Source organism: Triticum dicoccoides, chromosome 3B (assembly GCF_002162155.2).
Source record: "Triticum dicoccoides isolate Atlit2015 ecotype Zavitan chromosome 3B, WEW_v2.0, whole genome shotgun sequence".
NCBI classification, from domain to species: domain Eukaryota; kingdom Viridiplantae; phylum Streptophyta; class Magnoliopsida; order Poales; family Poaceae; genus Triticum; species Triticum dicoccoides.
This window is the reverse complement of record NC_041385.1, coordinates 7438561-7510649: the sequence shown is the minus strand read 5'-3', so window position 1 is coordinate 7510649 and position 72089 is coordinate 7438561. Positions and strand designations below refer to the sequence as shown.

General features: G+C 43.8%; 3 protein-coding genes and 2 pseudogenes across 3 annotated transcripts; 2 read left to right on the top strand and 3 right to left on the bottom strand.

The window, feature by feature from the left end:
* The first annotated feature begins 4910 nt into the window (after positions 1 to 4910).
* On the top strand, positions 4911 to 13340 carry LOC119274305 (probable sucrose-phosphate synthase 4). Its single transcript, XM_037554986.1, has 13 exons — positions 4911 to 5364; positions 5529 to 5618; positions 7243 to 7484; positions 8152 to 8215; positions 8410 to 9108; positions 9198 to 9311; positions 9423 to 9554; positions 9696 to 9872; positions 10193 to 10246; positions 10333 to 10395; positions 10474 to 11409; positions 11511 to 11638; positions 12506 to 13340. The coding sequence occupies exons 1-13, from the start codon at positions 5110 to 5112 to the stop codon at positions 12780 to 12782; spliced, it is 3231 nt and encodes a 1076-aa protein (XP_037410883.1). The 5' UTR covers positions 4911 to 5109; the 3' UTR covers positions 12783 to 13340.
* Positions 13341 to 20095: 6755 nt separating this feature from the next.
* On the bottom strand, positions 20096 to 22664 carry LOC119280466 (annotated as a pseudogene).
* A 5109-nt stretch (positions 22665 to 27773) lies between these two features.
* LOC119279056 lies at positions 27774 to 29564 on the top strand. Its single transcript, XM_037560470.1, has 2 exons — positions 27774 to 28881; positions 29375 to 29564. Exons 1-2 carry the CDS (start codon positions 27774 to 27776, stop codon positions 29431 to 29433), a joined length of 1167 nt encoding a protein of 388 aa, XP_037416367.1. The 3' UTR covers positions 29434 to 29564.
* Positions 29565 to 39777: 10213 nt separating this feature from the next.
* LOC119274304 lies at positions 39778 to 41546 on the bottom strand (annotated as a pseudogene).
* Positions 41547 to 47382: 5836 nt separating this feature from the next.
* LOC119274303 (disease resistance protein Pik-2-like) lies at positions 47383 to 52825 on the bottom strand. The gene is made up of 5 exons (XM_037554985.1): positions 52738 to 52825; positions 52520 to 52624; positions 52064 to 52173; positions 50521 to 51584; positions 47383 to 49514 (listed from the first exon to the last, which is right to left on the bottom strand). The coding sequence occupies exons 4-5, from the start codon at positions 51411 to 51413 to the stop codon at positions 47537 to 47539; spliced, it is 2871 nt and encodes a 956-aa protein (XP_037410882.1). The 5' UTR covers positions 51414 to 51584; positions 52064 to 52173; positions 52520 to 52624; positions 52738 to 52825; the 3' UTR covers positions 47383 to 47536.
* Positions 52826 to 72089: the final 19264 nt, after the last annotated feature.

Here is a 72089-nt window from a genome sequence, read left to right as displayed (position 1 = left end):
AGTTTACTTGGAAGTGGATAGGGGCCTGATTCTGTATTCAAGTTAAGTGGAAGGCAATGCCCTGCAGTCCTCATCGTTGTGGCTTCAGTTCAAGTGCTCCCTCTACTCAGCTACTACCTCCGTCCTGGTTTATAGGTCCCCTTGTAGTTTGTGCCAAATTTTGACTAAAGATTTAACTAATAAAATGTTAATGCACGTCAAGAAAAATTATCTCATTGGATTCGTATTTGAACATAATTTTCAAAAATATAATGTTTGGTGATATGCGTGAATATTTTGTTAGTTTAATCTATGGTCAAAATTTGGCACAAAATATGATGGGGACCAATAAACCCGGACGGAGGTAGTAGCAAGTAATTTGCAGACATGTGAGAGTGCATGTGCAAGTTAGAACAGTAGTATTACACTCTGGATTGTATTAAGAGTTGTGTTCTACTCTGTCTGCTCCTCAATATAACTTCAATATATTCTGTGCTGCCGTTCAAGTGCTTAAATGTGTTCTAGCCACTCATTTGGACAACCGTCGATACTTAGGGCCTGTTCGGAGCCGCTTCCGGAGCTAACGGAGTTCTAGTTAAAAAGTGTTGGAGCGAGTGAAAAGGTACTCCGAAGATCCTTAATTTCCACGGAGCGGGTGGACTGCCGAACAGCGCCTTAGAGCATCTCAAACGGACTCCAGCAAATGTCCGGTCCATCCTTTGTTCGGGCGGCCGACATCCAACCGTATCCCTCAAAACCTCAAACCTAGAGCCAGTAACGTGGGCCTCTTTGGCGTATGTCATTGCGTTGCTCCGAAGCCTCGTCGTCCTCGACCTCCGGCTTCTCGAAGAGCTGCCAACGCTTGAGGTGGAGCATGCGGGCCCTCTGCAGGGATGCGAGCACCACTCACTTAACATCGATAATGTTGGGGTTCGCACCAACCAGGGCTGCACAGCTCGCTCGCTGCTTTTTGTATATACAATAGCAAATAAACATAATAGTGCCACCTTACGTCAACCTCTGTTTGCATGTTCTATGGTGACGAGCAATAGGCTTTGAATTAAACTAGAGGCACGGGCGTGGCGCGCCTCCTGAGACGGAGATGGGTTTACTTGCCCTGCGTGAGTTCTATTAGAGTAATAACAAGTATAATAAGATGAGATAAGCTGCTCGTAAGGACTAAAATATTATATTTTTACTTAGTTGGAGGAGAAAAGAAGAGAAGATAGTAGTAGAAGAGATGCGGACTCTTGAATAATAGCCAGCTGCAGCACGAGCCCCAAAGACAATTTATGAGGTTGTAAGTTGAACCAACAATTCATACAGTAGGACACATTTAAAATAAATTATTGTACATTCCGGCTATAGATTGGTTGTAGATGATATGATAGCTTCTTATAACTAATAGTTGGCTTTATTATATTAACCATGCTTGTTAGTGTTTTCATTAGACTACCCACAATGAGAGCAACATAGGTAGTAACATAGACTGGTAACATGCCCGTCAGGAACCATCTGCTACTGCTACACTCACCATGCCCGACAACTATTTGATGAATTGTCAGAGCTAAAAGAGTTTTCCCTTCTTCTTTCAAGCAATAGATTCTGATTTGGAGTACATATACGAGCACTACGTTGAGTCGTTCGATGACTCGTCCGACGAGGAGGAGTGCACGCATAAGATGACGATAATGTAGACGGTCCTTGAAGACGCGGAGCGTGCAAAGGAGCATGTTCTCAATTTCAAGGGTCCTCGAGTGCACAACTGCAACAATGCATGTCATCCACAATCTCTCACATACTCTCGTAAGCATATCATACAGATTTCCCTACACTATGCTAAATGCGCATGTCATCCACAATCAAGCAGCAAACCTACACTTCTATTCACATATATCATCAGATTCTACAAGCATATCATTGGATTCTACACTAAGCATATTATCGGACGGCAAGGAGCGGCGAGGTCTGGAGGTGGCAGCGGCGGCGGTTCGAGAGACCGGTGAAAAGGATAAAAGAGGGTGAGATAAGCTGCTCGTAAGGACTAAAATATTATATTTTTACTTAGTTGGAGGAGAAAAGAAGAGAAGATAGTAGTAGAAGAGATGCGGACTCTTGAATAATAGCGCTGCAGCACGAGCCCCAAAGACAATTTATGAGGTTGTAAGTTGAACCAACAATTCATACAGTAGGACACATTTAAAATAAATTATTGTACATTCCGGCTATAGATTGGTTGTAGATGATATGATAGCTTCTTATAACTAATAGTTGGCTTTATTATATTAACCATGCTTGTTAGTGTTTTTATTAGACTACCCACAATGAGAGTAACATAGGTAGTAACATAGACTGGTAACATGCCCGCCAGGAACCATATGCTACTGCTACACTCACCATGCCCGACAACTATTTGATGAATTGTCAGAGCTAAAAGAGTTTTCCCTTCTTCTTTCAAGCAATAGATTCTGATTTGGAGTACATATACGAGCCGAGCACTACGTTGAGTCGTTCGATGACTCGTCCGACGAGGAGGAGTGCACGCATAAGATGACGATAATGCAGACGGTCCTTGAAGATGCGGAGCGTGCAAAGGAGCATGTTCTCAATTTCAAGGGTCCTCGAGTGCACAACTGCAACAATGCATGTCATCCACAATCTCTCACATACTCTCGTAAGCATATCATACAGATTTCCCTACACTATGCTAAATGCGCATGTCATCCACAATCAAGCAGCAAACCTACACTTCTATTCACATATATCATCAGATTCTACAAGCATATCATTGGATTCTACACTAAGCATATTATTGGACGGCAAGGAGCGGCAAGGTCTGGAGGTGGCAGCGGCGGCGGTTCGAGAGACCGGTGAAAAGGATAAAAGAGGGTGAGATGTATAGGTTTTTTAACTAAGTCGGGGGAGGGTAAAGTTAGGGCCACGCCATAGCTAAGTTCGGCCCAAAACAAAATAAAAACATAGACACACAAATTGCGTGCCCACAATTTCCAACGCCAGCAATAAAGACATAAAGCTGGCGTACAAAATATGCCAACGACATAATTATTTATAAAAAGATCAATGCCGAAGTTGATTGTAAATGGCGCACCACCAACTAAAATTGTGGTTAGCCGTTTCTCTACTAGTATTAGGGCAGCTATTGAAGATGATCTAGCATCTCCATCAAGCAAAGATAAAAAAAATACCAAGACTTAAAAAATATTGTTTGCACTTTTAGCTATTGCGTGCGATCGCTTTTGGAGTGGATTTCCAGCATGCCGGCCGATGGGCTTATCACCTTCCGGACAGCGGAGCTCTCCATCCACGCCTACAACATAACAGTGTGGAGGCTCGAGCTGCCACCTGGGAAGCTCAACTTCCCGGAGGTTCAGTCGTTGGAGGAAGAGGAGTTCGTCTCTCCAAAGGTTCCCGCTAGATGAAGTCGAAGACCACATTGTTGCCAAGGAGCCGGACGACGTTGGGGAGAGTTATGTGGAGAGGATGGCGAGGTTCGCGGAAGAGCATCCAGAATATGTATAGCACAAGCAACAGTGGTACTGGAGCTCAAGAAGGGGAAGGAGAAGGGGTAGAATAATGAAGAGGCAGGGCCTTCGTCATGCGCATGGAAGGTAGATTCCGTTGACGATGATGTTGAGCCCAAGGACAAGTGTCCGACATTGACTGGTCGGACCCTTGAGCGTTCGAGTGACGAGGGTTCGGACATGGAGTGGTATAACATCGACAACGACTAGTGTGCTTGTAGTGCTAGTAGTCTAGAAGTTTGAATGTTTGGATGTTTGTCATTCTATGTTTGAACTTTGCATGAGTTGTAAGCGAAATATGCAATGCAATGCGAGATGATCTATGTCTAAGAAAAATGAGTTTTGGTATTTTGGTTGTCCTATTTCAGGTGAGTTGTAGAAAATGCTCAGTTTGGCGTGCCCTAAAAACCACTTTGCGATGCCCTAAGTTTTACTTCAAGTACTACCCGTTGTCCTATATGTTAGGGCGGCTATTGGAGATGCTTTAGCATCTCCATCAAGAAAAGCTAAAAAGAATTCCAAGACTTAAAGATGTTATTTGGACTTTTAGCCCAAAAAGTCTCGAAAAGCACACATAAATTAGAATGAGGCCCAAAAAAACTTTTGGTAGCTTCCTAAATTTTGCCGAAAACACCAAAAAGAAACGAAGCACCAAATCCTGCCAGTGCTCGGTAAAGTTTGACTCCGCCCCGGCTCACCCCTTGTTTTGTGGTAATCGACTCTGGCCGCTGAGCCACCCGAGCGTGCTGTCACCCAAACCCGCTGCTCGGAGCCGTCCGTCGTGACTGGTTCGCGACGCCGCCACCTTATTTCAGTCGTCCATCGCGGGACCTGCGCTCCCCTCCACCCCCACCGCCTGCCTTCAAGTTTCCCGTCGCCATTCCTTGAGCTCGGTGCCGCCGCTTGATCGTCCGCAAGCCCCGCCACCATGACGAACGGTTACGGTGTCGGCCCAGCCAGAATCCCGCCGTCCGTCCGTCATTGGACCCGCCTTCCAGCCACCCAACAGCGGCATCCCCCAAGACCCGCCTTCGATCCCCCCGCCGCGATCCAGCCGATTCCGGCCTCCAGTTCTCCTCCGCTGCAACGCACGCGCATGCTTGCTACCGGTAAATAAATAGAAGGAAAAAATAAGAGCGGCGGCGCAGGCCCAGTGGGCGCATGGCGCCCTCTGTTCGGTCGACGGGGGGCTGAAAGAAAAAAAAACGTCGGTTGAGGGGGAATATTCCCCCCGGGTTTAATATTCCAGGAGATTTCAACTGTTGAAGATGCTTTGATTTTGACACAGCTGTCCACCCCGGGACGCGACGTGGCGCGCGCTGACGGCAACGGGGGAAGAAACCTACGGAAACCCCCACCCACCGGTGGTATCTTCACTGCGAATCTCCCCTCGCTTTACCAGCTTTGCTTCGGGAAGGCTCAAACCTCCCACGCTCATCATTGCCAGCACTCGCTAGGCACCGCCACCGATTCCCAATCCTCGCCGCCCCACTCATCCGATCCCCCACCCCCACCGCATCTCATCCCATCTCGTCGCCGGAGAGCATCTCATCCCATCTTTGCTTCGCGGGCGCGGGCGGGCGGCGCGATGGTGGGGAACGACTGGATCAACAGCTACCTGGAGGCCATCCTCGACGCGGGCGGCGCCGCGGGGGACATCTCGGCCGCCTCCGCCGCCTCCGCGGCGCCCGGGGGCGGCGCCGGCTCCGCGGCGGCGGAGAAGAGGCGGGACAAGGCGTCGCTGATGCTGCGGGAGCGCGGCCGCTTCAACCCGGCGCGCTACTTCGTGGAGGAGGTCATCTCCGGCTTCGACGAGACCGACCTCTACAAGACCTGGGTCCGCGTATGCCTTCCTCGCCGCCCCTCCTCCTCCCCGTGTCTTAATTACCTGCTTGCTCCAGATTAGATTAGATTAGATTAGCTTAGCTTAGCTTAGGTGGCGAGATTTCGATAGAGGCTGCAGTTTATTTCCGGCGATTTATTCTGGATTTTTGTTATATGCATCAGACGTCGGCGATGAGGAGCCCGCAGGAGCGCAACACGCGGCTGGAGAACATGTCCTGGCGGATCTGGAACCTCGCCAGGAAGAAGAAGCAGGTACGAATGCCTCGCCTCGCTGAAATTAAATTCTGAATGCATCGATTTGCTTGGTGCACTTTACTCTCTCCGAATTAGCACTGCTGGTGCCGCAACTGTTGGGGGGCAGCTCGCTGCTGGTGCCAGCCAAACACATTAAACTAGTCTAGTTGTTGGTTAGTTGTTATGTATGTGGCTGGGCATCCTGTTTGTTTCTGTTCCACCAGGGAATACTGAATCATACTTGTGCTGGGTATGAATTGGCTCTCCCGGTGGTGCTGACAGTGAATGATGGAATGAAGGGTCTCCATTATATAGCATATGTCTGCATTGTTTCCTTCCTTCTTGTTAGCTAGAATGCTCCAATTATTTTAATGTGTTTGGATGAACTCTCCCCTGTCATAAAGCACATATGCTGCTTCAAGGATTTGGTACACCTGCACGTCTTGGACTGCAATGGGTATCCACTTATCCTGGCTGAACTGACTGTCCACCCTTCGTGATAATTCATACAGAAAAGAAATTAAATGTTATGTCTGACAGTTTACAATTCATGATTCATAGGACATCTTCAGTTAGCTATCAGGCCCAACGGCCTGTCCTGGAGCTACTTCCTTTTGTGGCCCTGATATTTAGACCTGTAATTCTGTTTGTTCTGGATGAAAAGCTATTCCACGTCAACATTTGGGATGTGTTATAGTTCTGTTAAGGCGTTAACACTGATAGTTCTTATCTGATAGTTACAGCCCTACAGCTAATTCTGATATCTGTTAAGGCGTTAACACTGATATTCTAACTACATGTACTTCTTATCTGATAGTTACAGCCATACAGCTAATTCTGATATCTGTTAAGGCGTTAACACTGATATTCTAACTACATGTACTTCTTATCTGATAGTTACAGCCATACAGCTAATGATAATACATGTATTCTAAATGCACTCTAGTTATACCAGTGGCAGCATACCAAGTGCATTGCTAATCCCAGTACATTCTCCTTTCTGGCAAGCAATTTTCTTTTGCATACTCTGTCAAACTTGGGCGTTCTGAATATGCTTACACTCCGGCCGCAATAATCAAGTGGTCAACTAATGATGGGTCTTCTGATGCAAGTCATGAAGGTTAAATCAGTCAATTGTCATACACATGTATATGTTGTTTGACCTTTGTGGTTTTGATGCTCCTGCAGTCTTTAGATTAATGTTGTTCTTTCACTTGGCTCTTGTGTTCAATGAAATAATTAACTGCTTTGGCTAGTAATTGTGTTCTCCTCAGGCTTTTAATATAATCACCAAAGGTCACTTACCACAGGTGCACAAACAATGTTCCTTCTGGTCAGATGGGAGTTTTTTTTACTGGTCACATTTCTTGAACCAATCATCTCAATTGTTCTGAGCCCTCAAGTGACTATACTATCTCTCATGCCATTTATGATATCATATTTACTTATTTATACACTAATCATGGAGGGAGCTTTTACCCTGTGAGCTTCTTGAATTTTAGAAAAAGGAGTAAATACAAAAACTAATTTGAATACTCCTCATTCCCCTAGTATACATAAACATGAGCACAAGTTTCTGCCAACATTTCAGTTTTATATCATGTTGTTTAATTATTTTGCCATCTTAAATTATTTAATACAGATTGAAGGTGAGGAAGCCTCCCGTTCATCGAAGAAACGTCTTGAGCGTGAGAAGGCCCGTCGGGATGCTGCTGCTGATTTGTCTGAGGACCTTTCTGACGGAGAAAAAGGAGAACATATTAATGAATCATCTATTCACGCTGAGAGTACAAGGGGACACATGCCAAGGATAGGTTCAACTGATGCTATTGATGTTTGGGCAAATCAGCACAAAGATAAAAAACTGTACATAGTGCTAATAAGGTACGGCTCTAATTTTGTTCTAGGGATCATATTGATCACATCCTATGTGTCTGCTTTTAGAAAGTTCAGTTATAGCGGGTTCAAATAGACACCATTTGGTGAACTAGGAATGATCACAGTGACAGTTCAATGCATTATGACTGTTTAAGCATACCTGATTGCTGCAAACACTGTGGAGCTCCAATCCATAAAAGAGCGATTCATGAAAGAGTAGGTGGTATCTAGTGGATATGAATACACCCACTGTGCAGAGGCCATGGATTTTCCATGAAATTTTAATGGTTTAGATGCACGTGGGCCTTGCAATTTTGTTGTGTCTATTTACGGACCTGGTTCTGCCAATGTGCACAAAGTATATCCACTATATGCTGGATTGAGATAGTAGCCAAGTCTCATTCATAGTCCTTGCCTTGGTACCTAAGCATACATAGGGTTCTGGATTGGGCTAGTAGCCAAGTCTCATCCAAATGCACAGAGAGCTCAAAGAGAAGTGAAGTCACCTCCGTTTGTATGGCACGTGCACGAGCCCTCGTCATGGGGCCCCTTGGACTTGATTTTAGCCTTTCATAATGTTAGTAGCCCAAGGAAGAGGCACTATTTTTTAAAAAACTACATGAACATTGTTTACATGGATGATTTTATTTTGGCATCTTCTGTTTTTGTGCAGCATTCATGGTCTTATACGTGGTGAGAATATGGAACTTGGACGTGATTCAGATACAGGCGGTCAGGTACTTATTGTGTGTCCCTAATATTTGTGTTGGCGTCCTTGATGCTGGCTTCATATCTGTACCTAATTCTTACATCCCTAGTGGGTTAGCTTGTTGTTTATCTTGTTGCTAGTTGCTATGTAGTACTTACAGTTACAGGTAGGTCTATATGCCATTGATGGTTGAGTTCAACTAACTGGTTCCATAACCTGCAGGTCAAATATGTTGTAGAGCTTGCTAGGGCGTTAGGTGAAACACCTGGAGTATATAGAGTGGATTTGCTGACAAGGCAGATTTCTGCACCTGATGTTGATTGGAGTTATGGGGAACCTACAGAGATGCTGAGTCCAAGAAATTCAGAGAATCTTGGGGATGACATGGGTGAAAGCAGTGGTGCTTATATTGTCAGGATACCATTTGGGCCAAGAGAAAAGTATATCCCTAAAGAGCAGCTCTGGCCCCACATCCAGGAATTTGTTGACGGTGCACTTGTCCATATCATGCAGATGTCCAAGGTTCTCGGAGAACAAGTTGGCAATGGCCAACCAGTATGGCCTGTTGTTATCCATGGACACTATGCTGATGCAGGCGATTCTGCTGCTTTATTATCTGGGGCACTCAATGTGCCAATGGTTTTCACAGGTCATTCTCTTGGCAGAGACAAGTTAGAGCAACTTTTAAAGCAAGGGCGTCAAACCAGGGATGAAATAGATGCAACATACAAGATAATGCGTCGGATTGAGGCTGAGGAACTTTGTCTTGATGCATCTGAAATTGTAATCACAAGCACTAGGCAAGAGATAGATAAACAATGGGGATTATATAATGGATTTGATGTAATTATGGAGAGGAAACTTAGAGCAAGAATAAAGCGTGGTGTTAGCTGCTACGGGCGTGAAATGCCCCGTATGATTGTAAGTCGATCTACATTGATTCCTTTCTGGTCTAATGGGTTTCATTATTTCACTATATTTATATGCTTACTGTTATATGATATGATCAGCCAATTCCTCCTGGTATGGAGTTCAGCCATATAGTGCCTCATGATGTTGATCTTGATAGTGAAGAAGCAAATGAAGTTGGCTCAGATTCACCAGATCCACCTGTTTGGGCCGATGTATGTTCTCCATTTTATCCCCCCATAAGAGATATATGCAGGAATAATTGTTGATGTTCCACTGGGATCGCGTGTTATATTTACTTACTTTTCTGGTTAAAACAATTTCAGATAATGCGCTTCTTCTCGAACCCTCGCAAGCCCATGATTCTTGCTCTTGCTCGTCCAGATCCCAAGAAGAACATCACTACGCTGGTTAAGGCATTTGGTGAACACCATGAGCTAAGAAATTTAGCAAACCTTGTATGTGCCAGTCCTGTGTAGTTTCTCTTGTTGCCTCAATTAACTTTTTTTGCTATCCGGCTGTTTAGTTATCATTAACAATCTTCTTCCACCAACTATCACTGCCTGTTCCCAGTCTTGATAACTATTCTTTATTGGCAGACATTGATCATGGGTAACCGTGATGTTATTGATGAAATGTCAAGCACAAATGGAGCTGTTTTGACATCAGTACTCAAGTTAATTGACAAGTATGATCTGTATGGGCAAGTGGCATACCCCAAGCACCATAAGCAATCTGAAGTTCCAGATATTTATCGTTTAGCGGCAAGAACAAAGGTAACCAAGTGTATCTTTATATTTTGAAATGTTTCGGTGGCCTTCTATAATAAGCGTGCTAGTGGATTCTCTGACTTTGTATAATAATTAAGTTATGATTGGATGCAATGGGCTTACTGGTAGTCACATTTTTAACTGTCTTTTCGTATTAGTTAGCTGATGCATATCTTGTGTTCTAATTTTAGTGGCTTTGGCTTTTTGACTTGTCTTTTTTGCTCAGTCTGACTTGCAGCAAGAATCTGACCGTGCTGCTTCTTTGTGCTTTACTCACATTTTTATACATAGATATATATGCTGATTTTAGTTTCTGTTGTTTCCAGGGGGTGTTTATTAACTGTGCTTATATTGAACCATTTGGGCTCACCTTGATCGAGGTTATTTCTGCAACATTTCATTTTGTTGCTACTTTATCTGTCGATTGATAATATTTATGCAAGCTTTACACCTTGTTGCCTGCCAGGCTGCTGCTTATGGTCTACCTATGGTTGCTACCCAAAATGGTGGACCTGTCGATATACACCGGGTACTGTTCTGCCATCTTAGTTTATGTTTTGCAGCGACACACTTTTTGTTCTGGCTATTGATGTCCATTTTTTTTCAGGTTCTTGACAATGGCATTCTTGTTGATCCCCACAATCAAAATGATATAGCTGAGGCACTTTATAGACTTGTTTCTGATAAGCAATTGTGGGCAAAATGCCGTCAGAATGGTCTGGATAATATCCATCGATTTTCATGGCCTGAACATTGCAAGAACTATTTGTCACGGGTTGGTACGCTCAAGTCTAGACATCCACGATGGCAAAAGAGCGATGATGCTACTGAAGTTTCTGAAACAGATTCACCTGGTGACTCTTTGAGGGATATTCATGATATATCACTTAACTTGAAGATTTCCTTGGACAGTGAAAAATCAGGCAACATGTCAAAATATGGAAGGAGTTCAATCAGTGATAGGAGAAACCTTGAGGATGCTGTACAAAAGTTTTCAGAAGCTGTTAGTGCTGGCACAAAGGATGAGTCTGGTGAGAAAGCTGAGGCCACCACAGGCTCCAATAAATGGCCATCTCTGCGAAGGAGAAAGCACATTGTTGTTATTGCTGTGGATTCTGTGCAAGATACCGACTTGGTTCAGATTATCAAAAACATTTTTCAGGCTTCAAACAAAGAAAAATCATCTGGTGCTCTTGGTTTTGTATTGTCAACATCTCGAGCAGCATCAGAGATACATCCTTTGTTAACATCTGGGGGCATAGAAATTACTGATTTTGATGCCTTCATATGCAGCAGTGGCAGTGATCTTTGCTATCCATCTTCAAATTCAGAAGACATGCTTAGCCCTGCCGAGCTTCCATTTATGATCGATCTTGATTATCACTCTCAGATTCAATATCGTTGGGGAGGAGAAGGTTTAAGGAAGACACTAATTCGTTGGGCAGCAGAAAAGAACAGCAAGAGTGGACAAGAAGCAGTTGTCGAAGATGACGAATGTTCATCCACTTACTGCATTTCATTTAAAGTGAAGAATACTGAGGCTGTACGTTTGTTCTTTGTCCTTTATGCCCTCTTCACTGATTTTCTCAACCTTCTCTACTATACGCATTGTTCTTATTATGCTTCAACTTTCAACTGTTTTAGGTCCCTCCTGTGAAGGATCTTAGGAAGACAATGAGAATTCAAGCATTGCGCTGTCATGTATTGTACAGCCATGATGGCAGCAAGTTGAACTTCATACCTGTTCTAGCATCACGATCCCAAGCACTAAGGTCTTCTTATTCCTATAACTGTTGTATATATTTTTTGAACACAGCCTTCAGTCTTCAGTTGACTAAAAATGCTATACTTTCTAGGATGATTGTAGTTCTGATCATCAATTTGTATGAAGTGTTTTTGCGAGGTAAAGGAGTATATAGATTGATCGCATATATTACGATGAAATAGCGATCATAGTAGAACATTGTTATGTCAGTGTCCTGAATGACTTATATTATACTCTGAAACTGGAATACACATTTGATGTTGAAATGACATTATTCATTGTTTAATAGATGTGAAGGTATACTCCCTCTGTAAACTAATATAAGATCGTTTAGATCACTACTTCAGTGATCTAAACAATCTTATATACTCCCTCCGTTCGGAATTACTTGTCTCAAAAATGGATGTATCTAGAACTAAAATATGTCTAAATACATCCATTTCAACGACAAGTAATTCCGAACGGAGGGAGTAGTTAACAGAGATAGTAGAAGTTAGCAATGCGCCATGCACAATATTTTTTATTCGTTTAAAAGGCATGGATTGCTGGAGAAACTTGAATAATCTGGTTCCCAATACAAACATAAAAGATGTATGTAGGCGTCTTCAGCAAGCACCGATTGGTTGACAACATATATTAAGCATCAGAAGGCTGAAGGCTAGCAAGGGCGAGACCTGTGTTTGGGCTTTGGACCACAGCTAGATTTAGGCTTCCCTGTAGGGTCGTTGTTGTATCTGGACTGCTTTCCTATCCTACGTAATGAGAAGATGTGATATGCTCTTTCATGTATACTTAAAACTGCATGGTCAGACAAAATCTGCCAAAATTTGGCAACTACAAAGTCCTGATGGTACGTTTGTTCATCTATGTGCAGGTACTTGTATATAAGGTGGGGGGTAGAGCTGTCGAACATGACGGTGGTTGTCGGTGAAAGCGGCGATACAGATTATGAAGGTCTACTTGGAGGCGTGCAGAAGACCATCATACTCAAAGGCTCGTTTAATTCCGCGCCAAACCAGCTTCACGCCGCCAGAAGCTACTCGCTAGAGGATGTCGTATCGTTCGACAAGCCAGGAATTGCTTCCGTCGACGGTTATGCCCCAGATATCCTGAAATCAGCTCTACAACAATTTGGTGCCCTGCAGGGCTAGAATCACCAGCTTTGGCAGAGTCAGCAGAGGAATAAAGTAGGTGTGTGGAGGCACACTTTTGCTATGGGGTCGCACACGAGACACGGCGGCCTCTTCCCGTGCCCGGTATCTGGCAAGGGCGCGACCGTGGCGGCAATCGAGCACAAGGGTGTGGCTTGCATGCTCGGTTTACCCCGTCAGATTTTGCGACCTACATTCCATTTTCAAACGCATGGTGAAATTGTTCATAGGTTCCAAATAAATACAGTTAGTATCGAACTATGGTCATAAAGCGCGTGCTGTAGGGAATGAAGTACCCTGTTGTTTGGAAACCATATATATACCCAACAATGTGCATGCATCTCTACAAATACATAGGAGCGGGGGAAGTGCAACTCCGCCGTCTTAATTTTACCGGGTTATGTACAATTTCCCCACGGGTTGTTTATGTTTTCTTTCTTCATGCATCTTAACTGGTTAGCTCCTTCACTTGTCCACTCCACTCAGTTGTAAAAACATTGATCTAGTTTGTGTGGAAAATTCAAATTGAAAACCTTAACAACCCAAGGGGTTACCATCCATGGATTTTACCCCTAACTTGGGGTGCTTTTATATGTTGATCCTGCACTTTCAAGGAAATTGGCGGAAAGAACATACTCCCTCCTTTTCTGAGTATAATAAGGATTTTTAGAGACTTTAATATGGCCTATATTCGGCTGTATCTATGTGTATTTTAGCGTGTAGATTCACTCATTTTTCTTTGTATGTAGTCTCTATTTAAATCTCTAAATGGGCTTATATTTAGTTCACTCATTTTTCTTTGTATGTAGTCTCTATTTAAATCTCTAAATGGGCTTATATTTAGGAACGGAGGGGGTAGTACTTATCGTAGTTGTGTACTAGTACTTGTGTGCTGAAAGCACTGCACAAGAAATATATGTTTATGCCCATGTTTCTTTCCGTGCTAAGCAGTGCTAGATTCTCACATTGATTTAGTTGGAGTTTTCATATTGCCACAAGTGTTTGCTAATGCCCAACATCACGTATCTCTCCCGCCTAATTTCCTTTGCCTCCTCCCACCCGACTTATTTTGCAAATCACTTTATTTAGGTGATGAGCATGGGCTCGAAATTAAGTGTATGATATCTGCTGCAGTGAAGCAGTACACATAGCACGTGAAAACCCATGGAGTTATTGTTTTTTTTTGAAACGAGGCAAAAGATTTGCCATTTTCATTGATTAAGTAGAAAAGAGTTGCCCGGTTAATTAACGGAAACCCGGGCGAAAACCGTCACAATACGCCCATCGAAAGGGCACACTGGCCGACTTGGCACCCACAAGACCACACACATCTTCGAGGACAAGACACCATCGAGGTTGCTCTCCTCGAGCAGGCGACTCCGACTTCGCCGCTGACGACCCGTCAAGACCCCTCCGAACAAACGACACCAGAGGACCTCATCAGCCAGAGCCAAACGAACGGTCGGTCGAGACGTCGAAGGCCGGCATCTCCGATTTTGTTGATGCGCTTCACGGGAGAAAGTTGCAAGCCTCACACCGACCTAGTCCATCGCAACCTCCGGAGAGCACCGTCCGCTGAATCCGCCCTCATGGAGACATCATTGCCGCAGGGGCCCCGCCACGCGCAGCTCCGATTTCTCTGTCACAGCGAGAAGCAAACATAGGCACACCCATTGGCGCATCGGACCGCCAACATCAGAAGGACCAGCTGCGACCCAGCTCCACGCGTCACCATCATCGTTACCGCACAAGTCGCAATGCCAACACCTCGCATCACCGGTTGGGCACCATCCAAACCTTGTTGTCGTGCACGTCCAGTCCATGGAAAGTACGAAGGGGAACAAGTCTTCAAGACGACGCCCCCAAGGGCGGAAGCGACGCCGTCGCCCGACCATGCGACATGGCCATAGGCTTTCACCCGAAGACGAACCCCAAAGGTGGACAAGGACAAAGAGCTCCACGACGACCCTTCGGGAAGGAGAAACGACGCCCACGGGCTCCACGTCGTCGGAATTGGCAGAAGCCACGCAGGCTATCACCCGGAGCACTGGCCTCCACACCAACACGCAACCAGCCACCAGCAGGGAGCCTGCAGCTGACCCGCAAATCCGCTGAACTGCACACCCCTGGCGCCGTGGCGGAGCCACCACCATGACGGAGCCATCCACCTCGCCGTTGGCAGACGCCGATGAGCCGAACTCGGCCAGGACGACCAGATCCGGCGATCCCCAGCTGCAACATCATCGCAGAGGCCGCTCAAGACCGGCAGAGGAGTCACCAAAGTCCGGAAGGGGGGTCGCCACCCCGCCCCGACGCGCCGACAGGAGCACCGGACCGTAGCGCAGGAGCCCAACGACGCTGTCACGACGACTGCCACCCACCAGAGACGCAACCTTGAAGATCCCAGCCACCGTAGCCGCCGCGCCGCGCCGCGGAAGAGGGGCCAGCCTCCTTCCACCATGCGAACCAGCCGGGACCGCAGCCCAACCGCCGCATCGCCGCGCCAGATCCACCCATGGCCGCGTCCGCCGGCGGAGCTGTGATGCCAGGGGAAAACCGGCCGCCGCGAGAGCAGACCCACCGCCGCCGGCACCGCACGGGCTTTGCCCGGCGGCGCACGCCGGCGGCGGCGGGGGAGGAGAGGGTTGGCAAAGGGTTTCTAGGTTTGGGCGCCCCGGTACCGCTCGGGAGCGGCATGGGAGCAAGAGATTCGAGTTATTGTTGGTACACTTCTGCTAACATATCAACGGTGGAGGTCTCTGCATACCCCTTCATAATAAATGTATGATGGTCTTTAAAAAAAATATGTTGTCCACTATCTTTTCATACCCTTTCACAACAAAGAGTATGATGGTCTTTAAAAATATATGTTGTCCACACCCAGCGCGCCTATATCTCGCTTGAGGCATTTACAGTAATGAGCCGGCCCATTAGAACACTTAAAACGCCTGTATCTTGCTTCAGGCATTTACAGTAATGACCCAGCCTATTAGAACACTTAAAATAAATAGAGGTGAAAAAGGGATTGAACCCAAGTCTCCTGGATGGATGCAGGATTGCGCCACAAGCCACTAGCTAACTAGCATTAACTTAGTGATAAAATAGTAGGGCGCAATCAACTCATCGTAAAAGGAGCTGGTTTTTCCTGCTGGTTACCTAGTTTTTTCTGTTTTTTGTTTTTTTCCCTTTATTTTTCACTGGTTTTCTTGGTTTTCACTGCGTTATTATTATTTTTTTCCTTTGATTTTTTTGTTTCTTTGTTGGATTTCAATGACTTTTTTCGTCATCATTGGTTTTGTTTGGTTCGTTCTCATATTTCATCCGGTTTTTTTGTTTCTCTCGGGTTTCAGTGTTTTTCCAAACATATTTTTGTATATATCTAATATATTTTTCCTATTAAAAATGTACTGTTTTTCAAATAAAAGATTAACATTTTTTAATACATGATCAACAGTTTTTTATATACACATTACATATTTTTCAAATGCTTGATCAGCATTTCCCAAATATACAAGATTAACTGTTTTCAATGCAACATCAATATTTTTTCTATACACATTTAACATATTTCAATGCTTGATTAACGTTTTTCAGATACAAGATTAAGATTTTTTCCTATTCATATTTAACAATTTTCAAAAGATTGACTAAAATTTTTGAAGTACTTTTCAAACATTTGTTTTCAAAAGATTGGATTAAAAAATTTCAAATAAAAATTTAACATTTTCTAAATACATGGTCACATTTTATATACACATTTAACATTATTTAATGCTTTACATTTTTTAAATACTTATTTAACTTTCTTTCAAATGCTTGGATTAACTTTTTGAATACATGTTCAACTTATTTATCATAGATTATATATTTTTGTATACATCGGAAATATTTTCTCTTTATATATTTAACATTTTTCAAGTGCTTGATTAACATTTGTTTTCAAATGTTTTAGGTAAACTGTTTTATAATATACCTGTTTGGAATATTTGGAAGCATAAAGGAAAGTAAAAATAAATTTAAAACTGGAAACAAAAACGTGAAAACAGACGAGGTTGTGTTCTCCTGCGCATTTGGGCCGGCCCATCTAGCGTTTGGCTTAACGGGAGGCTTCCCTATGTCTCACTATAAGCGGTGCCCCCGATAGGCGGTCTGTGTACAATACTGTCCGTACACAACCTGACATGAATTACATACTCAAACCCTACCTGACACCCTCAGCATTTATTTTTTGTATCTTCAAAAAAATGTGCACCACGGGATATTCGAACTCCAACCCTCAAGGTTTGTTGGTGTTTTTCAAATGGGTTTTATTCTATTTTTTTCTATTTTTTTCCTTTTTCTTTTTGCGTTTTTTGAAATGCTTGATTTTTTTTCTATTGATAAATTTCAAGAAATGATTAGGACACGAGAAAATGTTTGATTCATAACTAGCGAACTAACCCATGGTTGGATGGTTAGATAGGTAGTGGTATCTTCAGCCCACCAGGATTCAAATCTTGATGCTCATATTTATCTTGGATATATTTCAGAATTTCTGGCGATACACGTTGAGCGGGAGGAGACTTTCCTATTGAGTATGAGGCGTTTACGGTGACTTAGCAAGATCTCAAGATTTTATGCCGTCCCAGTCTCTAGGAGGTGCTCATAAGAGTAGGGTGTGCGTGCGTGCGTTCATAAGGGTGAGTGTATGCACATATATATGAGTGTTTGCATCTGTAATGTGTTTGCAAGCAGGTGTGGATGCCCATGGTAGACATCCATGACAAGTTTAAATGATTTCCGACACCGTATGCAAGTTACGACATATCCGACCATTTATCTACATTTTTTGGCTGAGAAAATTGTAGAAAATATTAAATTTGTCGAAAACCTAAACAACTTGACATGATGCCTGGAATTGGTCATACAAGGACATTGAAAAACTTAGGATCATTTCAAGATGTCGAGAAACAACATGCTCTCTGACCGAACCTTCTAGCCTATCCGAATACCCTCTGTTTAACATGATCTTTTTTTGGACATCTTTGAAATGACTCCTACTTATGCAACCAGGTGGGCATCCTCATGGTAGGCATCCATGTCAAATGTGAGTGATTTTCGACACCGTATGCAAGTTACGACACGGCCGACCATTATTATCGGCCTTTTTGACCGAGAAAACTCTACAAAATGCAAAAATTCTCGAGAAGCAAAACAACATGGGATGGTGCCTGAAATTGGTCATACAAGGCCGTGGCAATAAGATGGGGTCATTTTAAGGATGTTGAGAAACAACTTGGTCTCAGGTGGAGCTTTCTGGCCTACCTGAACATCCTCCGTTCAACATTATCTATTTTTGGACAATCTTGAAATGACTCCAATTTTTGCAAGCAGGTGAGCGTGGCCATGGTGGCCATCCATGTCAGGTTTAAACGATTCCCGACGCCATATGCAAGTTGCGACATGTCTGACCATTTATCGACCTTTTTTGTGTGAGAGAACTCTAGAAACAGCAAAATTTATCGAAAGTCAAAACAAATTGGCATGATGCCTTGAATTGGTCATACAAGCCAATGACAAAAATTAGGGTCATTTGACGCATGTCGAGAAACAATGTGCTCTCAAACAGAGCATACGGCCTACACGGACACCCTACGTTAAACATGATATTTTTTTGGACATTCTTGAAATGACCCCAACTTATGCGAGCATACCAGGTTTGAAGGAAAAAGTATTTAAAATCATAGTTTAAACATCTTCATAAAAACATTATTTTAAGTATTTAACATAACTAATAAGTACAAAGTATTCAAAGCAGTAACAAATAAATATTCGAAAGCAAAAAGAATTTACTTAAAACTATTAGTTTGGTCTTGCAAATAACACTTCAATCTTTTAACAGGTTTCAAAAAGAATAATAAAGTTTGAAAAGGAGGAAAATGAATTAAAAGGAGCAGAAAAAAAACATCTTAGGCCTTTGCCCAACTCAGCAACGACATCGCTCCCCTCGGGGTTCTATTGGGCCGGGCCAAAGCACTCGCGTATTAAAAGAAAGTTCATTGATTGAAAAAAGTCCCTGTTTTCAAAATTCGTTCAGAAAATAAAAAGTTCCTTTTTCAAAAAAAATTCGAAAACTAACATATTTTTTTCGGAGATGCAAATAATGTTCATGCTTTTAAAATTTATTTGGAACTTAAAAAAATACTTTTTAAAACATTTCTGTACAATTTTTTGAATATAAATATTTTAAATATTATGAGAAAAATTTGAAAAGGCAATATTTTTTGGAATTTCCAACAAATACCTGTGCATGGCGCTGTCTATTTTGGGAGCTCCTAGTCAGCGTTTTAAGCTCCGGTTAGGAAGTTGGGGCTCGCGCGCCAGTCGGGCGCAACCTAAATTGGGCCAGCTCGCTCGCCAACTCACCAGTTTCGCACACTCGCTTTGCCCGCTAGTTTTGAAAAAAATTGATGAATTTGAAAATTTTCATAAGTTTAAAAACAGTTCATGAATTTGAAAATTTTCAGTAATTATATTTTTAAAAGTTCACGACTTATAAAATTTTAAGAGTTAATTTTTTACAAAGATCATGAATTTGGAAATGGTGCCTGGATTTGGAAAATATTACAAATTTTAAAAGTGTTCACGAGTTAAAATTTAAAAATTTGACGACTTTGTGAAAAGTTCCCAAATTGTTTTAAATGTAGACGTGACAAAAAATCATGAATTATTAAAAACTTCACAAATTGAAAAGAAAATTCGTGAAAAATAAAAAAAAAGGTATAGGCAGCGGGAGACTCTAGTGGAAACATCAAAACTTAATACTCATCCTCGTTAACAGAGACTCTAGTGGAGCGGTGGCGAGATACCATAAAGACAATTTTATTTCGGTAGGAACTTGGGTTCTACCCCATGTTCGCAGTGCAGAATCAGCAGAGTTGACTGCTATTCGCAATGGCCTATACTTAGTACGGAGAACTAGATGCAATACGCTATACATTGAATCAGATAGCATACTTGCGGTCAAGGCTGTTACACAAGCACATGATTATATGGGTCCTGATGTGGCAGTAATAGTAGAATGTATTCAACTCGCTATGGATTTCACCAGTATTGACTACAATTATTGTTTCAGAGAAGCTAATGTGGTTGCTGATAGCTTAGTTAAACTTTCTTTTGTTTCTATTTCATTGAACTCTGGGACTCTACTATCCTCGACTTTATTCTTCCCCACAATATAAACGATATGTCAATTGTTTGAGGAATAAAGTTTATGATGTTTTAAAAGAAACCGATACTCCGGTGAACACCACAGTGATCACCATGTATTGCTATCAATTGATCTTCATTGCGTCTATGATGTTCTTGCCGTCGAGCTTGCTGGAGAGCATAAGCTTGGTGTACTCCTCGACGCTGACAGTCCTGTACCGGGCCTCCTCGTCTCCGACGACCTCTTTCAGCGGTCCGTACATGCCACTGAACTTCGCACTGTGGAACGCCGCGATGGACATCCGCTGCTTGTGTGCGTTCACCACCGCCCTGTGCTCGACGCTCTTGTACCTCCCATTGGTCAGCACCTCAACCACATCGCCGACGTTGACGACGAGGGCGCCGGGGAGCGGCATGACCGGTATCCACCCGCCGTTCCTCCTGATAAGCAGCCTGGGGACGGGGCTAACCTGCAGCAGGAGGGTTAGCGCGACGGCGTCCGAGTGCGGCCACAGGCCCAACCCTGTCCACGTGCGCCTCCGGGCAAGGCGGGTAGTAGTTCATCCTCACCGCCTACGACGCGGCCAGCCTCGCCATGTCCGAGTGGTCTCTCACACCCGGGTTCTTCGCCTGCCACCCTTTGCACCTCCACAGAGTAGCTCTCCAAGCAATTCCTTCCAGGGCAAACAAATCAACCGGAGCTCATGCTCCTCAGTCATCACATAGCGGTGGCTTTTGACACAGGATCGACAATGATTTTATTTTGGGTGTGGCTAGATCTCAATCGACTAAGACTTAACGTAGTCTCAGTCAAGTGATAGAACATATAAAAAAAGAAAATTTAAAAGAAAATTTTACATGGATCTCCATGTATAAGATCTAACAAATATAACATCAATTAAGACTTTGTTAAGTCCCAGTCGACTGAGATTTGACAATTCCGTTTAATTTTTCTCTGCTGTGAGTTGATTATTACTCTATGGATTTAGAGCAACTCTAACAGACCCCGCAAAAGGGGCAAACCCACAAAATTCCGGCGAGTATACGGGTTTGGCCCAATTTTCTGGCCATAACAGAGCCCGTATATATACTCGCCCGGCCCGTAAAATTTTTTACCGCGGCCCGCAAACCGCCCCTGACCAGTATATCTACGGGTTCGCGGTGCGTTGGCGGGTCGAAACCCTATCCCCCTGCCGCCGCGTCCCACCGCAATTCACCACTCCACTCCGCACATTTCTCGCCGCCGGTGAGCCGCATTCCGCCTCCAGCCGCCATAAGGGGTCACATGTGGAGCTCCGGTCGCGGCTCCAGGAGTAGATCCGGCAGCGGCGGCAACCCCAAGTGCAAGCGGCGTGTCCGCTCGGATGGCGCGCGGAAGCGCGGGGCCAGGAAGTAGACGAATCGGGGCCTCTCACCGCTAGCGAGCTTCCGCGTCCACGAGATGAAGGAATACGACCGTCGGCATGGGCGTACGCCCTCCTCCGCCGCGGGCTCGTCCTCTGGCGTGAGATCTTCCTACGCCGCGAGCTCTTCTTCTTCCGGCGCGAGCCTTCTCCGCGTGAAGAGGGAGTGGTCGGAGGAGCCGGAGGAGATCGAGGTCGCCGTCAAGCACAAGCCCGAGGAGGTTGTGCACCGCAGTGTTGTCGGGCCCGAGGACTTCGTCGCCAATGACGACGAGGTCGCGGCCGCCGTAGCCGAACGCAGCTTGCACGAGGAGGCGGAGCGCCGGCGCCACCAGGAGGAGCTCCACGACCTCGTGTTCCAGCAGGCGGTCACGGCGAACCTTCTTGCCAAGGAGAAGGACGACGAGTGGCGGCGGATCCGCGAGGAGCAAAAGTAGAAGTACATCGACCTCGGTAGCTCCGACGAGGAGGATTGAGCTCCTCCACCGCGCCGTGAGATCCCCACCCCCTCTAGTACTAGTAGTGAATTTGGTATGTAGTATGAACTAGTGTTTGTAATGAATTAGTGTTTGATCATGTAGTATATGTAGTATGTGATGAACTATTACGGTTGCAATTTCTCTGGCGAAACTTTTTTCAAATTATGCAGTTTCATATATGGTTTATGCTCGGCTGCGCACGTTTTTGACCCGCAAACAAGATCAGCGTCGAATTGCAAACGCATTTTGCGGGTCGGGATTTTGCGGGGTCTGCTAGAATTGCTGTTACTTACTTGAACGTGGAAGGGTTGGCGGAGGTCGCGATAGCTGAGCGGCTGCGTGAGGAGGAAAAACGTGTCCGCCCAGTCCAGCGTCTGCTCCTCCGAGATGACGAAGGCATGGCCATACCCCTCGATCTCTCCGGGCTCCTGCGCGAGCGCCGCCTTCTCCGCCAGCGGGAGCGCGAAGAATCCCATGACGTTCCTCCTCATCTCCTCCACGGTCTCCTCGGGTATCCCGTGGTTCACCACCTGGAAGAAGCCCCACTTCTCGCAGGCCGACCGCAGCCAGGCGGCCTCCTCCTCCCGTCCGCCGGCAAGGTTGAGGAGCCGGCCGAGATCGACGACGGGGACCTGCTCCTGCTCTTCGCCGGCAGGGGCGTCGGGACGAACCTCGACTGTGTTGGGCTGAGGTCGTACGTAGCGGTCGAGGAGGATGGGCGTGTGCGTGAGCTCGTCACGCCGGGCGGCGAGGTCCTGCACGTTGGGCACGGGCAGCGAGCCGCCAAGGTGCCGTGGCTTGGTGTCGTCCATGGGATCTCCCTGATAGATTAGTGTGCTTGCTCTCAACTCACAGCTCACCTGGTGGGTGATTTATCTTGTGGGTGAAAAGCTGGCCGGCCGGCATGTTTGTCCATCGTTCACAAGGTTGGCTAGCGAGCAAAAAGCCAAAGCCAAAAGCTCATAACAAGGTACTTTTTCTCTCGTCCAGTTGTACAAGTCGTTTAAGAAGATGCACCTCAATAGGCACATGAAGATTGCGAGGAGGGTATTAAACCAAAAATTAATAACAATAATTAATTATTCCTATTGGGTTAACCAGACAAATTATGAGCTTGGAAAGAGCAGCATGCAAATCAGAAATTAATGATCGCGGGGTGCATGTTGACTTGTATCCACTAGTACATCCATCCGGGTTTATTATGCCCCCAAGTATTTTAAGGAAAAATTTGACCATTCATATGACTAATAAAATATAAAATATATGCTATAAAAAGTACACTCTTGGATTTTTATTTTAAAAAGCCTTTTGAAGATTAATTTTTATGATATATAGTTTACATTTTATTAGTTAAATCTGTTGGTCAAACATTAGTCCAAAATAAGGGGGGGCCTAATAAACCCGGACGAAATTAGTTTCTAGTACTTGCAACTTTTTAGCCATCTCAGGTCATTAGCATTTGTAGTTGTTGGATATTCTTTTTTGATGTTTTTGACCATCTGATTTCCTCTCAATTCTCTTAGGTCATGTTGATGATTAGTGGTCATTTATCTTGCAGTTGAAAGCTGGCTCGTGGCATTATTTATTTATATTTATTTTTTCTTGCGAGGGGCTAGCTCATGGCGTTCGGCAGGTAGGCTAGCAAGCAAAAATCCAAACTGCCAAAAGCTCATAAACAGGTAGTATTATTTTGGCTTATAGGCTAAACTAAAAAAGGTAAAGTTATGGGTAATCAAACACTCCTTAATTAGGAGGATGAAAGAGATGAGATTAACCTCAGCCCTCAGCCATGGTACTGAAGGAGGGATTTTCTTCTCGGTTTTGCTCCTTGATTTTTCATGATTTCTTTGGAATTTATTTCCATTTGGTTTTATTCTATGGTTCATTTTCCATCTTCTCGAAATGTTTGCAATCTTCTCTGGTTTATCTTCTAGAGCACTCCTCTATTGTGTGGATTTGGGGGTTGGAGTCACTGCTAAATCGGGGGTTCACTCTTGCGCCCTCCTCACTCGTTTGGATTTGGGGATGGAGGGCTGCACCAGCGTGTCATCTCCGGTGGGCTGGAGTCGTCGCCTATCAAGACTATGCAGTCTCCATATAAATTATGATAAAAAGCAGACATTTTATCATCGCATTACCATAACTTAGTTGATGTTTGTGTTATTCATACGTGTGAACCCACAATGCCAAATTGGCAGTAGTGTGTGGGTCCACGTAATGTTGCTACATATGTTGGCAGACGGACATTTACCATTCAAAAATACAAGTGTTTCAAATCTCACAAACTATATTCAAATGATATTATTATTTGTTGAATCATTTAAGTACATTAGCAAATCAAACTAAACAGTCATCCAAATGCATCATGCAACACTTCAGCTCCAAAATTCATCCACCAGCAATGGTTGTGCCTAGAAGTATAAGAAGTCAATTAATGTCAGTGTGGAGGAAAAGGCAAAAAGGTAAGACAAAGGCAGCAGTAAGCCGGTTACAACATAGTTGAAGGCAATTATAACTTGAACAAGATAACTCACTCTTGTCACTTAATGTTCATAAGTGTTTTATAATCCAGACTTGATATTAGCAATAGATAACCAAAACCACATTTGTTCTAAAATACAAGGAGTATCATGAAAGGAGTATAGCTACCAGTATATCTCAAAACGAAGTTGATAAGAAAACGAGAGATGGCCTAATGTTTTCTAATGTACATTCATGCATTGCCATGCCAAGCAGACAAAACTAAAACATGGCAAAACTAATAAATTCGAGTAAAAACACTAATCTTGGCTATTCCGTTTCAAATATTCTTTTTGTTGATTGTTTGTTTGTAAGATAGCTAACCGCTCACGCCGAATGATATATTTGATCCGATTTATTTCCGTGCCCTCCAAATGTGCTAGTTACCATTTAAAACTACATTGATTGAACAAAGGTTGCTGAGATGGAGTTAAGATCAATAGCATTAAAATACGGGATAAAAGAATATAACCATATTTCAGGATCCAAACAAGCCAACTGAGTTAGTCACTAGAAATTTGATTTGATATCTAATAATAGTGAAGGCAGGTATGTTCGGGTTTGTTGCACCCCTCATATGTTTGTCAACCTTAGACCATATATTTGACTAGTATAAAATATATAGATATACCACAAAAATTATGTTTCAGATTCTATTCAAAAGAAATTCCTAATCATGTTAGTTTTGCTTCATATAATTTTTATTTTATATGTCAAATTTATGGCCAAAATTTGACCAGAATACGAGTAGAAGGAGAAAGTATATCGAAGGATAATATATAAAAATTATTTATACAGGTTCTTATATCTGGCAAAGGTGTAACTAAGTTTAACTTGTTATTGAACATTTAAGAACCAGAATGAAAGTATCTGAGAAATCATGTGCAAATGAAAACACAAAGTAGATTATACTCCTAGAATATAAGGACTAAGGATGAACAATCACCTGGCGCACAGAAGCTCTTGAAAGGATGATAGTTTATGTGGTAAGATCCTTCATAAAGCTTCTTGTATTGCATTGACTTAAGTTTAACCATGTAGACACTACCATGCATATATAAAAATATCACGTTAGAATCCTCATCGTACCCCAGGAGTCGCCCTCTATTTCTCTTAACATGAGGAGAGATCCGAAGAATGTTATGCATGTCCACGATCTTCCAGAACAACCACATGGGAACACCTTGACAATTGACCTTCATCTGCCACATTTGAATGCTATATTTAGATAATTGAGCAAGGCCAACACCGCCATCCTCTGCCTTGATGATTTGATCTCTGCGTCGTTCATCCAAACCGGGAGGCCCCTCAATCATAGATAGGCTCTGTTGCTTCAAATTAAACTGAAGTATGATGTCCCTCATGGACACCCAATAAAGGACATTACCAATAAGGGTCCCATGAATATAAGCACAATCACCCACATATGGTTCTGTTGCTGAGATGAGTTTACCCCATGTGCCAGTGTCTGAGGAGTAAACACATGCGGTAGGTGAAAGATTATCACGTACGTACTTGGACATCAAGGCTACCTTGAAGGGGCTGGAGTGGCAACTGCCATGCACATGGTCATGGGCGTCGTCGGCGCAGAATACCGCCCCGTTGACTGGATAATTTTTTCTGAACTCAGGCGGAACGGGCATGCAGCGCTGGTCGCCTGTGATGGGGTCACACACAACGATCTCTTGCTGCCGGTGCAGGGGGTTGTAGACGAGGACACGGCCATGACGACAATCAAGCACAACGTTGTTGCGGTGGTTGCAACATTCCAAGTCGATGCGCTTGGGAGGTATGCGGTCGGCAGGATCCGAGATTGACGACCTGAAGACGATCCTGTCGTTGCGGCTCAGGAAGGCACCGAGGACGGGCGGCCCATCTTTCCGATGGAGGGCGCGGAAACGGCAGAGGAACTGAGGGTCCGTGGTGAGGCGTCGCCAACGCTGGCAGACGGCGGAGGCGCGGCGGAGCGAGGACGGCAGAGGTGGGAGGAGCAGGAGGATCTCACCGAGAAGATCATCATTGTCCAGCGGGGAGGCCGGCCAGCTTCGGTCGAGGAGGCAGGGGCTCAAGTCGGCGCCCTCGTTCTCGCTCATGGCGGCGGGACGTGGATTGGGTATCGGAGAAGCAACGGCTTGGATGACTAGCTACATATATAGAGTATGCATGCAATGTATCGGATATTTTATTATCTCTGTGCCGTACGAGGATTGGCCTCCGACAGGCCAAGGAAACAAAGCAAACTGGGCTTCGTAGACTCGTGTCAGCTTCAGTTGATGTTAGGTGTTTGTTTTACAACTGGGGTATGGATGCAGGTAATGTTCTGTTGAGGTTAGGTGTTTGTTTTACAACTGCGATCCAGAAAAGTTTAATGTTTTCTCGCCCTGCTAATAGGAGTTTATGGATATGTTCTACAAGCTGTTGTTGTTGCTGCTATGCTAAGTCTGAGTCTCAAGCGGATGCAAGTTTAGTTTCAGTCTGAGTCTAAGATCCAGATGCAAGTTCAGTTTCAGTTTGAGTCTAAGATCGAATCATTTTTCGAGGTTGTTGTTTGATATATACTTTTGTGGGGGTTGAATATATATTTAATGCAGAAGAACATTAGTTTGCCAAGCACAAAAATGCGTAAGAGAGATGCTGGAACATTAGGGTCATGGAGGCGCGGTGGATCCCGGCCCTTGCCAGCAGGAGGCCTATGTTTTTCTTAATGTTTTTCTGAATTTTGTTAGGGATTGTGTCCTTCTCAGAGAGGCGAGACGGCGGCGACTCTCTGAAGATGGTTCCGGCGATTCTTCTATAGTTTCATTGGAAGGCGGATCTCGCGGGATTCGACCAGTGTTTGTCTTCAATGGATCCACGTGGATCCGGTCTTCGCTCGTATATGTTCGTGTGTGTATATAGGTCTTCACTGATACTATAGAGTCTTAACACGATGACCTTCCGACTATCTACTACAATAAGGTTTGGCCGACTCCTATGAGGGAGGGAGATGGCAGCGGTGCACCTTTTTCTCGCTTCAGTGCTTGTAGTCACTAGATGGTCTGCATACTTGGATGCAATTTTTACTTCCGGTGTTCTTTGTACTACCTTGAAAATTGAAGATTAGATCAGAAGTTTTCCTAAAAAAGAAAGAAAAGGAAACGTACTAGGTCAAAAAATATGAGATGGAAACTAACGTGAAAACTAATCCGATTAGCTTCCAAGGCGCAAGTTCAGTTCAGGGTTCCAACTACAAAAGAATTCGTGGTGCCCACGTAAAATCAGATTTGTCTGTTAGTACTTATTTGGGGATGGAAGGGTTTACGAGGCTGTTTAAAAGGACTACTAAAGAATTCGCGGTTCCTTTGCTTTTGCCTTGCAAGAAACGTGCGCCCAACGTCTTTTACTCTCGATCCCCAATCGAGATGAGCGACGAAATTACCACCAGCAGCAGCTCGCCGCCTGCGCCTGCGCCTGCCTCCCCGCTGGACAACGACGATCTCCTCGAGGAGATCCTTCTCCGTCTCCCACCGCAGCGGTCCTCTCTCCGGCGCGTCTCCGCAGTTTGCAAGCGCTGGCGAGGCCTCGTCGCTGACCCCAGGTTTCTCCGCCGTCGCTTGGAGCCGCCCCGCCTTGGCGCCCTCGTCTGCAGCGACAAGGAGATTGTATTCACCCCCATCCTTGACCTCACGGAGGGCACCCCTTTGGAGCGTTTTGACCTCGGACACTGCAGCAATCGCCGTCATTACCGTGTGCTCGATTGCCGTCACGGCCGTGTCCTCGTCAAAGACAACCGGCAGACAGAGCTTGTTGTGTGCGAACCCATTACAGGTGAGCAACACCGCGTGCCGATTCCGGCAGAATTCAAGTGGGTCCGTGGCCACCTCAACGGGGTGGTGCTTTGTGCCGCCACGGCGCATGACCGCATGCACGGTATCTGCCAGTCCAGCCCATACAAGGTTGCACTGATGTCCATGTATGAAACTGACTTCAGAGTCATCGCATGTGTTTACTCCTCAGAGACTGGTATATGGGGTAGTTACGTCTCCACATCGGCTCCACGTTCGAGTTTTTATGCTCATAATCATGGAACCCTAACTGGTAGTGCCATTTACTGGTTGCCCATGAAAGATCACATACTTGAATTTGATTTGGATAGAGGGACACTTGCCATGATCAAGGGGCCTGGTCTTAATGAACCCCACAAACATCGGATCATCAAAGCAGAGGATGGTCATGTTGGTCTTTTCGTGTTAACTGAATATAGCATTCAAATGTGGCAGATGAAGGTCAATTATCAAGGTGTTACCACATGGTTGTTGCGGAATGCTGCAATTCATGGGATCTCTCCTCGGGTTAAGATAAAAAAGACACGATTGCTTGGGTATGATGAGGATACTGAAGCAATAGTTCTAAATATGCGCGGGGGAGTCTATATGGTTGAACTCAAGTCAATGCAATGCAAGAAACTTCATGAAGTCACTAATTATGCAAGCTGTCGCTATTATCCTTTTAAGAGTTTCCGTCCTCCAGGTGATTGTTCATCCTTAGGCCTTATATTATATGTGTATGATCTGGTTACATCTTACACTTGATTGCCCAAATATTATCATTATGCTACTATACTATTCAACAACAACTTAAATTTAATTATAATTTCTTCCTATGCTAGATATACAAACGGACATATAGTGGTACTCTTTAGTAACTATCATCCAGTATAGATGTTTTCACTCTTCCGAGATACCATATCAAATGACAAATCGGTAACTCAATTCGCATGTTTGTTACCTCAAAGCTAGTTATATTTTCTATCTAGTACTTTTATCTTATTTTGATCTAGTTATTAATCTTAGGTCCATATTAACACCTCCGTTGCACCAACACTATGTAACATATAGATGGTAATGAGATATTTTGCTCAAGTGATATTTCTAAGCTCAACTATGTTACCAACTACTATTGTCTTCTCTTATCCATTTCTCTTTTCGTCGGCATTCTCATTAATTAAATTTTGTGCTTCTAGGCATAGGCATTGCTGCTGGATGTGATGGAGCTGAAGCGTGGCACGGTGCATTGGGATGAATGTTTCATTTTTTGATTTAATATAATGTGCTGAAATCGTTCAGCAAGTAAGAATATCACTTGAATATAGTTTGTGAGAATTAAACTGTTTTAGTTTTTCACAAGCATGTTCATCACCATAGATCGATTGTGATCATGATCTACCCATGCTCTTTTTTTTATGCCTTGAGATTAATGGGGAAAATACAGGGCCGAAGGAAGTAACGCGGAATATACCAGATAAGGGAAATATAAGTGTTGTAATTTTTCAAAAATAAATAATTGGCATGTAATCTTGTCTACCCAAACAAAATTTTAACATTTCAGTTTTGGTTTCAGTCTACAAATAATTTGATGCTTTCATGAACGACAAAATTAGCATGGTAGAAATTTGTTTGATGGTGAGAAGAGTTCTTGCTGCTGTTGTCCAGTTATTTGTTATGGTTCATATAAGCCAGGGGACTCATCATTCTTCGTTGGAAGAGAATGAGGTTGCATCTTAGCAACTCATTCGCCGCTAGACTTCCAAGCCAGTTCAAAGTGTTTTAGTTAACGCAAATTGAAAATGTAACAAACAGTACAGCCTAGGGGTGACGTTAATAAGGAATAGGAACTAGTTCATATCTACTAGTGTAGAAGTTCAGTAGCAGCTGAAGTTAAAGATTACGGACAAAATACTCTTCATTTCTTACATCATGCATTTTATTTTGTCTTCCCTATATTCATCCAAACAAGAGAAGAGTTCACATTTCAACCTCGAACTAACCACACAGTTTGGTTTACAACCCTCAACACCGAAACCGGTCGAAATACACCCTCAATGTACCATGAGGCTTAAAAATCAACCCCGGTCTCGGTTTTGACAAAGTCAATACGTGTACTTGTTGGTTTGCCTGTAGAACCCTGTTTTCCATATGATTCTTTGACGTGGTGTAGAGAGCAGACACATGTTGGGTCTCAAGGGCTTCACGTTGAAGCATGCAGTGTGCCAGATTAAAATGAAAAATCGTGAACAGGGGCTAGTTTACATGGTTGAAGTCTTTGTGCTGGAATCAATCCATCAGCGTTTAAGTTATAGACTTGGCACTCGTGCTGGTATTTCTCTGGATTTATTTCAGACTTTCCGCGATGTTCGTTCAGTAAGAGAAGACGTTTCTGTTGACCACGGAGGCGTCTGTGATGACTTCATCAATGCCACTCAGTATCTCGTAAGTGCTCATAATGATAAGGGTACGTGAGTGTATTTACATGATAAGTACGTGTGTATGTATGAGTGATCAGTATGTACATATGTATGAGCGTCTCCATCTACCGTGCTAAAAAAAGAGAAAATCAAATTGAAAAGGAGAGATGAGATGGAAACTAACCATGAAAGCTAGAGAAAAGCAATTCTCCCATGCACGGGAGGTCCCCTTCATGAGAGAGCCAGGCGCATTGATTGAGCTTGTACCTTCCTAGATATTTTTCTGACCGCATGGAAGCACATTGTACCAGCTATGTTCCACCATCCCATACTTTTTCATTTTATTTTCAAGGTTAAATCTATTTCATTTTTAACCAAAAATATAACTTATGACCTGTTTGCATTTTTGTGTTTATGATGATGAGAACTTCAAAACCAGAACACTTTTGAATGTACTTCAGTAAGTTCTAAAATTGTGATTCCAGCGGAACACAATGAGCCATAAAAAAACAATAAAGTATTTTTGCGAAATAGAATAAACATTATTGAATATTTCGCAAGGAATTAATAAATTTGTATGAAACAAGTTTGCCGCATGGTGATTTAATTTTCTAAAAATATATTCAATATTATTCTTGTTTTAAATATCTCGGCAGTAAAAGCACAATTGTGCAAACAGAATGTAAATCAAACTTTTATTTCATTACTAGTCCAAGTTCTCACCACTATGACCAGTCTAAGAAACGTAACCAAACGCTCCTTACTCTGCCTTGTTATCTCCCCCGGAAACTCAATGCATGGAGCGCAACTACGCGTTGATCAGTCAGGAAATCAAAGTCGATTGGCTTGCATGCGAGTTAATACGTGGCCCTGCATGGTAGCTAAAACGGCATCTCTTAGTTGCTGAGATTAATTATTGCATTTAGAGAAAGAAATCAGGGCGCTTCGATTGAAGGAAGGACCGGTCAAGTTTCTCCTTCTCCTCCAATCTGCTTGCACCTTGGTCCTGTTGCACCTTCTAACGTGACTTATTACACCTAGACGAAGGGAGTAGTACGAGATATGGTGGCACATTAACTTAGGTCGAATACAAGTGCGAAAAATTATGTGCATGTTATAATAAGGATATACATTAGAATAATTTATTTGAATGTAACTTAGTGAGTGAAGAATACCATGTAGATGTATGTAGGTGGTCGATCGCACGCCTCGCAGCAAGGAAGGGTGCGACTGACGTCTTTCTTCATCCCTGACCATCATCTCGATCCCCAATCAGCATGAGCGACGAAATTGCCGCTGCCGCAGCAGCTCGCCGGCGGTGTCTCCCTCCCCGATGGACGACGACAATCTCATCTCGGAGATCCTCCTCCGCCTCCCGTCGCTACCATCCTCCCTTCCGCGCGCCTCGGCAATCTGTACGCGGTGGCGGCGCCTCGTCACCGACCCTAGATTCCTCCGCGGCTTCCGCGACCATCACCGGAAGGAGGGGCCACCCATCATCGGCTTCTTCGAAGTGGACGACCAGGACCTCCTATTTCACCCCATCCTAGACCCTCCCAACAGGGTCCCTTTGCACATCAACTTCAAACACTGCGCCCTGCTCGGGTGCCGCCATGGCCACGTCCTCATTCTAGTCTGTCGTAGGTGGGACCTTGTAGTGTGCGCCCCTTTCACCGGCGAGCAGCAGCGCGTGCCCATCCCGACGGAGTTCTTAAGGGGATGCCTGGTTGGTTCCGTGATGTGCGCCGCCGCCGACCGTGGCCGCGTGCACGGCGCTTGCCATTCGAGCCACTTTAAGGTGGTCCTGCTGTCTTCGTATGTGTTGGACTTGTGTCGAATATAGTGTACAAGGTAGGTTACAGTTGGACTCTGAGTAGTATTGTGTTTAGATAGGATATGGAGTCGTGTCCTAGTAGGACACTTGTATCCTAGGCCTCTCATATATAGTGGGGCTAGACACACGATGTAACCTATGCCAGCATAATAGCACAGGTGCGCAAGGGGGAGCCGCGGCGTGTGCCGGCACCCGGGTGGCCGGTGTGTGGTATTGTGACGGTGTCATGGGGAGGAGCACCCATAGTCAGGCCCCGGGGATGTAGCCATATCGGTGAACCTCGTTAACAAATCTCGGTGTCGTGTTCGTGTGATTAATTGCTTGATTTTCGGATGATCGATGGAGTGCCTCGGATTTATTCTAACAGTATGTCGAGGATGATCAAACCATCGCCCGTGTTTACTCCTCGGAGACGGGCGCATGGGGCAATCTCATCTCGAAGGTCTCTCCATATCACAAGTTTAAGTCTGGTTGTCGTGTGTTGCTTGCTGGTAACAAACTGCACAGGCTGTCCAAAGGGGGATACCTTAATTGAGCTTGATTTGGAAGGGCAAAGTCTCTGTGGTCATGGTGCCTCCCGGTACAAAGGAACTTGGCCATCGTCAGCTCATCTTGGCCGAGAATGGCACTGTTCGCTTTGCCGTTTTGTCTTACCCACGGTTTCAAACATGGCAGCGGGACGTCAATAGTCGTGGTGTTGCCACATGGGTGCCGTGGAAGACAATTCAAATTCTTGGCCTCCCTCCCCAGATTGAGTCACCGAGGATGAAAACTATACTATGCTATGATGACGACACTGATACGACTTTTATAGATATGGATGGCGATGTATACATGATTCAACTTAAGTCGATGCAATCCAAGAGAATTTATGGAACTGATGGTGACTTTAACTTCTATCCTTTCATGAGTTTCTATCCACCAAGTGAGTGCTCATCCCTGTTCATATCATATAGGAGTAATAATAACCCAATCTAGTTATGTTGTATGCATGTTTGCTCAAATACAATTATTATGATTCTTGAATGAACTTAGTAAGCAAGTCCTGGTAGTAAAACTTAGTTAGTAACTGTCCCTTTTCTAGATAAATGAACTTATAGTTGTATTACTTTTGTATAATAAGATAATCTTATCATCCAATATAGTTGTCTTTTGCCTTTTATACGATTCTCAACCAAACATCAAAATTTTAGATCCATGTCATGTTTGAAACCTCAAAGCTAGTTATATAGTTCTTCCCTTATTATTTGTTTTGATCTTGGCATTAAGCCTTGGCACAGCGTTAAGCTGTTGCCTTGTGACCATGAGGTCACGGGTTTGAGTCCTTGAAACAACTTCTTGTAGTAATGTAGGGAAATGCTGCGTACAATAGACCCAAAGTGGTCGGACCCTTCCCCGAACCCAGCGCAAGCGCGAGCTACGTGCACCGGACTTCCCTTTTTGGTATTAAGCTCAACTCCATAAAATAACTTGCATTGAATCCACACTTTTTGAAATACTTGTATTTTTAGCATTTGTTCATGACCCCTTCTGCAGGTGACTAGTACATAGGTAGCACATAAAAATAAATTTAATTTCTTGTCTCTGGCTTCATTTGTTTAACATGTAATACCCAAGATCACTTTTACTGTAAGAGTTTGTTATTTTTAGCATAATCTTGTCTGGTTACATGACAGGGGATGAGTTCACATGAGAAGATTTGTAGGCCATGTCCTTTTTCCTTTTTATTGTATCAACTAAATTCCGAGTACTATTGGAGTATTCCTTGCATTTTACAACCTACGTGGTACTGTTTATCTATTGCTAGTCTTAAGAAGGGAGTTATAAAACTTGTATAGAGTTATAAAATTGAGTTAATTCTCTGACTCCTTATGTCGCAGCTGTGGTGGAGCTAGAATGTTGCATCATAGATAGGACGCCCGTTCTGTTTGATGTGCTAATGTTGTTTGGAATGGTTCACGGGTAAGAATATCATCTGAATATAAAGTTTGAGAGTTTGTACTGTTAGAATTTTCTTTTCTTTTTGGGAAGTGCTTCGATGCAGCTACGGGACAACTAGTTACCGGAACATAACACAGCAATCAGTAACTTCCAGACGCGGAGCTGTTGTGCCATGTGCTACTTGTAGATTCAGAAATCGGGTCTTCGCTTAGCATAGCAATGTGTTTTCAGAATTACAGATAAAAGTGGATGCTCTGCTATTTCACCTTGACTAGGAGACTTAAGAGTTAAAACTGACTGCAGAGACGATGCTAAATGCAATCGTGAGGATATATTCTGAAAATTAAGAGTTGAACCACTCCCAGTTTGTCCTCCATTAGACTAGAATTAATTCAATCAACTATCTCATCATGCCTAGAGTTCTCCTCGGTTGCTGTTTTAGAATCTGTAACTTGAAAGCTATATATTACTAATCCATTTTCTTGTTACAAAAATACCTTCACCCTGAAAAATTACGGTGTCAAAAGGCTCAAAGTATTTAGTTGGTGCCATGATCAGTTTGTACGCACATCTTGTTCATACTACATTGTTGTACAGATGCTACTACTAGGTTTTGAGTTTATTTGTATCAGCTTACTAGTGGTTAACAATTTTGTTTTGTCCAGGTGAAGGCAAGTAATGGTTGCTGTAGTTCTCGTTGCTGAGTTTGTCACATCACATCAATTTAGTCTACGGTGCTCATATGTTACCTGAAATAACTCCCTGAACATGTGCCTTTGTCTACCTTAATTTGTTTCTAATGCATCAATTTAATTCAGATTTGGTTATATTTTGTTTACCTATATTTTTCTGATGTAACGAGATGCTTTCGAATAACCCAGCCAGGGAATTTCCGCTCCCCAAGTGATATCTGAAGTCGGATCTGTCGCATCTTTGTTATTCTTACATGGTTGTGCCTGGCTTCTCTTCTCTTCCACCATGAGCTAGAGTTTTGGAGTGTACTTCTAACTTTATTAACCATCAACAAGTATGAAGTAATAGAATTAGGAATAATACCTTGCGAGAAAAAAAGATTAACAAGATTGATTCTCTTGTGCAGATCTCTTAGAACAATACCCTGAAATTGAATCATACCATCTTTATACATCCGTGTTAGCAAGCCTCGCTGATTATTTTTTTGCTTAGTTAGAGCATCTCCAACAGGTGCACAAAAATTTCACGCCCCAAAATAGTTTTAGCGCGCCACTGTAGCACTTTTAGTGCGCCGGACCCATCGTTGCTTTAGCTGATGCCCAGAAACGCGCGCCCAAAAGAACATGCAGTATAAATTGTGAAGCGCGCGTAATCCAGCGCCTCAAATTTTCAGTTTTTGATAGCGTTTTTCAGCGCGCGCCCAACCATTTTTTATGCTCGCACTGTTTTACAGTTTTTGCTGGAGCTGTCCAGCGCCCAAAAAACCTGAATTTTAGCGCGTGGCCCAGTTTTTGGGCACCTGCTGGAGATGCTCTTACAGTATAGTGGAAAACAGTGCCATGCTTCTTCTGTTGGGCTGGACAGGCAGATGTACTATCAGGTGGCAAGCCAACCAAGACACGAGATATCATCTGGTTCTTACCATTAGCCCATTGTATCTTGCATATAATCTCCCGGTAGCGGATGGATATCCCAGCGCAAAGCGCGTCCAGGAAGGCGCACGGGTGGCTCCACGTGGGGAGCGGCGAGTCGAGCAGCTGCGGTGCTGCTCGCCGTCGGTGGCATTACCCCGCCTTTCCTTGGGACACTTAGTCTCCACGCGACGGGTGATTCTTTTCCTCCTCTGTGGCCTGGCAGTTGTGTTCTGCTCAAGGAGACACCCGATCCTTTCTATGTGGCCATCTTCTGGCAGCAAAAATCTATGTTCTGCGGAACTTATTCATCTTCTGATGGTGTGGCACCTTTCGATCCAGGCTGGGAGGTTGTGGCCTCCTTCAGAGATGGAGAAATAAAGATATGAATGCTATACAAAAAGGAACTTCGTGTCGCCGGCTCCCAAATTTTTCACAGTTTTGTTGAAGCATAAAATCATTACGTTTGAAAATTAGCATGTTTCTACAATTTACTGGGAAAATCAAGAAACAGCGGTCTACAGTGCACCGGCCGTCCAGCTGCCTGGTACACTAGTGTATTTTGCACACATTCACATCCAGGCGAGCTTCAGAAGCGTCGGCACCGGCAACACATTTCACCGGCAATGGCCCTCTAGTTGAACACTTGCTCACTTCAGTAGCTGCTCACCTGCCATTAATGCAAGAGCAACAATGGCTAATGACTAAAGAAAACTAAGGACGCCGATATCCATCACACGTGTGACATAATAGGTATTCGCCCACACACAGTGTGTGGCATGAGCAGGGGGCAGCCCACACGGGCTGTGTGTGAGCGAAGAGTAGAATTCCCCATACGTGTGGGCGCAGCTACTTCGTGTCACACGTCCAACAAGTACTACTCATCCCCATCTCACGCGTGTGGCACGAAGCAAATATGCTCACACGTCCTGGCACAGCTACATTAGGTACTCGTGGGATGACGATTTAGTTGCCATCCGGAATGGCAAATGTAGTTATCCGGGATGGCAAATATAGTTGTAAAAGCATGTCAACTCTCTCTGTTTTGGTTAACTATAGTTGTCATGTCTAATTTATGATAGTTGCCGCATGTAATCAAATCATAGTTGTCGTGTGTGATTAACTACTTGCCACATATGATCAATAGTTGCCATGTGTGTTTACCTAGTTGCCACGTGTGGTTAATCACAGTTGTCATGTATGTTTATCTGATTGCCACGTACGCGCAACTGCAGTTGCGGTCTAGCAAACGGATCATAGTTGCCATCCAACAACGTACGACTGTCGTGTAGGCGAAAAGCAGTTCGCCCACACGCGCGTGGACTAGGGTGGCTGTGTGGGCAGAAACTAATTCGCCCCACAGCGCAGCTGGCAACCACGTGCTGTGGGGCGTGTGGACGACCTCTCCAACACCCACACACCGGCCTTGTCCTACGTGGCACGCGAAAACTGCCTCGGTATGTCAAGATTCGTGCAAATTTAACTGAACGATGATTCAAGCGTGTGGGCGAGTTGCAATGTTGCCACACGTGTGGGCGTTAGTGTTTTCGAAAAATAAATACACTTTGCCGGGTGTCGTGCTCACTATTTGCCATGTGCAGTACTTTTGGGAGTGCTCGGTAAAGGAGTGGCGTCCCATAGATAGCTCTTGGCAAAGACCCCAGTAGCCGAGTTCGTGATGAAAGAAACTCAGCAAATACAAAAACACCCGGCGTATAATATTTTATCCTAGTGAACATAAAAATACAAATGGCAAGTTGTCGACATGATTGCGTAGACTTCAATCCTATGGAGTTTCAACTGGATTTAAATATACGACCATAGGATATACGCTTAGATGCATGCACATAGAGATAGGGTTTCTAAGTTCAAAACTACAAGAGAATATACGCTAGTCTTTGGGCTCAACAAGTCGAGTTTTTCTTAAGAAGAATTCTCCTCCAGATAAGAGAATAAACGTACATATTATCCCTGATAAAAATAATAATAAACGCACATACCCCGTGCACTGCAGATGCAGCCGTCGCCTCCAGCAGGAACCTAAGTCAAACAAGCAGAAACAAACCCCGTGCGTTCCTTCATCTATCTAGGTCTTGGCGGCGTCGACATGAAACGCCTCCAAGTCCAACCCAGTGAGGAGGGCGCCGTGATGCCCCGCCGCCGTAGCCCGCGCCTCCATCCACAAACCCACGCCGCTCCTCAGATCCACGCTAGCGAGGAGGGAGCAGCAATGGTCCGGCGACGCCGCACCTCGTCGGAGGCGCCTGCTTCCCTGCTGGATATCGAAGATATACTCTGGGAGATCCTCCTCCGTCTCCACCTTTTGCAAGAGGTGGAGACGCCTCGTAAACGACCCTCAGTTCCTCGGCCACTTTCGCGCCCACCACTGCACGCCGCCCCTCCTCGGCGCCTTCGTGTGCCGCCGCCCCCACGTGGCAACCGAGTTCGCCCCTATTCTAGGTCCTACTGACTGCATCCCTCCTGAGCGCTTTGACCTTGGAAGCTGCAGCAAGTGGCCTGCTGATCGCCATGTGCTTGATTGCCGCCACGGCCGTGTCCTCGTGAAAGACGACCTGAAGCATGAGGTTGTTGTGTGTGACCCCCTCACAGGCGAGCAGTGCCGCGTGTCCATTCCGCTGGAGTTCAAGAATACTCGTGCCCACATCCACGGGGCGGTGCTCTGTGCAGCCGCCGACCATGACCACGTGCATGGCAGCTGCCACTCTACCTCCTTCAAGGTGGCCTTGTTGTCCATGTACAGGCAGGATAGGCGTCCAGTCGCCTGTCTTTACTCCTCAGAGACTGACACGTGGGGAAATCTCATCACAGTAGTGGAACCATGTGAGCCTCCTGGTTTTCTTATTCCTGTTACTCTTATTGGTAATGTCCTTTACTGGAGCATACTTGAGTTTGATTTTGATAGGCAGAGTCTAGCTATGATCAAGGGGCCTAGTGGTATAAATAAACTCCACAGATTTCATATCATCATCAAGACAGAGGATGGGGGTGTTGGTCTTGCCGTATTATCTACACCGAGAATTCGCATATGGCAAAGGAAGGTCAATTGTGAGGGTGCTAGCACATGGTTGTTGCAGAAGACCATTGGCATGAATAAAATTCTTAGGATCGCTCCTCGGATTAAGAGAAATATGGGACGGCTGATGGGGTATGATGAGGATACTGACGAAATATGTTTGCATATATATGGCAGTGTCTATATGGTCCAACTTAAGTCAATGCAATACAGGAAACTGTATAAAACCAATTATTATACAAACTATTATCCTTTCAAGAGTTTCTATGTGCCAGGTGATCTTTCATCCCTAGTCGTTATTGTACATATAGGAGTATAATCTGGATTATGTTTTGGACATGATTGTTTGAATACTTCCATTTTCATTCTTAATTGTTCAATAACAATTTAAACTCAGTTACTACTTGCCCCTTTGCGAGATAGACAAACTTATAGCAACATTGTTTAGTATATGTTATCATTCAGTATGGTTGTGTTCACTCTTCTTAGATATCAAATCGAATGTCAACTGAGTAACTCAGTTGGCGTGGTAGTAGCCTTTCCTACTATCTTTAAGTTCCGAAATACTCGGTTGGCATGTTTGGAATCTCAAAGCCATTTGTATTGTTTTATCTAGTATATTTTTTGTATGTGTTTTCCAGGTTCTAATCTTAGCATCTTATCGACAATTTTGGTGGAATCAATACTTCCTGAATAATAATGTTTTTTTTCACTTGTTCATATGCCCCCACCAAAATTTCACGACTACAATTCTATCCCACAAAGCTAATGAATCTTTTGTCTATGTGACTCCATTTAAATATTGAAATACAAGGGGCTTCAGATTATAGTAATTTTAGAAGATACAACAGATTTGTCATTTGCTTTACATAAGAATATCCCATGTCTTGCTCGTAATCTAATTGTCTATCTTGTCAAGATTTTCTCATTTCACCTGGGACATGATACATGTGAAGCTAGAGATGGAACCGATAAGCCCACATTTCCAGCAGCGCCGAAATACACTTGACTTGTTGCAACGAAGTTATGATCAATGTTGCTCTCTGCATTCATGGCACCTTCCAAGACCTTGACTACCTCGGACATTTTAGGCCTTCTTTTGCAATCAATATGCAAACACCACATTGCGAGCTTCATCATCTCAATTACATCCTGCTTATGTGCTAGCATATCGTTACTCTTATTGTCAATCAATTCTACCAACCGATTAGTCTTCACCTTTTCCTCCAATTGGGTGATGAGATGGATGCTCTCTTCGGATCGGGAATTGTCGAGGTTCTTTCTTCCGCTAATGACTTCCATGACCACAACACCAAAGCTATAGACATCAGCCTTTTCCGTGATATGTGATGTCAACCATTCAGGAGCTAAATATCCAGGTGTGCCTCTCATTCTGGTAAACAATTGACTCATATCCCTGTCAATGAGCTTGCATAGTCCAAAATCATAAAGTTTAGCATTGAAGTCATCATCTAAGAGGATGTTTTGTGGTTTGACATCCAAATGGGCAATCTTTTTCATGCACTCCTCATGAAGATAAGCGAGACCCTTAGCTATGTTAGTGATAATCTTGCACCGTGTGCTCCAATGTAGAGGAGGTGAATCATTGTCATGTCGACAATAGATCCATCTGTCCAAGGACCCTTTTGGCATGTACTCATACACCAAGAGCCTATGCGATTTCTCTGCACAAAAACCAATCAATCTCACAAGATTAATATGATGAATGCTGCCAATTGTCTGGACCTCTGCAGCAAATTCCCTTTTGCCCTGACCAGCTCGATCCAAACGTTTTACTGCAATCCTTTCATCAGATATATGTCCCTTGAAAACAGACCCGAATCCTCCTTCGCCGAGCTTGTGTGCGAATTCCTCAGTTGCTGCTTTTAGCTGTTGAAACGTGAACCTCATTGGAGTTCCTTGTACCTCCCCAAACTCTTCCTCCTCCATCTCATGCTGTTGCTGCTCTGTTGTTCGTTTACGTATAAGGTAGGTGACAAGGAACAAGATGGTAAGCAAAATGAAGCCGCCTACTGGAGCTAAAATTGCAACAACTCTTCTTACAAAAGAGGATTTCACTTTCATGCGTGTTGGTCCAATAGAGGCAGGCAGAGCACTTGGGGTCGTAGGTGTTGCGTTGGCTGGCGGTGCAGGCAGAGCACTTGGGGTTGTAGGTGTTACCTTGGCTGGCGGTGCAGGTTGAGCACTTCGGGTCGTAGCTGTTGCCTTGGCTGGTGGTGCAGGCTGAGTGCTTGGGGTCGTAGGTGCTGCCTTGGCTGGCGGTGCAGGCTGAGTACTTGGGGTCGTAGGTGTTACCTTGGCCGGGGGTGGAGGCGGGGGACTTTCAGCTGTAGGTGATCTTCCTCCATTGATCGAGGTACAAACGGGCTGTGCGTTCACACAAATGTTGAACACGATCGGGCCCTGATCGAGCTTCACACCACCTCCAACCGGAATAGCGGCTGGCTAAACGGGGGCAACAGGGAGGAGGAGGAGAGGCAGGAGGCGGAGAGCCAAAGAGATGCTCACCACTGCCATTTGTGTTATGATTTCAGATTGCACCGTTAACTTGAACCAGTCTCTCAACTGCAAACTTGTGATAGGGCTCATGTGGCTGTGACAGACTGACAGCTAACAGAGTGGAAGAGTGGTGGGGGATAGCTGACAGGAGAGGATCTTTCTGTTGAGCCATTCAACGCTCAGCCAAAAAACAGCCTAACATTCCTTCGGACTTGTTTGCTTGTTAGTCCCTTTTCGAATTATATATGTACGTCTTCAAGAATAAAAACAGGAATTACATATGTAAGAAATCAGCAAACATGGCAGAAAAATGCGATCGGATCTTGCATAGGTGTTATCATATAAAAGCATGCTTTTAGGCAAAGTATCATCCTGGGAGAGTAGACATTTTTTTCCTTGTGTTTTTCAGAGCCCATGATATTATTATTTTTTTTGCTGCTTGTTATTGTATCTCACCTCTTGGCAACTCTTCGAAAAGAAAAAATAACACACCTCTACACTTCTAATATAATAATTAGACCATATAATACAGTGGTAGACTGAGTATTTAATCCCAGATTGCACATCTTTGTTCATTACCGATCTACTGTATGCTTTGTGGTGTAGAGTGAATATCGCCTTGCAAGAAGTACCTTTGGGTTGGCAGTTGCTGATTGCTGAAGCTGACAGTAGTTGGCAGTTGCCTGGAAACAGCTCGAGGCCTTGCTAGCTATCATATGCCGTCAACCATATGGGACCATGTCTCACCCCTCACCATAACTCCTTGATCGCGTCCAGATGAAGGTGCCAAAACCTTGTGATCATTGTGACACATTTTGTCGCGCCGAATCTGAGGTTGTCACAAGTGCCAGACCGCACTAGCAGTATCCTCGCTGCTGCTGTTACATAGAGTGGAAATCACTCTGGATCACAAGATCACGCCGGGAGGAAGCTGCTCGAGGCCTTGATGCCAAAAATGACTTTCTTGTGATCCGTCATCTATATGTTCAGCAGATTTTTGGTGACCGAGCTCCAGGGAGGATGGTATATTTCAAAACATCCAAAATCATATTTAGAAGTTTCAAATGTGTTCTGCACGAACATGTGAAATTTTGTTTTAAAATGTTGTTATTTGGAGGCCGTGCAAAAAAACAAAATTTCGACCCAACAACAAAATGAAGGGCCTGTCTAGAATACGAATTTCTCTTCTTCTTTTTTTTGTATGCCACGTGAAATTATAATGCTTTGAAATTACTCACATCTGGTGTATCGGTGTTCACAAAATAATTCAGAATGTTTCGCATGATGGAAAATTGAATTTTGAAAACGAGCCCCCTGTAGCCCGAGCTCCGTTGGCATTTTTCAGGTAGAAGCCCCGCTATCTCGGTTCCCTGATCCGCATGGAGACAGGGCCGGTCCTGAGATTTCGGGGGCCCGGGACGAAACCAAAATCGGGGGCCTTTTCCATATAAACATCAAAATAATTGGACTATAAAGAAAGTAGACAACGGTGTGTGATGCAAAGTCTTGTTTAATGTCATGTTTGAATTACACCTTAGGAGTATATTATTTTAGGTATCAAAGGGGACAGAAGATTCCGGGAATAATCCTTAAAAAATTGCATTCAAAATGCATAGTTGGATTCTCATTTTCAGTTCTTGTAATGACAATGATAAGTCTGTTACGACAAATAGGGGTATATGAGAAATTAGATAAAAGAGCAAATCCATACGAGTGATGAGCTAAATATTTTTTCATTTTTTCAACGCTTAAATACCTTTATATTTCTAAAAATTCAATCTACGGTGCGGTGATAGTGCAAAGTTACTCCGACCTACTTATGCAAATGATTAAATCAAGAGTTAGTTACCCAATTATGCCGTCATTCCTTGGTTCTTCTATAAAGTAACCGCCATGACCAGCATGCAGAATATCATTCTTCGCTTGAGATCTATGTATATAGCAACACATGAACATCAGTATTAAACCGCAGAACCAGAACGATTAATTGTAGAAACAGTGGAAGATTCTATCAGCCGGTAATACTCTTTTTTTTTTTTCTGGGTAATCGGCCGGGAATACTCACCTGACGACACACAGCAGCACCGATCTGCCGCTGATATCCGGTGCGCACAGGGTCGCATGACCTCCGGATCTCCTCCTTGTGAAAGCTCTCCCGGTTCATCTGCCACAATCTGGTAGTGAGACGAGAAGGCGGCGCCTGCTGCGTGCGTGATGGCGAATTGGCGATGCGTGCGTGTGTTTCTGAATCCCGCGAGTCAATGCGTGAGTTACGGCAATGTATTAGACATTCTGATTCAATCTACTCCTACGATAGCTGCTACTACTTGGGCGATGGGCCAGCCCCATATGACTTTTTATTACTGCAGCCATGATGAGCCATCGCCTGATGAAAAGAAATACATACATACTTGGGGGCCGGCCCTGCATGGAGAGAGTGTACGTACTCCACAAACCTCTTGATTTCATGTTTTTTTTCTCTAAGTACTTCTGGAGAACATTTATTCCGTTTCAACTAGTCTATATTTATTCCGTTTCAAATTATTTGAACTTCTAGTTTTATTCTGAAACCAATCAATTATACAGACATGCGATACAAAATGTCTGAAACCTCCATAAAAATGTTTCCAACATTTCACATCATGTTAAAACTATTCCTGTTTTTTTTAACGTTAACCGTTTGAAAAATGTTTTCAAATTTGTTTTTGTTTTGTGTTTAATAAAATGTGTGTTTCTCAAAAAAAAATGTCCATACAATATTTTAATTTTATTCTTAAATATTCAGGAACTTTGAGTTTGAAATTTATTTTGTCCCATGTCTTTTCAGAAACTGACCGAAAAAACACTAATTTTGTCCCCACTTGGTATAGTACCCCAAGAGGCCTACAGCGTGCAGTTTTTTGTTCGTTTTGAGAATCACAGTGTTCAGAAATTGGTCGACCCTGTCAGAGGATTTCCCTGCAAGGTGCACCGTCCGTCCGCCAGGGCTATATGTCACATGTACCGATTCGTAATAGAAACCGCCTACGAGCGACACTACCGGCCGGCCCATTTTAGGGCGTAGGTTCTCTTCGTTCGCCGTAGCCCCCATAGGGGTTCGCTCGCTCTATTCTCTTCCTTTCTTTTACTTTTTTCATTTTCTTTTTTCTTTTTGTTTCAACACATGTCAAAATTTTCCCGTACACATTTAACATTTTTTGTATACATCAGAAACATATTTTATATACATGTTTAACATTTTGAAATAGATGATTAACGTTCTTTGAAAAATCATACTTGTTGATATCTGTTTCTTTCAGTACACATTGTACATTTTTTGAATATATGTAATATTTTTTATTATGGATTTAATGAAAATACAAGATAAAGATGTTTTGAATACATGGTCAACATTTTTTAATACACGACGAACATTTCTCTAATGACAATAAACAATTTTTTCACAGACATTGTACATTTTTCGTATACATAAAGAACATTTTTTATATACATGTCCAACATTTTTTAATGATGAAATTTGGCAGTAAGGTCGCCTGCGTGACGGTCCATATTTATTTTTTTGAGTCTAAACACACTCCATTATATTGATCACTAAACGAAGTCACAGGGACACAATTGAGGTCTGGAGTATTGAGGAGCCAGACGTGGTGGAGTCCCAAAGGAAGAAAAGATGCCCAAAGCATGAGCTGTGATGTCATATACCCAATTTATAAAAATAGATGTCATTACAGTTGCCTTTTCCAATTTTGCCAAGCAGCTAGGAGACCACAAAAATTCATTCATCTAAAGGAAGCCATGCCACAAAAACTTTACGCAAAAGGAAGAAAGTGGGACACCAATTCTGAAATAATAAATCAGGAGCCTAGGCTGTGTTTGATAGTAAAGTATTATATAAACCAAAGTATCAAAAACTACAGTAATTTTGCATGTAGGCGTGAGATATCATAGTTTTATCAAAACAGAGTATTTTGGAGTATTCACAATACATAGAACCTGTTTAGTTGTTGCCGCATAACGCTGTAAATTTTGCTGTTTAGCCGTTGCGTTTAAGCACTCAACAGCTCTGTTTTTAAAAAAGAGGTTTGGGGTTCTTTTTTTTTTATGCAGAGAAAAAACTACAGTTTGCCCAATACTACAGTATTAAAAGCACAGTTGTTAGGGGCAACTGAACATGCCATTCTAAATAAAATTATGGTAATCTTAAAATACTTAGAAAATACTTTGCTATAAAACGGCGCCTAAATTGCGGGGAAAAAGATAAAAAATAAATCATGAGCCGAAACTAACTTCAACAGTGTGACAGTGTACGGTGTTTAGTTAGATCAGCGTTGAGCTACATCTGTCTAGCTTAATCGGCCCCTTGCTCGTAGTCCGTGCCGGTCCTAGCTAGGTTTGAGGGTCCCCGCTGGCGTTGGGCGCCGGCGGCGCAACACGGCCGCCGCCGTTTCTCTGGCCCATAGACTTGTGCAGTTGTGCTGCAAAAGTTAGAAGCGTCGGGGTCAGCTGCTGAGCCTTCAAACGTAACCGGGTAGAAGAAGATATAGATAGAGAGACGCTAATGCAACTAGAATCATGCGGTCGTCTCACTGGATGTGATCATGTGACCTTGTGAAGTTGTGATCAATAAAGCTTCCATTGCCGGAAAAAAATTGCGAAGATGCTGAGTGATTCAGCTGTGGGTAGGATAGGTAAGAGTACATACATACATACATACCGTACTTGTTACCTCTGGCGAGGAGGAGGCCGCCGACGTTGAGCAGCAGGGCGAGGAAGACGAGAGGTAGTAGCAGCAGCAGGGCATGGTGGAGCAAGGCCAAGGAGCAGCAGCGTCGCTGTTTCATCTCTCTCTGAATGCTGATGCTTCTTCCTTCCTCCCTTTTCTGCCCCACAACGGACCGGCACGGCACCTATCAAATCTGTCTGACCCTCGTTCTGAATTTTGTCGGAAGATTACAGGCACAAGGTGAGAAGCTCACATGGTTAGGAAGAAACTCTTGGAGGGGAGTGAATGTCTGGGACCTATTACAAATTGTATATAGGAGACGTCGTTGTGAAGGTCGGCAGAGTAGTTTCCAGACGTTGGAGCAGCGAGCACCTTGGTTAGGTTTGTATATAGGCCTTGCACGTGTGGTGCATTGATGCCGGTATCAGACGAAATCACTGTGGTCAAAACTCTAAACAGACTGCCTCTCCATGAAGGTTCTACTACTATTTTGTACAGTAAACAATACTCTACTACTAGTTTGACTTTTTGGAAAAATAATACACCTTATATTAAGGAACGGAGGGAGTATTTGCAATGTTGTAGCGTGCAAATTCGCCCGTGTCCTCGGATTGGCAGGCATCTTGCTGACTTTGGCAGACAAACAACAGCTACAACCATGGGATCCTTGCTAATTTGTCATTGGCAAGTGCTGGCCTCCTGCCATGGAAGACAGTGGAATGTTTTATTAGCCCCAGAGAAACAGCTTTCCTCTCTCACCACAACCTTGTTCCCTGCGGACCTTTTTTCTTTGGTAAACTGTGAGACCACCAATGCAGTAACAAGATAATCAACTAACCTGCATTGGAAAAACAAACTGCATTACTTGTAGGAGTGTTTTACAAGTCATCTAATCAGTGTTGACACAAGAAAGAAACCCAAAATGGTTATCAGATACCACAGAATCGTACCACACAATATGTAAGGAGGAAGGATAGGGAAAAAAAGACTGTCCGTCCAGCATATACAGAGGGGGTCATGAATCGATTCTTTGTGAAGGTTTTCTCATGAACGATAATAAAATATCCTTGACCAACGTTCATAGTTTCAAGTTAAAATCAACTCTTGCAACATCAACTTACAAGCCCGGAATGAAATAATGCATCAATGTCGAAAGCAAATAAATAATAGTGGCGTACAGGAACCGTATTTGTTGGAGTACAATGGTACAGATAAAATCGATAATCTCAACAAGCAGAGTGGAAATGTAGGATGATGAGAAAGCGCTCCAAGAGAATACTACATTTCAGCTGGTGATGACATGATCCACAATTATCTTCGGCTTCTTGATGGCCTTCAAATCTTCAACAATGAAGTTGGTTATTTCATCTGCTGCGCTATTGACTCTGAGGTGCACCTCCTGGAGACTTTCTAGGGTGTCGATCCCAAAAAGGCCCTCGAAGGCCTCAAACCGCATCTCGATCCTTTCAAGTGCTGGCATTGCATCTTCTGGGAAGCTTAGCTTTGGCACTAGCGGTGCGAAGAAGCGAAGCAGCTTGAGACTCTTGAATCCTCCACTTGGCACAAAGATCTCCCCGCCGGACTCCGATTTGTTCTTCTCAAGGATATCCTCTATGGCCTCATCCTGCTTCGCTGCACTCAGCGAAAAGGTGAGGGAAAACAACAAAGGCAGGTCACAGAGGAGCTCAAAAGTATCCATCCGAAGAACTGTTACAGAGAGGGTCAATTTGTGAAGGTTACTGAGTTTGTTAATCCACTTGGGAAGACTATCCAAATTGCCAGAGAGCTCAAGGGCGCTGAGGTATCTTGGGGGTGCAGACATGGTGTCCAGTGAGTTGATAAAATCAGATCCCTCATCATTGAGCGCCAGAGTCTGCAGACCACAGCTGCCAAGATACTCGATTGCAGAGCGTAATTCTTTGAAGATTTTACTATCCTTCAATATTATGAGCTTGTAAATGGCAAGCTTCTTAAGCCCCGTCAACTGATGGAGGCCTTCTACACCTGTTGATTGCTCATCAATCTCGATCCCTGACAGTATACGAAGTGCTTTCATTGTCTCTTTATTAATCTCTTGAGGCAACTTCAACCCCCTTCTTGGGTTCTTATTCCCACCAAATATGTTGATTATTCTTTTGAGCTGCCCTGCAGATTTTGGCAGCTCACCAACATCGGTCTCTCTCAGGTCGAGAGTTTCTAAGTACTCGAGTTTCTCAATCTTAGAGGGTACTTTGGAAATATCTGTTCCCCGAAGGCTCAAATACTTCAGCACAAGCATTCTACACATGTCCTTCAGATGTTTCTCTTTCAAACCCTTGCAACCCTCGAGATCCAGCACTTGTAAAATCCCATTATTGAAAGAGTGGAAATGAAGTTGGTCCAGGCTCCGGAACATGGTCAGTGATCGCACTTGCGACAGGTTCATGTGTTTTGTTGAACTTCCATGTTCGGAACCACTGCTTTGGACGGAGAGTCGACGGACTTTATTGGTCGACATTGGTATCAGCCAGTGGCCGCCAACCACAGTAATAAAATTCTCTTCGCTTGACTTGGACACAATATATTCAAGAACCATATCATGAACTTGAAAGCTTTTTACCTTCCCATTGCTGCTGTGTTCAACCGGCCGTATTATCTTCCTTTTTATCAGCTGATTGAAGTATGTTTCTGCAACTTCCTCGTCTGACAAGCCATGCTTCTCACTAACGAAACCTTCGGCTATCAACCTCCGAATCAAACGCTTCCTACTAATTTTTGAACCCTTGGGAAAAATGCTCAGGTACAACGAGCAGGTCCTGAGTTCTGCAGGCAAATCATTGTAGCAGTACTCGAGTATCCTTGTAACACCATCCAAGGTGAGAGAAGGTACCGACTCTGGAAATAATGATTTGCACACTGCTTCCCATTTTTTGCTGAGTGTGTCCGGGTTGCTGGCAACAAGACCAGCCATGGTAACTATGGCCAAAGGCAGACCCTTGCATATCTTGCATATCTCCTCAGTGACTTGGTCCAGTTCTTTCTCACTATATTTGATGCTTTTGGACTCAGAAACACTTCGCTTAAATAACCGTTTAGACTCGTCTTCATTAAGAAATTCGACTGGATGAACAAAATCAATCTCTCGTTGGGAGCATGTGGCACCAACAGCTTGAAATCTTGTAGTCACTATCACTCTGCTGCCTTTTTTATTATCATGTGGCAAGCACTTTCTGATACTCTCCCATGTTTTTGCAGACCATATGTCATCAATCAAGAGGAGATACCTACCAAGAACAAGGAAGTAAAATACAAATTATGAAAAGAAGTGCACACGTATTCAAGTTTATCTTTTGTGAGAGACATACTATGTGTTAAGTGGCTTCTATTATAAATGTGCAACTATCAAGAAAATTGACTGCTTGAACCCAACAATTGGGAGTCAAAAAGTTGTGTGGGGTATCCTCTGTTCATGCAAGGACTGGGTGCAGATGACAAACTGTTCATTAATTAGTGCACTGTCCTCACTGTGTATTGTTTGTATGGTTAGAGGATCTCCAACAGCTGCCCTATTTTAGGGCACGAAAAAGCTGTTGGAGTATAATTTAGGGCGCGAAAAAGTTCTCTTTTTTTTCATCAAGTGACTTGATGCAAGCTCTGCCTCCATTCCATTGCTTTAGGTTTTGGTAAATAACCGGCAATAGATCCTGATTTATTCAGCTAAATAGATCTCCCCTTGTAGATTGGAGATTTTCAAATGATATTTAAAGGAAACGCTTGTTTAATTTCAGGTTTCTGACGTCACTGTCTTTCACGCCAAGTTTTACGCTCTTGCTCTTGGAAATGTGTGGGTGGATCAATTTGCGTAAATGGTCGCTATCCATGTCGCACAATCTTTTCAACTGAAATTTTGGCCATTGTCTCAACATGAAGAGTATGTTAGCAATGTGCCAACTACGCCTTTTAGTTCTAGAGTTTGATTAGTGACAAACTTCATTATCTGACATAATCTTATTTACCTGCGCCTTTTAGTTCTAGAGTTTAACTTCATGCTTGACAGCGTATAGGATCACAAATACTATCTTACGAGGCACTAGTTAGGTTTAGAACTTAGAGCTTTTTTCCACTATGGCAATTGATGAAATTAACTGAATAAACATATCACAACAATTAGTGATGGGTCAAACTATTGTGACGTGTATAATTAAATTTGTAATCTGGATGGAATAGTTAGTTTACTTGTCACAAAACAACAGCCAATTGGCGAAGAAGCGAAGAAACAATTTATAATACCTTTTTTCAGCCAGATGATCTTGTAGTTCTTTCACGAGTTTATCGTGGTTAATTGCTTCAGTCTTGATCTGTTTTACAGCAGAGCTGCCAGTGCTGCGTTGCTTCTCTTGATCACTCTCCTGCGGCTTGACTTGTTTTAGAATCATCAAGAGGACTGCATCTTCATCATAGTTCTGAGACACAGTGACTGATGCCCGATAATCAAATTTATCCCTAACGTTTTGGTACAAAGCCATTGCAATAGTAGTCTTTCCCACGCCGCCGAATCCGACTATGGACAGAATAGCTCGCTCCTCATAACAACTTTTATCAGATTTGGCTAGCCAATCCTCAAGCTTCCTCATGTCAGCCGTCATCCCCACAGGCTCCTTCGTACCAATAAGCTGACGCTCTATGAGCTGATGCTCAGCAACTTCGTATGTTCCAGCACTAACTCCAGAGCCATTCTTACGGTTCCTTGGGTTGTGCACCCCATATCTTCTACGTCGCTCACCAATCTGTTGCGCTCGCACCTTGAGGTCAGCAATCTTTGACGCAATGTCACGGCGAGGCAACCACATCCGGAATTCATAGAATCTTGTCCTGATGAATAAGCATTTAACATCACTGCTGGGATCACGGGGGATACGGTGGGCAAAGTCATCAATGCAATCTTCAATGTCATAACCCATGTCACGGATCTGCTTCATCCAGTCCTTCATCCGGTTGTCATGGTCATCCAGGGCAGTGCTGAGGTCACGGAGGAAGGCCTGCATGCTTGTAAGCTCATCATTGATGTACTGAACATCACGGCGGACTCCACGGACCAGAGCATACTCCTGGGCTAGAAGGCCACCCAGCTTGCCCAGGAGAGACCTCATGGTAGCATTCGAGGCACCTACCACCAACTCCATCTTCTTGCTCTTTATTTGTGCTCTTCACTATCCAAATCTCTTTACAGAAGCTTCTTGACAGAATTAACTGAACAGAGGGACGCCTTTGTCGGATGGAAGTGGGGCCAGATGCAGGCCTGATCAACAGAAGACATCAGCAGAGAAGTCTACCTTCATGAATCAATTGCTTGCCTACAGGGTTGAGTTCGAGTTAGCGTCACCATATATCAAAACGCAGCTGTATCATCGAGTACAATAAGCAGAGCGCAGCAGGAGTGGTTAGCTATCTCAAAACCAATAAACAATAAGCAGTTCATTAATCTATGGGATCTTTAAACGAAATCGGGATTGAAATAGGCCCAAACTACTCATCATAGTAGGTAATTTTTGTCTCAAATCCATAATCTATGCTAGTAACAAAATTTTATATTTTGTCTAAAAAAGGTGAATGTAGAAAAAACAAAAGTTTACCTGTATACTCCAGTATGAAAACACCAGTTTTTTAATTCCAAACTGAAAACATAATTAATAAGAAAAGCAAATGCTTCACAATCCCCCGCTATCTTTGCTTGCATCTGGTCTCACAATTACTGGATCTCAAATCCCTTATCTTTTCCTAAAATGAAACTGAAAACACCCAACCAGATTGAATGAAGTGAAAAAATGGTTACCTGGACCTCAAGATTCCCCACCATATATATAGGTGAGAAGCAGAGCAACGCCGAAGGCATCAATGGCAGACAGCAGCAGAGCAGCCTACCTTCGTGAATCAATTGCTTGGCTACAAGTACAGTAAGCACAAGATTAGTACTAATCTAATGCTACTTAATGTCATCAGATTTTAATAGGTTAAAACTGCTGACTTCGGTAGGTAAATTGTGTCTAACCCACAACCTATGCTACTAACGCACTTTTATAGTTTGTGTAGAAAAACAAAAATTTACCTGGTAATTCCAAAACTGAAACAGAACGAATAAGAAAACCAAAGGCTTCACATTCCCCCACTAACTCTGCCTACTTTCTGGTATCAAATTTACTACTGTAGATCTCAACCCTAGATGCTACCTCCTTTTCCTATAACGAAACTGGAAAAACAAAAACAAATTGAATTGAAATGAAATCGCTACCTTTGCTTACTTCAGGACTTACAGCTGCTACCTTTTCAGATCCCTAATTTCCCTAAACAGATTGAAGTGAAGATGGTTGTCAGGTGCCGAGAATCGCAGCAATCCCTAAATGAATCCATGCGAAGGGGAACTATCAGATCTACTGTCAGAAGGAGAAAAATAGGGAGTAAAAGGAGCAGCGGTGGAGTGAAGAAGAGGAGTGTGGAGTAGTGTTGAACTTGGGACGGAGCCGATTGGGGAATTTGCCCCGAAGCGTCAACGGGAGTCGCCGGAGCAGTGAGTTTCTTTCTTTTTTCTTTTTTTAGGGTTGCCAGCAGTGATAAATTTAGCCCCGAGCAGATCTTAAAAAAAAAAAGCCTGGCCAGTGAAAAATATATGGACGGCCTGTAAAACTCCTGCTCCGCTGCTATATCTATGGGATCCGATGCGTTTTAGGGTTCCTATCCGCTAAATTCCGTACCTTCCTCCGCCGCAATTCCTCTCTCGCGCGGAATACACCCACTCCGGCAGCTGTTTTCCGTGCGCACAACCCCTTTTCGATTGCCTCAATGTCGAGTGGAGGTGGCGGGCATGGTGGCCGAGCAGGCCATGGCGACTCACCGCCACACAAGCTAGCCCCCCACGAGGACGAGGGCGGGAGTTCCATCCCCCATCCCCCCCTCCCGTCGAGGAATGGCGTCGCGTGCAGGTGAGGGAGTGCATCACCCTCTCCAGCAATGGCTGCCAGAGGCCATGGAGGGAGTTCAATCGGACCGACGACCTCATTTGGCCGACCACCTAGCGTTTTCGTGAGGCGGAGCGCAAGTTCGCCGAGGCGAAGGAGGTGGTCGCGGTCGGAGAAGAAGGCGCTGCCGCACGGCTCAAGACGACTAAGGAGGATTTCCTGCCCGCCTTCACTCTCTCCAACTCCGCTGCCGGGTATTATCTCAATGTCAAGCCGTAGATTAGGTTTAGATTTAGTTTTATCTACTATATGTTTAAGATTGTGTGTTTGAATGTGCGATGAACTTTCGGCGAACTACGGTGGCATGAACTATGTTTAAATTATGCAGTATGGTTTGAAGGACCTGGTTTGTTGTGCCTTCCGGGGTATGATGTCTACTACACAATCTTCTTCTTATAGATGTTGTTGGGCCTTCAAGTGCAGAGGTTTGTAGGACCGTAGCAACTTTTCCTCAAGTGGATGACCTAAAGTTTATCAATCCGTGGGAGGCGTAGGATGAAGATGGTCTCTCTCAAGCAACCCTGCAACCAAATAACAAAGAGTCTCTTGTGTCCCCAACAAACCCAATACAATGGTAAATTGTATAGATGCACTAGTTCGGCGAAGAGATGGTGATACAAGTGCAATATGGATGGTAGATATAGTTTTTTATAATATGAAAAATATAAAAACAGTAACAGTAAGGTAGAAAGTAACAAAAGTGAGTGAAAACGGCATTACAATGCTCGTCCTCGAGTAAGTAAATGATAAAAACAGAATTTTTGATGTGGAATGCTACCTAACATATTTATCAATGTAATATTCTCTATTGTGGCAAGAATATTCAGATCCGAAAGATTCAAGACAAAAGTTTAATATTGACATAAAAACGATAATACTTCAAGCATTACTAATAAAGCAACCATGTCTTCTCAAAATAACATGGCCAAAGCAAGCTATCCCTACAAGATCATATAGTCTGGCTATGCTCCATCTTCATCACACAAAATATTCAAATCATGCACAACCCCGGTTTCAGCCAAGCAATTGTTTCATAATTTAGTATTCTCAAACCTTTTCAACTTTCATGCAATACATGAGCGTGAGCCATGGATATAGCACTATAGGTGGAATAGAATATGGTGGTTGTGGAGAAAAAAAAAAGGAGATAGTCTCACATCAACTAGGCGTATCAACAGGTTATGGAGATGCCCACCAATAGATATCAATGTGAGTGAGTAGGGATTGTCATGCAACAGATGCACTAGAGCTATAAGTGTATGAAATCTCAAAAATAAACTAAGTGGGTGTGCATCCAAATTGCTTGCTCATGAAGACCTAGGGCATTTTGAGGAAGCCCATCAATGGAATATACAAGCCAAGTTCTATAATAAAAAATTTCCACTAGTATATGAAAGTGACAAAATAGGAGACTCTCTATCATGAAGATCATGGTGCTACTTTGAAGCACAAGTGTGGTAAAAAGATAGTAGCATTGCCCATTCTTTCTTTTTCTCTCATTTTTTTGCCTTCTCTTTTTTTTATGACCTTTTTTTTTCTTTTCTTTTCTTTTCTTTTTCGTCCGGAGTCTCATCCCGACTTATGGGGGAATCATAGTCTCCATCATCCTTTCCTCACATGGGACAATGCTTTAATAATGAAGATCATCACACTTTTATTTACTTACAACTAAAGAATTACAACTCAATACTTAGAACAAAATATGACTCTTTATGAACGCCTCCGGCGGTGTACTGGGATGTGCAATGAATCAAGAGTGACATGTATGAAATAATTATGAACGGTGGCTTTGCCACAAATACGATGTCAACTACATGATCATGCAAAGCAATATGACAATGATGAAGCGTGTCATAATAAACGGAACGGTGAAAAGTTGCATGGCAATATATCTCGGAATGGCTATGGAAATGCCATAATAGGTAGGTATGGTGCCCGTTTTGAGGAAGGTATATGGTTGGTGTATGGTACCGGCGAAAGTTGCGCGGCACAAGAGAGGCTAGCAATGGTGGAATGGTGAGAGTGTGTATAATCCATGGACTCAACATTAGTCATAAAGAACTCACATACTTATTCCAAAAATCTATTAGTCATCGAAACCAAGCACTACGCGCATGCTCCTATGGGAAGGGTTGGTAGAAGTTAACCATCGCGTGATCCCGACCTCCACACAAAGGATGACAATCAAAAAATAATCATGCTCCGACTTCATCACATAACGGTTCACCATACATGCATGCTACGGGAATCACAAACTTCAACACAAGTATTTCTCAAATTCACAATTACTCCACTAGCATGACTCTAATATCACCATCTTCATAACTCAAAACAATCATAAAGAATCAAACTTCTCATAGTATTCAGTGCACTTTATATGAAAGTTTTTATTATATCCCTCTTGAATGCCTATCATATTAGGACTAAATTCATAACCAAAGCAAATTACCACGCTGTTTAAGAGTCCCAAAATAATATAAGTGAAGCATGAGAGTTCATCATTTTCTTCAAAATAAAACCACCGATGTGCTCTAAAAAGATATAAGTGAAGCACTAGAGCAAATGATAAACTACTCCAAAAGATATAAGTGAAGATCAATGAGTAGTCGAATAATTATGCAACTATGTGAAGACTCTCTTATCGAAACAGCAAGCAAAACAAAATAAAATAAAATGACGCTCCAAGCAAAACACATATCATGTGGTGAATAAAAATATAGCTCCAAGTAAAGTTACCAATGAACGAAGATGAAAGAGGGGATGCCATCCGGGGCATCCCAAAGTTTAGGCTCTTGGTTGTCCTTAAATATTACCTTGGGATGCCTTGGGCATCCCAAGCTTATGCTCTTGCCACTCCTTATTCCATAATCCATCGAATCATTACCCAAAACTTGAAAACTTCACAACACAAAACTCAACAGAAAACTCGCAAGCTCCGTGAGTATAAGAAAATAAATCACCACTTAGGTACTATTGTGAACTCATTCTAAATTCATATTGACCATCATAAAGGGTTACACCGGTGCAATCTTTGACACTAATCCAGATGACTCTGAGTATTAATATGGATGCGTATTGAACATAGGAGCAATTAGCTAGAGTAGCTTTATGCAGAGCATTCTAGACATAGAAATTCGCAAAGTACACACAGATCTGAATGTTGCAGACCCGTTGACTAAAACCTCCCTCACAAGCAAAACATGATCATACCTTAGAGTGTTAATCACATAACGATGTGAACTAGATTATTGACTCTAGTAAACTCTTTAGGTGTTAGTCACATGGCGGTGTGAACTATGAGTGTTAATCACATGGCGATGTAAACTTGATTATTGACTCTAGTAAACTCTTTGGATGTTAATCACATGGCGATGTGAACTAGATTATTGACTCTAGTAAACTCTTTGGGTGTTAATCACATGGCGATGTGAACTAGATTATTGAATCTAGTGCAAGTGGGAGACTAATGGAAATATGCCCTAGAGTCAATAATAACATGGTTATTATTATATTTTCTTAATCATGATAAAGGTTTATTATTCATGCTAGAATTGTATTGACTGGAAACCTAAATACATGTGTGATTACATAAACAAATTCCGTGTCCCTAATAATCCTCTACTAGACTAGCTCATTTGATCAAAGATGGTTAAGGTTTCCTAACCATGGACGTGAGTTGTCATTCAATAACGGGAGCACAACATTATGAGAATGATATGATGGACAAGACCCATCCGTTAGCTTAGCATTTGATCGTACAGTTTATTGCTATTGCTTTCATGTATGTCAAATACATATTCCTTTGACTATGAGATCATGCAACTCCCGGATACCGGAGGAATGCTTTGTGTGCTATCAAACGTCACAACGTAACTGGGTGATTATAAAGGGCTCTACGGGTATCTCCGAAGGTGTTTTGTTCGGTTGGCGTGAATCGAGATTAGGATTTGTCACTCAGTGTATCGGAGAGGTATCTTTGGGCCCTTTCGGTAATACACATCATAATAAGCCTCGCAAGCAAATGACTAATGAGTTAGTCACGGGATGATGTATTACGAAACGAGTAATGAGACTTGCTGGTAACGAGATAGAATGAGGTATAGAGATACCGACGATCGAATCTCAGGCAAGTAACATACCGACGGACAAAGGGAATTGTGTATGTTGTCATAACGGTTTGACCGATAAAGATTTTCATAGAATATGTAGGAGCCAATATGGGCATCCAGGTTCCGCTATTGGTTATTGACCGGAGAAGTGTCTCCATCATGTCTACATAGTTCTCGAACCCGTAGGATCCGCACGCTTAAACATTTGTTGGCGATATAGTATTATATGAGTTATGTATGATGGTGACCGAATGTTATTCGGAGTCCCGGATGAGATCGCAGACATATCGAGGAGCTCCGGAATGGTTCGGAGGTAAAGATTGATATATATGATGATATGGTTAGGCCAAGGGGTCAGGCCCACGGGGCATTAAGTCGGTGCAAAAGGAGTTTTGCGGAGGCTAGGTGGCCAAACGCCGGAGACCCTGGCGTCTGGGCCAGACGCCAATGATTGTGGCGTCTGGTCCTGGAAGTCCGAGAAGGACCCTTGTAGGCAAAACCGACTTTGAGGAGGCTCTTTCTCCAAGTTACGACCCCATGGCTCAACATATAAATAGAGGGGCGGGGCTAGCACCTGAAAAATATCAAGATTCACCAAGCCGTGTGCCAGCAACCCCGTTCCTCTAGTTTATCCTCCTTCTAGTTTCTGTAGTGCTTGGCGAAGCCCTGCGGAGATTGTTCTTCACCACCAACCGTCACCACGCCGTCGTGCTGCCGAAACTCATCTACTAATTCGTCTCTCTTGCTGGATCGAGAAGGCGAGGACGTCATCGAGCTGAACGTGTGCTGAACGCGGAGGTGCCGTACGTCCGGTACTTGATCGGGACGGGTCACGAAGGAGTACAACTACATCAACCACGTTAATAAACGCTTCCGCTTAGCGATCTTCAAGAGTATGAAGATGATCTTCCCCTCTCGTAGCGATGCATGTCCATGGATAGATCTTGCATGTGCATAGAAATTTTTTGTTTCTCATGCAATGTTTCCCAACAAATATTCCTTAAATGAATTTTACGGTTCCACGGTTTACAGGATCTGCTAGAGATTCTCTAAGCCTTGAGGTTTGGTCCCGCATAAGGCCTGGCAGGTCGGCTCATAGTGGGTCGGCCTAGCACGTGGCTAATCAGGACGGCATGGCATGTGGACCGCTTGGTGCTGTGTCTGGGCCACGAGGCTATGCACCGCAAGTTCAACATTTTTTTCAGAACTTTTGTTTTATATGAGCCACCAAAACAACCCACATAGGCCCTGAAAAAGAAGTTGAGCAAATGTTTTGCCATAAAAGACTTAGGTCAACAAAGAATATTTTTAGAATGAGAACTGAGAGAGATAAAAATTTGAATAACTCGTACTTGTCTCATGAGAAGTATATTGAGAAGGTACTTCACAAGTATAGGAAGCACAATACAAAAGCGAAGAGATGTCCGCTATTAACCCATTTCAACTTGAGCATCAAGTAGTGTCCTATCGCTGATGAAGAAAAAAGGAAATACAAATGTTCCTTGTCCTTCCACAGTTGGGAGTTTGGTGTAAGCTATGATGTGCACAAGTCCTGGCATTGCTCATGTGGTTAGTACTGTGAAAAGATTTATGTCTAATCCAGAATGACCACATTGGGAAGCCGTGAAGTGGATACTCACGTATCTCTGAGGCAACACTAATATGAAGCTTTGTTGTGGTGATAGTGAGCCCAAGTTGATTGCTTTTTGAGATTCAGACATGGCTGGATATGTTAAAGGAGGAAGTCTACTTCATATTACTTGGTTACCTATGAGGGGGAGCAGTGTCATGGCAAAACATGTTGCAAAAGTGTGTGGCATTAAATACAACTGAAGTTGAATTCATTTCAGTAATAGAGGCGAGCAAAGATTTATTGTGGCTCAAACAGTTGGCTTGTGTGATTGGATTTGAGCAAGATAACTATGTGTTTTTACGAGAACCAAAGTGCCATCCACTTGAGGTAAAATTCAATCTTTCATTCAAAGTCTAAGCCTATTGCACGCTTTGTTGAAAAGATGTTTGGAATGTATACGGCTACGGTTGGATGACGGCCTCCCACATATGTGTCCGCGGATTGGACTCCCTATCTACGGACGGATGCGAGAGAAAATTTACATGTTGCCGTTAGAGATGCTCTTAGAGATGGTCACGTACACCGATACACGTCCACATGGTCTCAGGGAGCAGGTGGAATCTAATCTTGTTTTTCTTTAATCCAAGGACGCATGGAGATTGATGGTGCAGTGTAGTTTAACCCGGCCACCCGGGCACTGCAGTCCAAGTGGCATCCTAGGCTACTTTCGGCGTGGACGTCTCAGTTAATTTAGTTCGGATCTCTCCTTGCCGGAGCAGCCATGCTTACACTGTAAGCTACAGCTGCATCCAGCTGATACATACCCACAAGGTAACATATGAACGTGATCAACCATATGTCGATGTGCTCTTGGTTGATAAACTAAAATCATATATTATACATTGACGAGAATTCCCTCTTTGTGTAACCGCAGAATGCCACCAGCTAGCTTCCTTCTGTTCGCCATGAACTCACACCACGCTATCTACAGGGCACCAAGCCATCGGGCTTAAATGGGTGTTCAAGATGAAGAAAGACCAACACAACACCACTGTCAAGCAGAAGGCAGACATCTCGTCGCAAAACTCAAGTCGTGGCAGCTGACCAGAAGGGGACACGGTCCAAGCCGGTCCGGTCCCTGACCGAGCTGCCATTTGGACCGGACCAGACCGGATCGAGGCAGCCAGCGTTCCCCTTTTCCCGCACCGGACCGGCGACGGAAAAGCTCGGTTAAGACCGAGCGACCGGCCAACAACCACCGACGGCGAGGTCGCGACCATCGCGTCGACGATAGGGAGCTCCGGGCGCTAAATCGAGGGAAGAACAAAGGGGAAAGGGATAGTAGCTCACCAAGAACACGATGGCGTGGTCGGAAAGGTGGGGGAAGCAGCGACAGCGATGTAATCTACGACAAACTACGGTGGCCAGAGTTGTACAAGGAGGATGATGGCGACGACTTCTAGGCGAATCCAGTCGATCCAAAGGAGATCTCAAGGTGGCAGACCTCATGGACATGGTGCTTCGTCGTGGAGAGCCCCGTGGCTTTGCGTGCTCTACGCTGGTGGCCTGTGTGCTCTGCCTGAAACAGATGCGACGGTGAGCGGAGAAAAGAGGCTACTGTGCATGGGATGGGAGGAAGGAAGGAGAAAGGAAGCTTGATGACATGGTGGTTCACCCAGAGAGCGCCGACGGCCGTGCGTGCTCTGCGCTGGTGGCCTGCGTGCTCTGCGCTGGTGGCCTGCGTACTCTACACTGAAACGGATGCAACGGCTGACGGAGAAAAGAGGCTACTTTGCATAGGGATGGGAGGAAGGAAGGAGAAGGGAAGCTCGATGACATGGTGGTTCACCCAGAGAGCCCCGGCGGCCATGCGTGCTCTGCGCTGGTGGCCTGCGTGCTCTACGCTGGTGGCCTGCGTGCTCTACGCTGGTGGCCTGCATGCTCTGCACTGCAACGGATGCGACGGCTGGTGGAGAAAAGAGGCTACTATGCACGGGGATGGGAGGAAGGAAGGAGAAGGGAAGCTCGATGACATGGTGGTTCACCCAGAGAGCGTCGGCCGCCATGCGTGCTCTGCGCTGGCGGCCTGCGTGCTCTGCGTTGAAACAGATGCGACGACGAGTGGAGAAATGAGGCTACTTTGCACAGGGATGAGAGGAAGGAAGGAGAAGGGAAGCTCGATGACATGGTGGTTCACCCAGAGAGCGCTGGCGGCCTGCTTGCTCTCTGATGGCAGCATGCATGCTCTGTGAAGGAAATATGCCCTAGAGGCAATAATAAAGTTATTATTGATTTCCTTATTTCATGATAAATGTTCATTATTAATTCTATAATTGTATTAACCAGAAACTTAGTACATGTGTGAATACATAGACAAAACATATTGTCCCTAGTATGCCTCTACTTGACTAGCTCGTTAATAAAAAATGGTTATGTTTCCTAAACCATAGACATGTGTTGTCATTTGATGAATGAGATCACATCATTAGGAGAATGATGTGATGGACATGACCCATCCATTAGCTTAGCATTATGATCGTTACAGTTTCATTTCTACTACTTTCTTCATGACTCATACTAATTCCCAAGACTATGAGATTATGCACCTCCCGAATACCGGAGGAACACTTTGTTTTCTACCAAACGTCACAACGTAAATCGGTGATTATAAAGGTGCTCTACAGGTGTCTCCGAAGGTGTTTGTTGGGTTGGCATGGATCGAGATTAGGATTTGTCACTCCGTGTTTCGGAGAGGTATCTCCGGGCCCTCTCGGTTATGCTCATCACTAGAAGCCTTGCGAGCAATGTGACTAATGAGTTAGTTGCAGGATGAAGCATTACAGAACGAGTAAAGAGACTAGCCGGTAATGAGATTGAACTAGGTATGATGATACCAACGATCGAATCTTGGGCAAGTAACATACCGATGACAAAGGGAACACCGTATGTTGTTATGCGGTTTGACCGATAAAGATCTTTGTAGAATATGTAGGAACCAATATGAGCATCCAGGTTCTACTATTGGTTATTGACCGGAGATGAGTCTCGGTCATGTCTACATAGTTCTCGAACCCGTAGGGTCCGCACGCTTAGCGTTCGATGATGATTGGTATTATGAGTTTATGTGTTTTGATGTACCGAAGGTTGTTCGGAGTTCCGAATGAGATCACAGACATGACGAGGAGTCTCGAAATGGTCGAGACATAAAGATTGATATATTGGATGGCTATGTTCGGACACCAGAAGTGTTTCGGAGAAGTTTCGGATAAAACTGAAGTACTGGGGGGTTATCGGAACCCCCCGGGGGGGTTAATGGGCTTTAGTGGAAGAGAGGAGGAGGCGGCCAGGTGGAGGCGTGCACCCCCCAAGCCCAATGCGAATTGGGGAGTAGGCCGGCCCCCCTTTCCTTCTCTCCCTGTTCCTCTTTCCTTCTCCTCCTAGTTGGACTAGGAAAGGGGGAACCTACTCCTAGTAGGAGTAGGATTCCTCCCCTTGGGGCGCGCCCCATGAGGCCAGCTGACCCCCTCCTCCCCTCCTTTATATACGGGGGAGGGGCACCCCATAGACACACAAGTTGATCTTTAGCCGTGTGCGGTGCCCCCCTCCACAGTTTTCCACCTCGGTCATATCGTCGTAGTGCTTAGGCGAAGCCCTGCGCCGGTAACTTCATCATCACCGTCACCACGCCGTCGTGCTGATGGAACTCTCCCTCGGCCTCAGCTGGATCTAGAGTTCGAGGGATGTCACCGAGCTGAACGTGTGCAGATCGCAGAGTTGCCGTGCGTTCGGTACTTGATCGGTTGGATCGTGAAGACGTTCGACTACATCAACCGTGTTACTTAACGCTTCCACTTTCGGTCTACGAGGGTATGTGGACACACTCTCCCCTCTCGTTGCAATGCATCACCTAGATAGATCTTGCGTGATCGTAGGAAAATTTTGAAATTACTGCGTTCCCCAACAGTGGCATCCGAGCCAGGTCTATGCGTAGATGTTATATGCACGAGTAGAACACAAAGAGTTGTGGGCGATAATAGTCATACTTCTTACCAGCATGTCACACTTTGATTCGGCGGTATTGTTAGATGAAGCTGCCTGGACCGACATTACATGACCGCGTTCATGACACTGGTTCTACCGACGTGCTTATGCACATAGGTGGCTGGCAGGTGTCTGTTTCTCGAACTTTAGTTGAATCGATTGTGGCTACGCCCGATCCTTGTTGAAGGTTAAAACATCACACTTGACGAAAAATCGTTGTGGTTTTGATGCGTAGGTAAGAACTGTTGTTGCTAGAAGCCCGTAGCAGCCACGTAAAACTTGCAACAACAAAGTAGAGGACGTATAACTTGTTTTGTAGGGCTTGTTGTGATGTGATATAACTACAAAAAAATACACTTCCGCGATGATACGTGTTTGTCACAGTAGGTCACGTTTTCTGTCATGAATGTACATCCATGACGATTTTATGACATAATCAAGATAGTCATACCTGTGCCGTTGTAGAAGTGTTCCATGACATTACCAAAATTATCATCATGGAAGTGTCCACTTCCATGACGATAAATCGCGCATCATAGAAGTGCTTTTGTTAAGGGTGACCAAAACGTGGCATCCACCGCAACGAACGCCATTTAGCTATCGGGTTCGGTTTTGGATACGATAACCCATTAACAGGCCCGACCAATGGGGATTTTCCACGTGTAAAATCATCATTGGCTGGAGGAAACAAGTGTCAGCTCACCGTTGGGACATATGTCATCCACTCGTTGGACCGAAGGCGCCTATGATACGTCGACACGTGGCATGGCCCAATAGAGGCCCATTCATGTGAAAAGGCCGGCCCGTTTGACTTGGTCAAAAGGTGGCGGGCCGGCCCACGGAAAGCATGTTATCGGCCTGTTCGCATATAACCCATTTATAGCCCGCTAACCCAGGGCCCGTTACGACCTATCCGAATTAGGCCCAGTAGCGTCATATGGGCCGTCCAATATGATTCCAGCCTGTTTTAACTTCCGTCCCATGTATGGCCCATGACGTCTTTCATCCCACATGAGGCCCTTTGTAACTCTTGGCCCATTAACGACCCGTGGTGAAACTGGCCCGTAATGAACAGTGTATCACTTTATACCCATTAACGGCCCATTATTCCATTGGGCCGTTTCCAGCCCACGTTATCTTTCGACCTTCTCAGGGCCCATTTATTCTTGGGCTCATTCCAGCATTCGGTTATTTACGGCCCGTTACTATAATGTTCTGCTTGTGGGCCAAATTCAGCCCGTGGTTATAGTCGGCCCGTTTGTGGCCCGTTAATACGTTGGGCCCTTTTCATAGCGTCATCAAATACGGCCGATTAACGATGACCCGTTAGGGTCGGCCCATGAACGGACAATTCCAACTCTAGCCCGTTTACGGTCATAATGCGGTCTGTTATTGGCCAATGTTTGGCCAATCGATCATACGACCCGTAGAAGGCCCATTGATGATACGGCCTGTAGAAGGCCCATTGTGTCCATGGCCCGAAGAAGGCCCATGGTGTCTACGCCCCGTAGGAGGCCCATTGTTTCTACGGCCTGTAGAAGGCCCATTGTTTCTACGGCCCATAGGAGGCCCAGTGTCACTACAATAAATATGTAGCACATGGTTATTTTGGCCTAGTTTTAAAAAATAGGTTATTGCGTGCACTCACTATAAGCAAACAAATAAACAAGAGAACAAGGAAATAAATAAGCAAGCAACTTATGCTAGGCTATCACGGCTATTACACATATTACATCCACTGGGCATCAAAGTTCGCCACCAGTGCAAATATAGGGAACAAAGTAGCATATCATATACACTGGTTGTCAAAGTTGGCGACCAGCGCAAATAAATGCCACAGTAAAACAAGTTCAGAACTGAAACCACTTCAGAAGATGTAAGAAGCAATATCCTGGGTACCCATAATGCTGGCAAGATGCTTAGCAAGCTTATTAACTTTCTCTTGTTTGGCGCTTAAATCCTCCAGCGCTTGCTATTGCACCAGAAAGTATGTGCTACGTCTTGAGCTTGCGTTGGCTTTCCTTGAAGAGGAAAGGGTGATGCAGCAATAGTAGCGTAAGTATTTCCCTCAATTTTTGAGAACCAAGGTATCAATCTAGTAGGAGGCTCCTCAAAAGTCCCACGCACCTACACAAACAAACAAAGAACTCGCAACCAACGCGATAAAGGGGTTGTCAATCCCTTCACGACCACTTGCGAAAGTGAGATCTGATAGAGATAGTATGATAAGATAAATATATTTTTGGTATTTTATGATATAGATTGGAAATGTAAATATGCAAATAAAAGTAGATTGAAAGCTTATATGATAAAAGATAGACCCGGGGGCCATAGGTTTCACTAGTGGCTTCTCTCAAGATAGCATAATTATTACGGTGGGTGCACAAATTACTGTCAAGCAATTGATAGGAAAGCGAATAATTATGAGATTATCTAGGCATGATCATGTATATAGGCATCACGTCCGCAACAAGTAGACCGACTCCTGCCCGCATCTACTACTATTACTCCACATATCGACCGCTATCCAGCATGCATCTAGAGTATTAAGTTCATAAGAACAGAGTAACACATTAGGGAAGATGACATGATGTAGAGAGATAAACTTATGCAATATAATATAAACCCCATCTTTTTATCCTCGATGGCAACAATACAATACGTGCCTTGCTGCCCCTGCTGTCACTAGGAAAGGACACCGCAAGATTGAACCCAAAGCTAAGCACTTCTCCCATTGCAAGAAAGATCAATCTAGTAGGCCAAACCAAACTGATAATTCTAAGAGACTTGCAAAGATAACTCAATCATACATAAAAGAATTTAGAGGAGATTCAAATACTTCTCATAGTTAAACTTGATCATAAACCCACAATTTATCAGATCTCGACAAACACACCGCAAAAAGAGTTACATCAAATAGATCTCCACAAGAGAGGGGGAGAACATAGTATTGAGATCCAAAAAGAGAGAAGAAGCCATCTAGCTAATAACTATGGACCCGAAGGTCTATGGTAAACTACTCACAACTCATCGGAGGGGCTATGGTGTTGATGCAGAAGCCCTCCATGGTCGATTCCCCCTCAGGCGGAGCACCGGCGAAGGATCCAAGATGAGATCTCGCGGATACAGATGGTTATAGCGGTGGAAATTGTGTTTCGGTGGCTCCCATGATGTTTTCAGGGTACGTGGGTATATATACACTACTAGGGAAAAGCCTATACACAGAATCTTACTAGCAGTGCACTTTAAAATCAGGCACTGCTGCTACTTAGCAGTAGCGCTCGCTTTCAAAACTCGGTGCTGGTATAAGTTTATCAGTAGCGCGCACACCCTAGGACGCGCTGCTGCTAAAATTCCCACGACACCGCCGCGAGGCCAATTATAGCAGCAGCGCGTTAACACAAAGGGCGCTACTGCTACGGATCGTAGCAGCAGCACATTTATGCAATAATCGCTACTACTAAGGTTACTACAAAAATTTAATCCCACCTCGCTCCGTCAAGAGAGTTTGTACATCCTTAAATATGTTACTTCTACAACTTTCACAAGCACTTGGTCTTCATTGAACTCTATGTGTAGGATCTGTGGCCGCAATAGGAATCCTCGCCTGTTCCTAAACCAACCGTCGAGGATTCCTATTGACAAATTAGATTGTACACAAAAAGACAATTGATGAGCAACGTATTTTTTTATGTCTATGTCTAACATAGCAGTAGCGCGTTCTCGGCCAAAGGCGCTACTGATAGGTCGTTTAGCAGTAGCGCATTTTGCTGTAGCACGCTACTACTAAGCCATTCCATCTCCCACCTCCTCACCCCTATCCGATCTAGATCACACTCACACACACACTCGATCTCCCCCTCGTCGCCCCTCCTCCGATCTGCGCCGCCGTCACCTCATCCTCCTCGCTGGACTCGGTACCGGCCTCCTCCTCCGTCCTCCCTCCACTCGCCGCTGGCCGACCCCTCCTCGCTCTGCCTTCCTCCTCCATTCTCCCTCCACTCGCCGCCGGCCAGCCCCTCCTCGCTCCGTCTTCCTCCTCCATTCTCCCTCCACTCGCCGCCGGCCAGCCCCTCCTCGCTCCGCCTTCCTCCTCCGTCCTACTCTCTTCTCCCTCCTCGAGTCGCCCCTCCTTCTCCCTCCTCCCTGCTACATTTTGATTTAGTAGGCTAGTTTATATGCAACATTCTGATTTAGTTGATATGATTCAGTTGATTTAGTAAGCTAGTTGATTTAGTTGATTTAGAACATTTTGATTTAGTTGATTTAGTAGGCTAGTTGATTTAGTTGATTTAGTAGGCTAGTTGATTTAGTTGATTTAGTAGGCTAGTTGATTTAGTTGATTTAGTAGGCTAGTTGATTTAGTTGATTTAGTAGGCTAGTTTATTTAGTTGATTTAGTAGGCTAGTTGATTTAGTTGATTTAGTAGGCTAGTTGATTCAGTTGATTTAGAACATTTTGATTTAGTTTATTTAGTATGCTATTGGATTTAGTATGCTAGTTGATTTAGTTGATTTAGGATGCTTTGCTCATATTGCTTTAGGATGCTTTGCTCATATTGCTTTAGGAAAATATCACATGCTACTGTTTTTCTTTCCTGTGAAGTGAATCATTAATCCTTTGCTCATATTGCTTTAGGAAAATGGTGCCACCACCACCACCACTATGTCGACTGTGCAAGTCAAGGTGCGCCAGCAGCCTTGCAACTGGCAAGCTGTTTGGCATCTACTTCCAGCTGAGTTTTCGTCATGCGGCGGTAAGAAATTAGATGAAATGTAACAAATATTTTATTTTTAGTGTTGGCATTACTGCATTGTGTCATTTTTCTTTTCTTACACAGACCGTCCCATGCAATGTGAGGCTGACATTCAACAAGCCGATAGGAGACACTGTGACATTTGAGGCTCCTGGGGGGCCGTACACTATGGAGGTCGAGAAAGGACGCAATATGTCGCAGATTGGAGGAGATGGATGGGCCCGTTTCCTCGCCCGCATGCGTCTTACTGGTGGTGAGTTGATCAGCTTCTCATTCAGAGCAGAAAGACCCAAGCTGGCTGTCATTTATCTCAACCTGGTGGAAGATGATGAAGATGACGAAGATGATGAAGATGACGAAGATGATGCAGATGAAGATAATGAGGACCCATTCGATGAAGATGATGAGAACCCACTTCATGAAGCCATCGTAGCTCAAAGAATGAGGCTGAGCGAGGAGGAGGTGTGCAACCTATGGGACATAATTCCACCACGTGCTGACTTTGTCGGGCCGCCATTCGTGACCCGCCTGACAAGTACCATGGTCGATCGACATGATATGGTATGTTATACTTACAAATGCAAATTATCCGATGATATGCTTAGTGTAAAGTCCAATGATATGTTGTGTGGAATCTAGTCGTTGATATGCTTTAGTGTAGAGTTTGATAACATGCTTATTAGTGTAGAATCCAAGGAACTATTAATAGTGTAGATAATCCATATATACTTATTAGTAGAATTCATGATTAATTAGTACAAATGCATAGTACTGTGTCTTTTGATAGTGTAGAAATCTAGACTTAATAGAAATATATTTGCAAGAGTATATGTGAGGCTATTTATTAATTGATATGTTTTTCTTATTCAGAAATTGCCAAAGAACCTATCTGTGAGTTGTGGTATCGAGCCTGATGAAGAAGGCTCAGCTGGACTATGCCTTACTGCAAGGGGCTTCGTCACCACCTGTAATTACTGCATGGACACAGACGGTCGCACACACTTAAACTCGGTTGGGTGGAAGAGATTCCTCGTTGGCAAGAATCTTCGTGTTGGACAGGCCATCCTAATTACTATCAGGAACACCCACCGCCTAGGCTTGAGGATGATGATCGTCGTCGATATCATCTAGAACTACATATGTGTGTGTGGCTATATCATCTAGAACTACATATGATGATCGTCGTCGATATCATGTAGAACTACATATGATGATCATCGTCGATATCATCTAGAACTAAATATGATGATCGTCGTCGATGTCACCTTGTACTGCTTGAGGATGCATGTTGAGTATATATGAAATTGTTATCTAGTACTCCCTCGGTTCCAAATTACTCGTCGCGGTTTTAGTTCCAATTTGAACTAAAACCACGACGAGTAATTTGGAACCGAGGGAGTACTACCTAGTACCTATAATGCTTTATGAAATTGATATCTAGTAGTACCTAGTATCTGGAAATTGCAGTTTATTGAAGCTGGAGTGGGGAAATGGTGGAAGATATAACAGTAGCGCGGGATCAGGAAATCGCTACAGCTAACTAATAGCAGCGTGTTCGGAAAACGCGCCGCTGATATAGTCAATAGTAGTAGCGCGGGCGCAGACAACGCTACTACTAACAGTTAGCTGTAGCGCCTTATTGGTAGCGCGGGTCCCCGCGCTGCTGATAGCCTCAAAACCCGCGCTACTACTAGGGTTTTCCCTAGTAGTGATAGGAGGAAGAAGTACGTCGGTGGCCGCCCAAGGGGCCCACGAGACATGAGGGCGTGCCCAGTAGGGGGGGGGGCGCCCTCCACCCTCGTGGCCGCCTCGGCAGCTTCTTGACTTGCACTCCAAGTCCTCTGGATTGCGTTTGTTCCAAAAAGATCGCTCCCGAAGGTTTCATTCCGTTTGGACTCCGTTTGATATTCCTTTTCTTCGAATACTGAAATAGGCAAAAAACAGCAATACGGGCTCAGCCTCCGGTTAGTAGGTTAGTCCCAAAAATGATATAAATGTGTAAAATAAAGCCCATAAAAATCCAAAACAGGTAATATAATAGCCTGGAACAATCAAAAATTATAGATACGTTGGAGACGTATCAAGTATCCCCAAGCTTAATTCCTGCTCGTCCTCGAGTAGGTAAATGATAAAAACAGAATTTTTGATGTGGAATGCTACCTAGCATAATTCTCAATGTAATTTTCTTTATTGTGGCATGATTGTTCAGATCCAAATGATTCAAGATAAAAGCTTATAAAACATAAAAATAATAATACTTCGGAGCATACTAACATATAATCATGTCTTATCAAAATAGCATAGCCAAAGAAAGCTTATCCCTACAAAATCATGTAGTTAGGCCATGCTTCATTTTCATTACACAAAATACTTCCATCATGTACAACCCCGATGCCGAGACGAGCAATTGGTTCATACTTTTTAATGCGCTTCAGCTTTTTTCAACTCTTATGCAATACATGAGCGCATGCCATGGACATAGCACTATGGTAATATATGGTGGTGATTGTTAGGACAAAAAGGGAGAAGATAGTCGCACATCAACTAGGCGTATCAACGGGCTATGGAGATGCCCATTAATAGATATCAATGTGAGTGAGTAGGGATTGCCATGCAACGGATGCACTAGAGCTATAAATATATGAAAGCTCAACAAAAGAAACTAAGTGGGTGTGCATCCAACTTGCTTGCTCACGAAGACCTAGGGCATTTTGAGGAAGCCCATCATTGGAATATACAAGCCAAGTTCTATAATGAAAAATTCCCACTAGTATATGAAAGTGACAACATAGGAGACTCTCTACCATGAAGATCATGGTGCTATTTTGAAGCACAAGTGTGGAAAAGAGATTGTAGCAATTGTCCCTTCTCTCTTTTTCTCTCATTTTTTCTTTTTGTTTCTTTTTTCTTTGGCCTTTTTTTTCTTTTTGGCCTTTCTCTTCTTTTTTTCTTTGGCCTTTTTTTATTTTTGGCCTTTCTCTTTTTTTAAAGTCCGAAGTGTCATCCCGACTTGTGGGCGAATCATAGTCTTCATCATCCTTTCATCAGTGTGACAATGCTCTAATAATGAAGATCATCACACTTTTATTGATTTATAACTCAAGAATTACAACTCAAATCTAGAACAAGATATGACTCTATATGAATGCCTCTAGCGGTGTACCGGGATATGCAATGAATCAAGAGCGAAATGTATGAAAATTATGAAGGTGGCCTTGCCACAAATACGATGTCAGCGACATGATCATGCAAAGAGCAATATGACAATGATGATGCGTGTCATAATAATGGAACGATGGAAAGTTGCATGGCAATATATCTCGGAATGGCTATGGAAATGCCATAATAGGTAGGTATGGTGGCTGTTTTGAGGAAGGTAAATAATGGGTGCATGATACCGCGGAAAGTTGCGCGGTATAAAAGAAGCTAGCTAAGTGGAAGGATGAGTGTGCGTATATCCATGGACTCACATTAGTCATAAAGAACTCATATACTTATTGCAAAAATCTACTTAGCCCTTGAAGCAAAGTACTACTACTCATGCCCCTAAAGGTATAGATTGGTAGGAAAAGACCAGTGCTTGTGCCCGACTGCCACTCATAAGGAAGACAATCAAAAGAGCACCTCATGCAACAAATTTGTCACACAACTTTTACCATACGTGCATGCTACGGGACTTGCCAACTTCAACACAAGTATTTCTCAATTTCATAATTACCCACTAGCATGACTCTTAACATTACTACCTTTATATCTCAAAGCAATTATCAAGCACCAAATTGATCCTAGTGTTTAATGCACTTTCTATGCTAGTTTTTATTATACCCAAGTTGGATGCTCATCATTCTAGGACCAAATTCATAACCATAGCAAATAGCATGCTGTTCTAAGATACTCTTAAAATAATATAAGTGAAGCATGAGAGACTAGCAATTTCTACAAAATTAAGCCACCACCGTGCTCTAAAAGATATAAGTGAAGCACTAGAGCAAAAACTATCGAGCTCAAAAGATATAAGTGAAGCACATAGAGTATTCTAATAAATTCTAATCAAGTGGGCTTCTCCCAAAAGGTGTGTACAACAAGGATTATTATGGTAAACTAAAAAGCAAATACTAATATCATACACGACGCTCCAAGCAAAACACATATCATGCGGCGAATAAAAATATAGCTCCAAGTAAAGTTACCAATGAACACTACCAGGAAAAGGGCTATAGATGGAATGGCCACTAATGGCGCACCAGACATGTGGTGCGCAACTACTATATAGTAGTGGCGCCCCATGTGCTGATGCGCCATTAGTGTGAAAGACACTAATGGCGCACCAGACACATGGTGCGCCACTATTACCAATTTTTATTTTA

Bases quoted from the DNA above. Each gene is read 5' to 3' on its own strand.
- LOC119279056 (XM_037560470.1), top strand. From the start codon at position 27,774: ATGAGCGACGAAATTACCACCAGCAGCAGCTCGCCGCCTGCGCCTGCG. The intron at 28,882-29,374 runs GTGATTGTTCAT...TTGTGCTTCTAG, and splicing joins TAAGAGTTTCCGTCCTCCAG to GCATAGGCATTGCTGCTGGA.
- LOC119274305 (XM_037554986.1), top strand. From the start codon at position 5,110: ATGGTGGGGAACGACTGGATCAACAGCTACCTGGAGGCCATCCTCGAC. The intron at 7,485-8,151 runs GTACGGCTCTAA...GTTTTTGTGCAG, and splicing joins CTGTACATAGTGCTAATAAG to CATTCATGGTCTTATACGTG. The intron at 11,639-12,505 runs GTCTTCTTATTC...ATCTATGTGCAG, and splicing joins TCACGATCCCAAGCACTAAG to GTACTTGTATATAAGGTGGG.
- LOC119274303 (XM_037554985.1), bottom strand. From the start codon at position 51,413: ATGGAGTTGGTGGTAGGTGCCTCGAATGCTACCATGAGGTCTCTCCTG. The intron at 49,515-50,520 runs GTATTATAAATT...TGTTCTTGGTAG, and splicing joins GATCATCTGGCTGAAAAAAG to GTATCTCCTCTTGATTGATG.